The sequence below is a fragment of the Octopus sinensis genome, linkage group LG2 (assembly GCF_006345805.1).
Source record: "Octopus sinensis linkage group LG2, ASM634580v1, whole genome shotgun sequence".
Taxonomy (NCBI): Eukaryota; Metazoa; Mollusca; class Cephalopoda; order Octopoda; family Octopodidae; genus Octopus; species Octopus sinensis.
This window is the reverse complement of record NC_042998.1, coordinates 185,300,888-185,364,611: the sequence shown is the minus strand read 5'-3', so window position 1 is coordinate 185,364,611 and position 63,724 is coordinate 185,300,888. Positions and strand designations below refer to the sequence as shown.

Here is a 63,724-nt window from a genome sequence, read left to right as displayed (position 1 = left end):
ATATATATAATGTTGGACTTCATTGCAGTATAATATATATAATGATAGGCACTGACTACACTCCTCTAAGCATGGCTCCATGGTTAAGAACCTTGCTTCCCAACCAAGTGATTTCAGGTTTAGTTCCACAGCATGACACCTTGGATAAGTGCCTTCTATAGACCCAGGTGAATAAGTGATTGAGACCTTTGGTGATATGCTCTGCTTGAGAAGACTCGTCAAGCCAAGTGAAATCATAGTTGTGGTTGATACCAGTGCCATGTAACTGGCACCTTGAACCAGAGGCACATAAAAAGCACCCATTACACACTTGGAGTGGTTGGCACTAGGAAGGGCATCTAGCCATAGAAACTATGGCAAATCAGACTGGAACCTGTGCAGCTTACCAATTTCAGTCAAACCATCTAACTCATGCAAGTATGGAAAGCAGATGCTGAATGATGATGAACATTACTGGATAATAAAATGACAAGTTAGTAAAGATAAGGCATTAGGTAATTGCCAGTGCTTCAAGAAGTTTAACTACTAAGGTAAACTTTGCCTTTCATTCTTTCTGTGTTGACAAAAATACCAATCCAGGGCAGTGGATTGGCAGAACTGTTAGTACTGGGCAAGATAGCTTGTGTCTGTTCTGACTTTTACAAAATCCAACTAAAACATCTGGTTGATTGTCAGACATGCTTACTTTCCCATTATAACTACTTGCTGCCCACATACTTGTTTACTCTTTTACTTGTTTCAGTCATTTGACTGCAGCCATGCTGGAGCACCGCCTTTGGTCGAGCAAATCGACCCCGGGACTTATTCTTTGTAAGCCCAGTACTTATTCTATCGGTCTCTTTTGCCGAACCGCTAAGTGACGGGGACGTAAACACACCAGCATTGGTTGTCGAGCGATGTTGTGGGGGACAAACACAGGCACACAAACATATACACACACATACATATATATATACATATATACGACAGGCTTCTTTCAGTTTCCGTCTACCAAATCCACTCACAAGGCTTTGGTTGGTCCGAGGCTATAGCAGAAGACACTTGCCCAAGATGCCACGCAGTGGGACTGAACCCGAAACCATGTGGTTGGTTAGCAAGCTACTTACCACACAGCCACTCCTGCGCCTGTACACTTCTGCATATCTTCCTGCTTCTGTTTCTTCTATTGTTTTTGAACTATCCAGCTGCACATTACTTCTACCTTTGCTTATGTAATGCACCGGCTATTCCTCCATTTGTCATCCCTATTATCTTTCACTTCATGCTGAACAATTCACCCATTCATTCTTCCCTGGATCTGCAGTCATCTGAAATTCTTCCCTCCCTCCTATATTTTTTTCCTTCACTTATTAAATTTGCCTGAATTTCAAGCTGAACGTCTACAAAATTCATCTCAACGAATGGGAGCCCCTCCAACCCCAGGCTGATAGGCACTGACTACATTCCTCTAAGCATGGCTCCATGGTTAAGAAGCTTGCTTCCCAACCAGGTGTTTTCAGGTTTAGTTCCACAGCATGATACCTTGGATAAGTGTCTTCTAGAGACCCAGGCTAACCAAAGCCTTGTTGTGTGTGGATTTGGTACATAGACACTGAAAAAAAACCTATTGTGTGCGTGTGTGTGGCAGGATATTTGACCATAGAAAATCTACTTAAAAAAATTCTGACACCTGCAAACATAGAAAAATGAACATTACATGATGAATCCACTTACGATATTAATTTTTCCTTGTATGTCTATTGAGGATGTGTGGAAATATTTCCAAATCCAGAAGGGTATTCTGGAGTCCAAAGACCAAAGTGCTAATTAGTAACTGAGCACAGTATTTCAATATCACTTCGGAAATGAATTTGTTTGATATGTAGTCGACAGTTCTAATTCATATGTGCTCAGCGAACTTACTAATTGCAGTTAGGTCTTATGTCATGGAGGGAGTCATTTCATAGTTACTCAATCTGCTAAAAATAGCCATCAAATTTTCTTTACACTACATTTTATTGTTTTAAAGGTAGTAGATGTTGGATAATGTAGTCCAGAACGATGGCTGATCATGTTAGGAATGGCTTCAACCCTAGATATACTCGACCAAGCTGATGTTGGGATAAACAATTGTGTGCTAAGAAACTGCTAAATCTAGCTTTCTGTCTGGTTTTCTTAGGATGAATGACCTCTCTTGCTACCAAGTCATTTGAATCTCTTAGTCATTATCACCATCATCATCACCATCGTTTAATGTCCGTTTTCCATGCTAGCATGGGTTGGATGGTTCGACCGGGGTCTGGGAAGCCAGGAGGCTGCAGCAGGCTCCAGTCTGATCTGACAGTGTTTCTTCAGCTGGATGCCCTTCCTAACGCCAACCACTCTGTGAGTGTAGTGAGTGCTTTTTATGTGCCACCAGCACAGGTGCCAGGGGAGGCTGGCAATGGCCACGATCGGTTGGTGGTTTTTATGTGCCACCAACATGGAAGCCAGTCAAGGTGGTGCTTTTTATGTGCCTCTGGCACAGGTGCCAGGGTAGGCTGGCAATGGCCACGATTGGTTGGTGCTTTTTACGTGCCACCGGCACTTAGTGTAGATACTTATTTCTAAGTATATTTTATCTTTTAATTCTGATATAGGTATAAAAATATAAAGTTTATTTTTGTTTTAAATCTAAACTAGTTTTACATGTGGAAGCTCTGCCAGGAACATAACTGACTCATCTAAAAATTATTAGAGTTGGATGTATGCAGGAGACTGAAATTTTGATTCGATAAGTCTCTCAATTTCAGAATTCTTCATGAATTGTCATGACTAAATGCAAATCTCTTTGGTGACTGAGATAAATCTAATTAAATGAGTCCTAGCCAGAGTTAATGCCCTCTCAATTCTGGAGCCAGTGGGATTACTAGGGATGATAGTAAGAGACTCAGTGGACTGACTAGATGTCTAATCTCTATATCTGACTTTATGGAAATTATACTGATAGTCACTGAGAATAAGGAAACTCAAAGTGAAGATGGTTACTTACAATCATCGCTTTTGGGATAGTGATATTGATAGGAGGATAGTAAGGTCACAGATATTACTTGTCTTAAAGGATGGACTGAAATGATTTTGCAAATTAGATACAGAGACCTTTGGGATGTACAAGGGGGTGCTGAAAAATTCTTGGCTTTGGGTAAAAGAAAATACAGGAAGATCAGTTATGATTTTATTCAATCCTAACCTAAGATTCACACTTATTGCAGCGGTCCTTCAGTTTTAATAAGCTCTGTGAAAGAACTCAGAAGGTTGGGCCTCCAACCAGGCCTTCTGTGATACCCTTAAAGCCAGGAACTTTCCAGCACCCCCTTGTACAGTCTGACGGTAAGAGACACTTAGGGCTGGTTGCCCTGTGAGTTTGGGTTTATTGAAGACTTCAGGAATGAGAATTTGGGAGGAATTTTGTAGCTCATTATTATTATTAGGGATCAAAAGGCTCAACTACAATTTTGGAGATAGTAACCATAGAAAATGTTCTTTTAAGTGAACTGGTTTGGGGTTTTGTGGAAGGTCTTATCTAGGTGTATAATTTTGGTCACCTTGTCTCAGACGGGCCATTTTATTAATTCTGAAGGGCGCAAAAGCATTGTGCACTGCCTATGACAGTGTAGTTGCTAGCAAACATGGAGACTTTTGATGTATCCACTTTTGATCCAGTGAAACATTGAAGATGTGACAGCCTGAGAGATAGAGGAGGCTTGCACCAGTATTCAGCTGATACTCAGTTTCAGTTGAGTAAACTAGGGTAACCTGAAATAAAGTGCCTTGCAGAAGGATACAGTGTGGCATTGGACAAACAGTTGAGACCACAACCTTAGGATAGTGAGGCCAGCACCCTAGCCCAAGCCATACAGCTTTTGGAAGGTGATCATGTTAAAAGCAAAGAAAAGTAATACAATAGTAAAATTGTTCACTTAAACCATCACCTGCATGGTTACTAGCAATATTTTTGTAATACTGTTAATCTTCGAGTATAGTCCGCCCTTAAGTATAATACGCAGGGGATTTTTAGGGGGCTGTACCTCTGAAAAACCTAAACCTTGTGTATAATACGCACCCCTTCTCTAACTTGAGTCAAGGAGGTCTATATAACGTCCTTGGTTTGTAAAAATGTATACGGTAACGTCCTTTATTATTATTGCATATATAACATAATGCAAATGTGTAGCTTTTTTGTGCATTTTGTTTGCAGAAAATAAAGAAATAACAGTAATAACGTTTAATAAATGTTGTTTACTGCAAGTTATGGACGATTCTTTTATGGCTTCATTGCTTTCAGGCTTAGCTTAAGGTATTTTCGCACCCTACATCACAAAATGCGTCTGAATAAACATAGCCAGACAGCATATAGAGACTTAGACACTGCTTAGAAAATAGTTTTCATTTTTAACCTCGTATATAATATGCTCTAGGGAATTTGACCTTTAAATTTTGGGAAAAAAATGCAGATTATACTCGAGGATTTATGGTATTTATGCCATTTCACTTGTCTCTCTCTCTCTTTCTGGTTTAATCTAGTACGTGTTATCCTGAATGTAGGCCCTAGAACTTGATATTTCAGTATATGAAGATGTAGGTAAAGTAACACCCAGTGATATAAAAATAAAATTTGGTGATAAAATTCAAAGAATATAGATGTTGTCAGTATGTTTGGTTGCAGTGAGGAGTAGAAGAATTTGATGTTTTGGGCACAAACCCTTTAAGCCCTAAAAAAAAATGTTTTTCATTTCACACAGCAACCAATAAACTCAAGGATTTTATTACCATTAATATATAACTGGAATGAAGGAGTCTGTACATGGTTACTCGATCAGCTCAAATAGCAGTCAAATCTCCCTAAAACGACTTGTCTTGAAGAAAGAAAGATATATTAGCAAATGTTATCCTAGTGACACAAAAATCCAGAGTGGTCCCATTTGCAATACCTTTGATCATACAACTGTCCAGTTAGTTCTGAACTGATGATTGGTGACCAAAGGGCGAATATATCAGGCCGTCGTTCATACAGTACTTCTCTATGGCTGTGAAATGTGGCCTATGTGGGTGGTCGATCAACAAGGGCTGGAAGTCTTCGACAATGACTGCCTCCGGTGCATTCTTCGGTGCCGTCGGGGGGATCGAGTTCCCACCACCAATCTCCAACTTCGCCTGTTTCTGCGGCCACTTCTATCTGTCCTTCTGCAACAGTGCTTGAGGTGCATGTAGTGTCGGGTGGGTGAACTGAGCCGTGATGTCCTTCTCCCAACGCCACTTCGTAACTGGCGGAAACACGCGGGCGGGCAGCTGAAGACCTGGGCTACGACAATCAAGGAGGACCTCTCTGTGCTTACGGGTCTGCAGGTTGTTGGCCTGCACCGATGGAACCGTGGCTGGCTCACTATCTCCAGTGAACTAGTGCAGGACCGTTGTGCATTGGCATCCATGGTTCGAGATGCCTCGAGGGAGGTAGAAGCCGACTCAACTCACCCAGGGTAAATGTCGGCACAAGTACAAGTAAGTAGAACTGATGTTAATACCAAGAAATGGAGTAGTCTGCAGCTAACAAAGAAAGCCTCTACTTCATTGCCCAACCTGCTGGAAACAGAAGTTAAATCGCCTCTCAACCAAAACCTACAGTTCCAAAAAAAAAAAAAAGTTTATGTAGTCCTATATGCTTTGTTTTTAGAGGAAACAGAATGGGTTTTGATTGGAATTCTTCAATCAGACATCTACTCAGTCAAGGCTGACTTGGAACTAATAACAAAACTACTGGGATAAATTCAATCAAATATCATCTGCAAAAATTAATCTTGTGCTTTCTATGAAATGACATTTGTAATAATAATAATAAATGTTCCGAAATTTGGTACAAGGCCAGCAACTTTAGCAAGAAGAGTTTAGATCATACCATTGACTCCAGTATTTGACTGGTATGTAATTTTATTGCCCCTGAAAGGACGAAAGGCAAAGCTGACCTTGGCAGGATTTGAACTCAGAATGTAAAGAGTTGGAAGAAATGTTGCTAAGCATTTTGTATGATGCACTAATGATTCTGATAGCTTGTTGCTTTAATAATAATAATCCTTTCTGCTATAGACACAAGAACTGAAATTTTGGGGAGGGAGCTAGTCTACTATGCTCAACCAGAATCTGGCCTTTCTTCACATATACTATCTCATTACTAATCATAAGTAACACAGACCACAGTAAAACACCCAGCTTACTGTTACTTGAGGTCTCAGGGTGATGAAACTTGGCACAGTTTGAATAAAACAAAGTAACATCATCATCATCATCATCGTTTAACGTTCGTTTTCCATACTAGCATGGGTTGGACGGTTCGACTGGGGTCAGGGAAGCCAGGAGGCTGCAGCAGACTCCAGTCTAATCTGGCAGTGTTTCTACAGCTGGATGCCCTTCCTAACCCAGAGTGTAGTGGGTGCTTTTTATGAGCCAATAATATAGATAATAATAATGGTTTCAAGTTTTGGTATATGGCCAGCAATTTCGGAAAAGGAGTTAAGTCGATTACATTGACCCCAGTGCTCAAGTGATACTTGTTTTATCGACCCTGAAAAAAACCCCAAAAAAACGGAAGGTAAAGTTGACTTTGGCAGAATTTGAACTCAGAACAGATGAAATGCAGCTAAGCATTTTACTGGTATGCTAGCGATTCTGCCAGCTTGCCACCTTTTAGGAAATTATTGACATCTAATATGCACCATCCTAAGGCAGATGTTGACTGTCTGTATCTACCTAGAAGCTGTAAGGGGAGCATTTTGCCCAGCATGCTAACGAATAACAACAACAACAACTATAATGTTTTCAAATTTTGGCACAAGACTAACAAGTTCGGGGAGGAGATAAGTCGATTACATCCACCCCAGTGTTCAACTGGGAAGGACTTCCGCTCGTCCCCCACTCTCATTTTCTCACAAATTTGTTTATTTTTGTAATTTTTTTTGCCAAAAATCCCCGTTTTCAGATACGGAGATTCCTGAAAATTGCCAAAAATCGGCATTGTGAAATTTTTTCCCCCCTTTCCTCCCCAACTTCTTCAATTTAGAATTTCCCCCAACATTAACCCTAAAGCCCTAACCCTAACCCACTCCTAAAACCGTAACTGTAAGTACAGAAATGTTTGGAATTTTTGTCCGAATCATGATGTCTGTATTTTTTCACAAATTCAGAAAAAAAAAAAAAATTTCACAAAGATTTTTGGAAATTTTTTTCAGAATCATAATCTCCATATTTTTTCGCATATTTTGAAAAAAATATTGCGAAAAAAGTTAAAAATGAAGAAAATGAGGTGGGGGGTAATTTAGAAATGTTGATTTTTGCCAGTTTTTTTGCAGATTCGTATTCCCCGTAGCCGAAAATGTCGAAAAAATTGTTTTATAGGGTGGATTTTGGGGGGACGGGTGGAAGTCTTGCCTTCATCTGGTACTTAATTTATTGACCCCGAAAGGATGAAAAGCAAATTTGAACTCAACGTAAAGGCAGACGAAATACCTATTTCTTTACTACCCACAAGGGGCTAAACACAGAGAGGACAAAGAAAGACAGACAAAGGGATTAAGTCGATTATATCGACCCTGGTGCGTAACTGGTACTTATTTAACCACACGGTTCCGGGTTCATTCCTACTGCGTGACACCTTGGGCAAATGTCTTCTACTATAGCCTCGGGCCGACCAAAGCCTTGTGAGTGGGTTTGGTAGACGGAAACTGAAAGAAGCCCGTCGTATATATGTATGTGTGTGTATATAATAATAATAATAATAATAATAATTGTGTATAGTGCTCAGGTGCACTACAACTCATCTAAAGTGTATATATAATCAGGTGTAGTTTCGGCGGATTTCGGAAAGCATGAGGGCCTTAAAAGATGCAGTGTCATGGCAGTCAACAACTGACGCAGGCAGTTTATTCCATGCTTCAGCAACTCTGAGCGTGAAAAAATGTTTCCGAAAGTCATGAGAGCTGTATTGTTTTCTGACTTTGTAGGCATGTCCACGTGTGTTAGACACATGGAGATCAAAAAGGTGTTCAGTGTTGTTGTTGGTGAGGTGGTTGATAACTTTGTGGGTGTTTACCAAGTCTGTCGCCAGACGCCGGAGCTTCAGTGAATCCATGCCCAGGGAAACAAGGCGCTCAGAATATGGTAGGTGTCTGATGGAGGGTATGCGTTTGGTTGCACGTCTCTGGACAGATTCCAGGAGGTCAATGTTCTGTGCAAGATAGGGGTTCCAAACTGATGATGCAAATTCCAAGTGTGGTCGTACCATAGCTGTATACAGTTTTAAGTAGATGGCTGGAGAGCGGCTAACAAAAGACCTGCTGAGTGATGCCAAGACACCCTCGGCCTTCCTGACAATCTTAGAGATATGCTTTGTCCAACGCAAATCACTGCTGACAGTGATGCCTAGGTCACGCTTGCAAGAGGATTTCTTGATATCAGTGTTGTGGAGGGAGTATGTGAACGCAGGGTTTTTTCTCCCAAAATGCATGGTGGTACACTTGTCCACAGCCAGTTTCAGTTGCCAGTCTGTGATCCATTGCTGCATTGTGTCTAGGTCTGATTGCAGGAAAGAGTTGTAGACATCAGGATCTGTCCTCTTGATTTCAAGGTACAGCTTGATGTCGTCTGCATATTTCAATACTGTGGCATTCTTTAAATTGGCATCTATGTCGTTAATGTATGCCACAAACAAGAGGGGACCAAGGACAGATCCCTGTGGTACACCCGATGACATCTCATATGGTGTAGAGTGCTGTCCTAGAACTGTGACAACCTCCTTTCGGCTGAGGATGAAGGATTTCAACCAGTTAAAAAGGTCATCCCCCACACCCATTGCAGAGAGTTTCACCATAAGCCTTTTGTGTGGCACAGAGTTGAAAGCCTTAGCAAAGTCAAGGTAGACAACATCCACCCATGAGCCACTGTCAGTAATCTGAGTAATGTCCTCAAGGAACTCGACAAGCTGGTCACTGCAGCTGGAGTTAGGGACAAATCCATATTGTGAGGGTTGGATGAGACTGTGAGAGCTCCAGAAGTTCCAGAGTGTTTCTCTGACACACGATTCCATCAGTTTTGCAATACAGCTAGTGAGACTGACTGGGCGATAGTTGACAGGTGATGTGCGGTCGCCCTTTTTGAACAGAGGAATGACACTGGCAGTTTTCCACTGCTCCGGAGTAGCACCATTGTTGAGACAGTACTGGAAGAAAATAGAAAGCTGGTGTAAAAGGAAGTGCCTGCCACGTTTGAGAAGCAGGTATGTAACTCCATCGAGACCAGGGGAGGCATAGTTGCGCTTATTTTGAAGGTGACGTCGCAGCATTGCAGGTGTAAATTCCATAGTTGTTATGGAGTTTGCTGTTAGTGATGGTGAAGATGGTACATCTTGACTTTCAACAGTGAATATGTTTGCATAGCACTCGGCAATGAGTTCTGCGCATTCCTTGGGGTCGTCAGTGATCTGGTTTGTGTGAGGGTTGCGAAGAGGGCCCACTGGAGAGTGAGGTCTCTGCTTTGAGTGCACATATTTCCAGAAAACCTTACTGTCAGGATTGGCTGCTATGCACTGTTCAAATTCAAGCACTGCTTTTTTTGTTACTTGCTTGAGATGGTTGGAGGATTTATTCCGCTTCTTCCTGTTGGTGTCTGATTTATGCAACCTGTATTCCTGTTCAGCAGTCCGACGTTTCCTCCTGGCAAGTCGGACCGCTGAAGTTTCCCAAATTGCCCTTTTGGGGCGGTTCTTCTTTTTTTGTTTACGTGGCACTGATGCTGCACATGCTGCCCATATTGAGTCCAGGATACTCTGGAGTATAGTATTCACATCTCCAGAGTTGTAGAATTCACGCCAGTTTGGGTGCTGTAGTTCAGTGTGGTACAGGTTCCAATCTGCTCTCTTCCAATCGAAGGAAGCAGATTGGAGATGGTTCAGGTTTTTGTTGCCTGCAAGAGCCAGATTGGCGATGATCATAGCATGATCAGAGTCACCTAGAGGTTCCTCCGTAGTGCAATTGATATGTTTGTGTGTCTGTGTCCCCCCCCCCCAACATCACTTGACAACCGATGGTGGTGTGTTTACGTCCCCGTAACTAAGGGGTTCGGCAAAAATTGACCGATAGAATAAGTACTAGGCTTACAAAGAATAAGTCCTGGGGTCGATTCGCTCGACTAAAGGCAGTGCTCCAGCATGGCCGCAGTCAAATGAGTGAAACAAGTGAAAGAGTAAGGGGTAAAAACGTCACCTAAGGGCAATCGAGGAGTTCCACAGATCCTGAGCCACCCTACTCACCAGGAGTATCATGATAAGTGATACTCCTGGTGATACTCCATACCCTACACGTGCCAGCTTAAACTAGGACCACTCCCTCAGGCCATCCTTACCTTATTCACTCATCCTTTCGGGGTCGATAAATAAAGTACCAGTTTCGCACTGGGGTCGATGTAATCGACTTAATCCCTTTGTCTGTCCTTGTTTGTCCCCTCTGTGTTTAGCCCCTTGTGGGCAGTAAAGAAATATAAATATATTCACTCATCTTTCAAAAAATTTACTTGGAGTGGGGTGCAGCATCTTTCCTCTCAACCCTCATCTTTTTTTTTTCCCAATGGAATTTTAAAAAGTCGATGAGGCTTGACCGAAGAGGAAAGTTATCCGTTTTCTGTGCTTTCTCTCTCGCCCAAGTATCATTAAGCGGATATCATTTTCCAAAGTGACTCATGATCAAGGGACACAACTTAAGTTTGTGACAAAGTTCGAGCCACGTAGTTGCTTACCAGGCTGCAGAGAAGGCTTTTACTCTTAATTGCAACTTACTTAACTTCTATGTCCAAGATGTGAGTAGTATTTCATTTATTTTTTTAAATTCTAATTATATATTTTCATTTTAATTATTTGCCTTAGCCAAATGAAATATCAAACCGATTGTTTTAATTTAAAGATTTGTACTTTCATTATACATTCAATTAACTTTCGTTTTTCATTTACATCGTGTTTATTATTTTCTTCGAGTGATGTTTCCCATAAGTATAAATGGAATTTCGACCGACAGTGTTCTCAGTTTTTTTAAATGGATCCACAATTAGCTGTTTAAAAATAAATCAAAACAGATGTTATAAAGTAATTATATTTGCATGGATGACTGAATGTGTATAGAATACTTTTTCTTTTTAACACGATATCAGTATTGAAGGCAACATAGCAAATACGCTTGCAGGAAACTACGGTGCATACATGTTTTTAGGAATATAAATAGAAATCGACCCCAGGACGAAGCAATAAGTCGTCTTCGTGATAATTTATTCCCGAAAATTTCCACATTATCAGGAATTGTTTAGAAAGGCCCCACTATATAATTAATTAATGAAAGCAAAACCTGACGCAAGTAAACTGAAAACTGAATGTTTGGTTACCTCTGACTAGATTCTTATTCGTTTAACGCAGTTGTTTGGTTATTGTTTACTTTATTACCCGGTCTTTCAGAAAATTCAGAAGGTTGGATTTTTTCCCCCCCATCGAATGTTTTGCAGTATAAAAAATACACCAACGAGAGTTACCGGTGAACGACATCAAGAACCGGTATACAGTCTTCTGTGTCATCAGGGACATGGGTATAGTCTTGCAGTCTCCAAAAGAAACTTATGAAGTCGCTAGGTTGCCGGTGAGATGGCTTGTATGAAAACTAACCGAACGACATTGTTTCAAGTAGTTAGGTCGCACTCATGGTACTATCTAAGAAGAGTGGTCCCGGTGCGCGCACTCGCGCATCCGCGCTAGCTAGTCGTGACTAGTCGATCCTACAACGACCACCTAACACAGTAAATAAAACACAAAAAAAAAAAAAAATTAAAACAAAGTAAATAAAACACAAAATAAATAATTTGTTTACACAAAGTAAAAAAAATTTTTAAACAAAGTAAATATGACACAAAAACACGAAGTAAATAATTTTTTTAAACAAAGTAAAACAGAAAAATACAAAGTAAGGATCGAACTAGTCACGACTAGCTTGCGCGGGTGCGCGAATGCGCGCACCGGGACCACTCTTCTTAAATAGTACCGCACTCATTCCTGGTCGAACAATGTATTTTCAAGGCTTCCCCATGAATAATCAATATTTTGAGTGTGAATAGAAAGGCATGCCGTTTGAAAGGTGTTTATATAAAACTAGCAGGGATACCCGGCGTTGTCCGTGTTACATGCAGTTCAAGAATTAGACTTTTCTGTAATGAACTGGAATACCTATGATTTGAATTTCCTCAAAATTGCAGATGAGGGTTCTTTCCCTCTTTACACACCCTAAAAAAATTGTAATCATGACACATGTATCCCATACTACTGATTTTTATGCACAGATTCCAAAATTCCAGTCTTATAGAACCTGTTAAAAGGATTTTGCTCCTGAAAAATGGAGGTTATGGAGCTCTAAAATGTGGGAGTTAAGGCCCCTATTGGGGGTGAGTGTCTTAATGTCAACCAGAGAAGTTGAATTGTTGAGAATCTTTTTAACTTGGGTCTTATATCTATTGTTTGAATTTCTTTGAAATAGGAAATATATGTATGTTCACTGGGTTTGTAAAGGAGAGCAAAACTACAGGAAACCAGAAGACGAATGATTACAATAAGCAGTCAGTTACCTTACCCTAGTTGTTATCACTTCCAATGTACGATTCCTCACCATACAGGTGACAGGTACAGCAATTGGAAGGGCGTGACCCAACTCAAATAAACATTAACAACTGTGTGATGCGAGGGCTAAGGAGAAATGAAAGTGTCACCTCTGGAGTTTGCAAATGACCACTATACTGATGTATATATATACATATATACGATGGGCTTCTTTCAGTTTCTCTCTACCAAATCCACTCACAAGGCTTTGGTTGGACCAAGGCTATAGTAGAAGACACTTGCCCAAGGTGCCACGCAGTGGGAATGAACTCGGAACCATGTGGTTGGTAAGGAAGCTACTTACCACACAGCCACTCTTGTGCCTATATATATATATACATCTACACATATACATGTATACATATATATCTACATGTATATAAATACATCTATACATATACATGTATACATATACATCTATATATATACATCTATATATATACATCTATATATATGTATTATATATAGTTATATTTCGGAATGGTCATATTGCGAGTTTAGCCATTTGCACAACAAATATATATATATATACATGTATATATATACATGTATATATATATACATGTATACATATATGTATATATATACATGTATACATATATATATATATATATATATATATATATATATATACATGTATATATATACATCTATATATATATACATTTGTGTTGATGTATACTTATACATATATATATACATTTGTGCAGATATATATATATATATATATATATATACTTTATTTAAAGCAGCAGAAAATTCAACAAAAATTTTGTTGAATTTTCTTCTGCTTTAAATAAAGCATAGTACTCTACCACTGGTATTTGAGTACTCTTTTTTCCACCTTGTTTCACATTTATGTGTTTACTCCGGTATATATATATATATATAAAAACATACATATATGTATGTATGTATGCCTGTATATATGTGAGATAGTATTAAACTGAAACTATTAAAGTGGAAGTATCTGATATTACAATAGAGAGATGTTATTGTTTCACTTTTGATACGTAATACTGAAATAGTGGAGAAGGTATGATATTGCTCTGGGCTTGCACTTGGCAAGAAGTTAAAAATTTTTTTGGCCTATGACACTACATGGGTCCTAAGTAAGGCATGTGGAAAATTTGAATGAAATTGGTTGTGTAGTTCTCAAGTTTTAGGGATTCACACAGAGAGACAGGCACACATTCTCATCTTTATATATATAGATTTCATTAAAAGATATCCATTTTTCTCAAAGTTACCAAGGAAAAAATTGGATCTTGTGAATTTTCCGAAAGTCCTCTCCCCACCCATTCGGAAAAGATTTTTCCCATAAATTTCTTTTTAATCATAATGTATGCTGTTTGAAAGGTATTTATATTAAATTTCATTAAACGATATCCATTTCCTTCAAAGTTACGGGGGAAAAAATCCGACCTTGTGAATTTTTCGAAAGTTCTCTCTTCACCCCCTTGGAAAAAAATTTCCGTACAAATTTCTTTATAATCGTAATGTATGCCATTTGAAAGCTATTTATATGAAACTAGCAGTATTGCCCGGCGTTGCTCGGGTTTGTAAGGGAAATAACTATATAAGCATTTTTAGAGATGTAAAGTATAATAGCCATCTCAATATGGCTAACCACAAAGGGAGGTGTTACTGTAGCTTTTTACGTTCTGAGATTTAATAACACACTTTTAGAGAGTTACTTCCCTTATACAATAGCAAAAAACTGCATTAAAAATGGGGAAAATGATGGTGAATTTTTTTTTAAATCGTAGACTCATCGTAGACGCACACTAATACCCAGAAGGGCTCGATATGAATCACGACTATAAAATACCCGCTTTTGGTTACACTGCACCGCAAAATGTGGGAGTAGTTAGGAATCTAAATCGTAGGAGACAGACACACAACTTCACTTTTATATACTCTTTTACTCTTTTACTTGTTTCAGTCATTTGACTGCGGCCATGCTGGAGCACCGCCTTTAGTCGAGCAACTCGACCCCAGGACTTATTCTTTTTGTAAGCCCAGTACTTATTCTATCGGTCTCTTTTTGCTGAACCGCTAAGTGACGGGGACGTAAACACACCAGCATCGGTTGTCAAGCAATGCTAGGGGAACAAACACAGACACACATACATATATATATATATATATACACATATATACGACAGGCTTCTTTCAGTTTCCGTCTACCAAATCCACTCACAAGGCATTGGTCGGCCGGGGCTATAGCAGAAGACACTTGCCCAAGATGCCACGCAGTGGGACTGAACCCGGAACCATGCGGTTGGTAAACAAGCTACTTACCACACAGCCACTCCTGCACCTATATAAAGATTTTACTAAAAAAAAAAAATTCATAAAAGCTATGAAGGAAAAACTCAGATCTTGTGAATTTTACAAAAGTCCTCTCCTCACCTCCTGTTGGTTTGTGCACCTTTTTGTTTTCATATTCGTTTCATACACATTTTTTTTACACCAGTTGCACTAGTTTTTATTTTGTTTTTGTGATTGCGTAATAGAGTAAACATTAACCCAGTTGTGTTCTTTAACTGCACACACAGAGTCAGATTTCTTTAACCTAAAAGAAGAAAATGTGATATGTCAGGTCTTTTCAATTATATTAGCACAATAGCTGGAGAAAAATGTTGCAGTACCTCAAATGTTTGCACCAAGTAATGCAGAATTTGGGTCATGTTAAATGTGATCATTCATGTTTTCGTCCTGAACAGAACTGCAGCTGTAATAATTTTTCGACACTAGAAAATGTTTATGAATTTGTTTTCTACACACGGGAGTTCAAAATTCAAATTCTTAAATATTTTTACCCCCCCTCCCCTTCAATCCTAAACATTTATGGGCGGAATTTTGGTATAAGTACTCCATAGCTATTTCTTGGCTTTTTAGAATTTTCAGAAAACTTTTGCAAATTTGTGTTCTACACATGGGAATTCATATGATCATGTAAAATAAAATATAAATACAAGTTTTTTTGTGTGTGTTTTAAGGGCGATTTAGCTGTTGTTTTTAGCACATTTCACAACCACCTGATACTTTCCTCGTTTCTTTGGCATTCTGGCATGTATTGATGTTCTTCAATATTTTTCTCTCCATAAACACATTTAAAAGAATGATGATGTGTTCTTTGCTGGAATTTAAACGAAAAATTCAGATTTTAAAAACAAATTAAAAAAAGAGCAAAACTTTTAGGATTGGGCGGGGCAGGGTAAAAAATTATAAAAGTAAATTTTGAATTAGGAATTTCGATAAATTGGCAAAAATTTTCTGAAAATTCAAAAAAATAAAGTTATGAGTGGTTATATAGGGTGCTTAATCTAGAATTCCACTCATAAAAAACTTAATCTACTGTAAAAGCCATGGAGCCTGGACAAAAATGCCCTTGAATGAAAGCCCTTTGGACACTCTTCCATGCCCCAAATGCAAAGAAAAAAAAATGTCCTTTGGTAATATATATTTTTTTTGACAAAGCATTTATAAATGTATTACAAATGCTTGTTTTGAGTCTCCCATAGTCTAAAATGAAAATTTTTTGCAGTGGAAAATAACGTGTCCAATTAATTTGCGCAGATTGAAAACATTTGTCTTTCTTTAAAGATATTCTATGAAACACCTGTCTTTTAAAGGCATTTCAGCTGTGACCATCCTATTCTTGAAAAGCGTTTTAACTGTAACCATCCTGCATTCAAAACATGATCATTTTGTCTTTTTATTTTTAAACCAAGACCTTCAAACAACATTATTTGGGCTTTTCCAAGGGGGTGAAGAGAGAACTTTCGAAAAATTTGCAAGGTCGGTTTTTTCCCCCGTAACTTTGAGGAAAATGGATATCTTTTAATGAAATTTAATATAAATACCGTAATAAAGAGGAAAGGTCTGAGAACTGAGACCTGATATATCTTTACATGCATGCTAAATTCTCTGCTGAACTTATTGCTGATTATCACCTTGTTGATTGCTCTCTTGTAAATAGCTTGTACAAGTCATTCATCTATTCCTAGTTTCCTTAACACCTACCCAATTACAATGTGAGGGCCTCTGTCAAAGGCTTTTTTCAAATTGCTGGGTATAGGGGCTTACTCCCAGCCATGCACATACAATTATCTCACAAAGAATATGGCATCAGTACCTTTTCCTGGGGCCAAGCTAAACTGCTTCTCATTCAGGCTAGTTCTGTTCTTAAAACAACCCTAACATCATATACATACCTATTTCTTTACTACCCACAATGGGCTAAACACAGAGGGGACAAACAAGGATAGACAAACGGATTAAGTCAATTACATCGACCCAGTGCGTAACTGGTACTTAATTTATTGACTCCGAAAGGATGAAAGGCAAAGTTGATCTCAGTGGAATTTAAACTCAGAACGTAACAGCAGCCTAAAAATTGCTAAGCATTCCGGCCAGCGTGCTAACGTTTCTGCCGGCTCACCGCCTTAAACACCATATACATACCATCATCATCATCATCGTTTAACATCCGCTTTCCATGCTAGCATGGGTTTGATGTATGACTGAGGGCTGGCGAACCAGATGGCTGCACCAGGTTCCAATCTTGATCTGGCAGAGTTTCTACTGCTGGATGTCCTTCCTAACTTCAACCATTCCAAGAGTGTAGTGGGTGCTTTTACGTGTCGCCAGCACGAGGGCCAGTCAGGTGGTACTGGCAACGGCCACGCTCAAATGATGTTTTTTACGTGCCACTTGCACAGGAGCCAGTCCAGCAGCACTGGCAACAACCTCGCTCGAAAAGAAAAACACGTGAAAACATACCATATATATAATTTATGTACAGCATGCCACCATTTCCACAGATTTTGTTAAAATCCTGACACCTACAAGATTAGTCCAAAGGTACTTACTGAGCCTCTAACTTCAGACACAACATAAAATGAAGCACTTCTTTCTAATGTATAACACCTTACAGCTACACCATAACTGTGAAATGTAATATTCACCTTTCTTTTTATTTTTTCACAATGTATTGAACACACACACCTCTAAGGTATTAGTCACAATGGATTGGAAATTATTCTTCTCACAGCAGGGTACAAATGTCCAAATGTCTTCTTTAGTGGTTGCTAAGTTTACATTAGGTTTTACTAGGTTTTGATTCCATGCCTCGAACTTTTCTCTCAATCTTCCACAGTCTCTGCTGTAAGAATTTAGAATCAGTATATGGGAGTTCCCATGTGCAACCATTCTTCAACCCCATTGTTATGGTTAGGAGGGCTCCGAGAAGCAAGCCCTGATGGACACCCACCTACTTGCACTCTAAATTCCTCACTGAATTTATTGCCAAATTTTACTTTGCTGGTTGCATCATCAGTATTACTATCAACATCATTTAACATCCATTAACGCCAACCACTACACTCTCGGAGTGGTTGGCGTTAGGAAGGGCACCCAGCTGTAGAAACTCTGCCAGATCAAGATTGGTGCCTGGTACAGCCATCTGGTTCGCCAGTCCTCAGTCATTTGTCCAACCCATGCTAGCATGGAAAGCGGACGTTAAACGATGATGAAGATGATGATGATAATTTAGCATCTGTGTTCTATACTGGCATAGGTTGGATGGGTTGACAGGATTCAATGAGGCCAAGGACTGCATCATGCTCCACTGTCTGCTTTGGCATAGTTAGGGTCATGCTCATCCTAGGCTCATCCTAATGCCAACCAATTACAGAGTGTACTGGGTATATTTTTTCATGGCACCAGTACTACTGAGGTTGCCATGCAGCTTCCAAGAGTGTATACTTCGAAGAAATGGGTTGTCAGCTTTATTTTAGAGATTGAGAGGATACAGTTTGACAGAAAAGTTGGGGGAAGTGCAGGTTCTTGTAGTAGAGCTGCATGGTTACCTAAATTTAGTTGATCTCTTTACATAGATTGTGCTGCTTTCCCCCCGACCATTCAACTCATGGTTTCCTTAGTAACTATCAGACAATAGATTGTAACACTCCTCGAAATCAACAAATGCTGGGTAGAGAGGCTTACACTTGGCTAGCAACTTTTTGTAATTATCTCAGTATGAAGACATTATCTCCCAATTTCTCTCTCTCTTTCATACACCCACACACATATCAAACCTGTATTTTATTACATTATTTCATATCTTAATTATGTATTTTGATAATAGTATTGTTAGCCTTGGAATTACACATAATGGGTGTTTGCAACATTTACATAAGTGTTCTCAAGAGCAACAAATTAACATACGTAGGCACACTTATCAAAACATATATTTAATATATTTGGTTAGAAAAAATCTGTTGTATTTTTTATGAAATTTGATAAAAATTTTGTTTCATGTTTCCTCTTCTTTTTAGTCAGCTGCAAGCACTTGATACAAGCTAGAGACAGATAAAATAAAGGATAACCTCTACTTAAATATTTAAAGCTGTATATGTTTATAATTAAAACAGCCTCTCTCTCTAAGTCTATTTTCCATTGCTTAGTGGTTGAATTCTTAAACCTGAAACTTCAATTTCAACTGAGAAGGAAATACTGTAGAACCTTGCAGTATGAGCAATTTGCTGTATGAGCCGAGGCTCAAGCGAATTTTTGTCTTGAAGTATGAGCGGAAATTCACATTACAAGCGAGTTTCATACAAGCGACTGCTCATTGGCACTGAGCTTGCACATGCTCTCCCAACAAGAGCAGCCTCTGTTCGCTCAGTTCATGTGTTTATCTCATTGTGACAGCATCCCTATTGTGTTTCTTGCAGTGTTTTTTTTTTTTTTGGTTTTGTGCACTTTTACTATTAGCCTCGGGCCATTGCCAGCCTCCCTGGCTCCCATGCCAGTGGCACGTAAAAAGCACCATCCGATCGTGGCCGTTTGCCAGCCTCATTTGGCACCTGTGCCGGTGGCACGTACAAAGCACCCACTACACTCGCGGAGTGGTTGGCGTTAGGAAGGACATCCAACTGTAGAAACATTGCCAGATCAGACTGGGCCTGGTGCAGCCTTCTGGCTTCCCAGACCCCAGTTGAACCATCCAACCCATGCTAGCATGGAAAACGGACGCTAAACGAAGAAGTCATGAGTCCTAAGAAGGTTAATGCAAAGGACAGTACCAAGAAGACAAAGCTGATTGCGATAGAATTGAAGAAGGAAATCATTGATAAACATGAGAAGGGAGTGTGTAGTGGACAGTGCACTCAATACGGCCGAAGCATCAATAATCTGCATCATCCTGAAGAAAAAGGATGGGATCAAGGCTGTTAGAATAGTCAAAGGTTGTCTCCAGGCTCTCTAAGCAATGCACATCTGTCCAAAAAGAGATGGAAAAATAACATGCACAACCATTAAAATGAACAAAGAACCTTACAAAAACAATAGTTTTGACTTTAACCTATTTTAAGACCAAGCCCTAACTTTGGATTGGAGTGAAGTTGAGGTCAACAGCATATACTTATAAATTACAACACTTCCACTCCCACAGAACACTAACTGACATGAATTTACTTCAGTCAGTTCACTTTGAGGATGACCAAATGGAAAGGCTCTGATGAAGCTGCACCAACGATATTGCAAGGTAACATTTGCAACAGTGATTAGTTACTGCAGCAGAAACACATCTAGGTCATTGTAATATGCTGTATATAATTATAAAATAAATTTCGTGGATGTACTAGTCTCCATACTCTTTGTTATTATTAATATTTATTTATTTCTGTGTGTGTGTCTTCTTACAAAATCTTGTCCAGACCTGCATGTACATTGTAAATATTGACTGACAAAGGCACTATACACACACTATTTGTGTGTGTATGCACAAACCTGTGTGTGTGTGGGTCCTCTATTGGTTCAGTATTGAAGTACTATTCCTGGTTTCTATTCATCATCATCATCATCGTTTAACGTTTGCCTTCCATGCTAGCATGGGTTAGATGATTTGACAGAGGTCTGGCGAACCAGATGGCTGCACCAGACTCCAATCTGATCTGGCAGAGTGGAGTCTGGTGCAGCCATCTGGTTTGCCAGATGGCTGCACCATTGATTGGGGAATACATTTGTCAGGGTACCATGTTCTGTAATTTGATGGTCACTGAGGAAACTAGATGTAGACAAATGGCTTGTGAGGATTGTACAAGTTATGTACAAAGATGCAGTAAGTAAAGTAACAATCAATAATAATTTCAGTGAGGAATTATCATGAAGGTAAAAGTCCACCATATCTCAATCCTCAGTCTTCTATTCATTATAGTCCCATGGACCATCACAGAGGAACTCTTATATGTTGACTCTATAGTGGAATTACATTGAAAATTCTAAGTTTGGAAGCTAAACATAGAATTGAGAGATCCTAAAGTAAGCAATGATGAAAGTTTCTGTGAATAGGAAAGAAAACAGGACCTTGGTATCTTCAGGGAAGTGACCCGCATGATGGGCAAAGGTGTAGGTATAAACTCCTTATGCTGTAATCAACTTACTCCCGCCCCTAAAATTGCTTGCTTTTTACCAAAATTTGAAGTCATTATCATTATTATTATTATTATTATTATTGTTGTCGTCGCCGCCGCAGCAGCAAAGGCAGCAAGCTGGCAGAATTGTTAGTATACCTGGCAAAATGCTTAGCATTTTTCTGTCTTTACGTTCCGAGTTCAGTTTCTGCTGAGGTTGACTTTACCTTTCATCCTTTTGTGGGGTCAATAAATTAAGTACCAGTATAACACTGGGGTCGATGTAATCAATTACCCCCCCCCCACCCTCCCCAAAAAATTTCAGGCCTTGTGCATATAGTAGAAAGGATTATTATTGTTGTTGCTGTTTTGTAATTATTGTGCATATTATTAAGAGCACTATGTCGACATTTTGCCTGTTATCAATAATCACTTTATATTTTTCAGGGGTAAATGTGAAAAACTTGAAGACTTATATGAAAGGTTTTGGCAGTGGCGTCTTGATGACAGCCCTGATTTTGCTGCTTTTTGTGGGAAAATGGAGTATAATGATAGAGTAGATGACTTAAGTGTTGACGCTTACAAGAAGCAAAAGGTACTGGTTTTTCCATCATTAACCCTTTTGATACCAAACTGCCCATGGATCTATGATGAAAACTTCCTATTTTAAAATGAACTAAATTAAAACCTTCTGTAAAAATTTCATGTTAATTTATGTACTAAACTCCAGTTTAATTCTGATAAAGTTATTTTACTAAATTCTTCATTATTACCAAAATTATTTAAAACAAAGGCAGTATATTTTAGCAGGAATTCTGTAATGAAAGGATTAAGGATAAAATTTTATTCAAATTAGGCTGTTACACCTTGGTAATGTTTAAAAAGCTTTTCCAAAACAAAATATTATTGATTTTAAAGAAAAATATCACGTTATACTCTTAATTTTCATGAACATTTATCATCATTTTTATCTGTGCAAAGATTTATTGCCTTTGACAGTTTTATATCTCCAACATTGTGAAAACTATATTCAATTTTAGTTTTACCTTTACAGCAAATAACAGTTTAAGCTACTAAGTAATTGTATCTAGCAGATATTCAACATATCTAGCAGATATTCAACATTTGCGTTGGACAAAGCATATCTCTAAAATTGTCAAGAAGGCCGAGGGTGTCTTGGCATCACTCAGCAAGACTTTTGTTAGCCGCTCTCCAGCCATCTATTTAAAACTGTATACAGCTATGGTACGACCACACTTGGAATTCGCATCATCAGTTTGGAATCCCTATCTTGCTCAGAACATTGACCTCCTGGAATCTGTCCAGAGACGTGCAACCAAACACATACCCTCCATCAGACACCTACCATATTCTGAGCGCCTTGTTTCCCTGGGCATGGATTCACTGAAGCTCCGGCGTCTAGCGACGGACTTGGTAAACACCCACAAGGTTATCAACCACCTCACCAACAACAACACTGAACACCTTTTTGATCTCCATGTGTCTAACACACGTGGACATGCCTACAAAGTCAGAAAACAGCACAGCTCCCATGACTTTCGGAAACATTTTTTCACGCTCAGGGTTGCTGAAGCGTGGAATAAACTGCCTGCGTCAGTTGCTGACTGCCATGACACTGCATCCTTTAAGGCCCTCATGCTTCCCGAAATCCGTCGAAACTACACCTGATTATATATACACTTTAGATGAGTTGTAGTGCACCTGAGCACTGTACACAATTATTATTATTATTATTATATATTCAGGTCTCAAATATAGGGTTGTGACTATCTGATTACTGGTGTTCTTAAGCCTAACTTTGTACCATGTTTACATTGTGTCTCTTCTAACACCACTCTGTTAGACTGTGTTGGCTGCACACTGCCTTGACCCAAACCCTCTGTTTTCATCTATTTCTCTGTCTCTCATACTCTTTACTCTTTTACTCTTTTACTTGTTTCAGTCATTTGACTGCGGACATGCTGGAGCACCGCCTTTTAATCGAGTAAATCGACCCCAGGACTTATTCTTTTGTAAGCCCAGTACTTATTCTATCGGTCTCTTTTGCCGAACCGCTAAGTAATGGGGACATAAACACACCAGCATCGGTTGTCAAGCAATGCTAGGGGGAAAAACACAGACACACAAACACACGCACGCATATATATATATATATATACATATATACGACGGGCTTCTTTCAGTTTCCGTCTACCAAATCCACTCACAAGGCTTTGGTCGGCCCGAGGCTATAGTAGAAGACACTTGCCCAAGGTGCCATGCAGTGGGACTGAACCTGGAACCATGTGGTTGGTAAACAAGCTACTTAACACACAGCGACTCCTGCACTTGACTTTTCATTATAACCAACTCACTGAACCCAAGTATTCAAACTTTCTACTTTATACTTCAACTTTCCACTTACAGAAGCATGCTGCTTCTATAACCAATGAAGTTGGATTAATATCCCACCATCAAGCAGGTTAAATGTGTACAGCAACATAATATAGTCTTACATGGAGATACAACTGGAGTGTTGTTTTGAGAATCAGTTGTGGTAAAGCCAGATCTACTAGAGACCTATTCGTTCATATTACTCACCCGTGGGATTTGTTCTTGAGGCTTGTATTGTGTTCCATATCTCAAGGTCACAGATTAATCACTATTCTCAGTCCTTTCTCCCCAGAGCCTTAGTCTGTTGAAAAATTCTTCTCTGAATATGTTATCTGGCAGCTATTAACTTTTTAAATAGGAACAGTAACCATATAAATTTCACCAATCTTGGAGAGCTTGTGCAGACTATGGGTGTAACCTCTTCTTGCAGATCAAACTGATAAAATAAAACAAGCAGTAGTACTTACAAAAAAAAAAAAAAAGTTTCTTCTCTCTGCTACAACAACTGTTTTCACTATTCTGAACCAGCAAGTTGCATACACTTCCATCCAGACTCATCTGTCTTACTTGCTTCTCCTCACATTGTAGCTTCTGCATCTTACCCTAGATCCTGTTATAATTCCTTTGTCAATCAATTCTCAATTAAAGCTGCTGCCCTCTGGAATGCCCTTCTATCATCATCATCATTATCATCATCGTTTAACGTCTGTTTTCCATGCTAGCATGGGTTGGATGATTTGACTGAGGGCTGGCGAACCAGATGGCTGCACCAGACTCTAATCCGATCTGGCAGAGTTTCTACAGCTGGATGCCAACCACTCCAAGAGTGTAGTGGGTGTTTTTACGTGCCACCGGCACAAGGGCCAGTCAGGCAGTACTGGCAACGGCCACGCTCAAATGGTGCTTTTTATGTGCCACCTGCACAGGAGCCAGTCCAGTGGCACTGGCAATGACCTCGCTCGAATGTTTTTTCATGTGCCACCAGCACAAGTGCCAGCAAGGCAACGCAGGTAACGATCACACTCAAATGGTGCTTTTTGCATGCATCGGCACTGAGGTCAGCTTGTTGCTCTGGCAGCAATCTCACTCATATGGTACTCGTAGTGCTCCACTAGCATGGATGCCAGTCATCGAATTTGATTTCAATTTCACTTGCCTCAACAGGTCTTCACAAACAGAGTTTAGTGTCCAGTTTTCTTCAAATGTCAACCTACAGAAGTTCAAATTAAGCATCAATTTGCCCACAAGTCTGAAAGGATTTAGAGCTTGGCACAGTCTTCTGACATGTCAGTTCCTGTAAAACCCCTGCCAGCATGGAAGGAGGATGTTAAATGATGACGATAATGATGATGAAAACAAAAATATTATGATTGAGTGTTTTTACTTCAAATAACAAAACAAGGAAGATAATCTAGCATAGAAAATTCTTTGTTGAAAAACTTCTAGTGTTGCAAAATTCTTTGCTAACAGCACTTAGCTTAGAGATTGATGTTCTGGTTTGAATTTTACTGTAAATAATATCATATTGATTCTAAACTTTCTTCTTTAAACCTTTATAAATTGTTACTGTTCTTTTGTTTCTTTTCCTTTTTAATATGGTTACAGCCAATCATAGAAGGATTTTTGAAAGAAGCTTCTGCTATAGACATGTCAGATCTTGATCATGACTCCAAAATAAATCTTCGTTTGCTGAAAGAAGATCTTGAGAGCACTCTTAAAGGTTTAGACTTCATGGGGTAAGTTACTCTTTATTTCTTTATTAGCTTTTCAATCTCTGTCTGTCTATCCTTCTCTCTCTGATAAACACTGTTACTCTGAATCACCTGATGTACATATCTCTCTTCTCTGTCTCACAGTGAATTAATTTCAGCAACTTTAACTCAACTACTGCTGTGATAGCCATTTGATCAACAAAAAATGGTTAATTCCTTTGACAATGGTTGAGTTTCAATTCATGAGTGATAAACTTTGGAAATCATTTTTCCAGTTCCTTCTCTAATGATGAATAATTTCTCAGTACACCAAATTTGAAACTTGGGCTTACAATCCTTTAGTATTGCAACTTGTTTGTTAATTACTATTTTTCCTTATCTTCTAGCTACTACTTTCCTATCAGTTTCCTAGAAAATCCACACATAAATTTTATGTTCCGTATTGATTGGATGCAGTTTAAGGAAGAAGCTGACTACAAGAAATATGTTGCCTGTATGAAGAGTTTTGTAAAGCAGGTAAGTTAAACTAACCTCATAGGAGATGAATGCAGTGTGTATGAGCAATTATTGCAAGTTCATTCATGGCTTGCAATAATTATCTTGGTTTCTTAATCTAGATAACAGTAGGCCTAGAGAGATTGGAATGTAATATACAATAGATAACAGAAAATTGAAAAGTGTATATTTGATGATAAAAGATAGAATTGGATGAATAGCTGTTCTGCTGATTTGGCCGATATATAATAGAAGTAAAAAAACAAAAAAAAAACAAAAGCAAATCTGGAATATATCTAGCAATAAGTAAACTACTGTAAATTTTAAGTTTGTTATCTATTTTTTTTATTGATAAAGAAATGCTGATAATGATGACATAAGCACATCTTGAGCATGGATTCAATGACTTGTGAATAAAGGGAGAAATATCAAAGCAAACATTCAATAACAAGTCCATGTATAGAACTAATCATAGCTGTGTTACCATATGGCAAGTTCATCATCATCATCATCATCGTTTAGCATCCGCTTTCCATGCTGGCATGGGTTGGACGGTTCAACTGGGGTCTGGGAAGCCAGAAGGCTGCACCAGGCCTAGTCTAATCTGGAAATGTTTCTACAGCTAGATGCCTTTCCTAACGCCAACCACTCTGAGAGTGTAGTGGGTGCTTTTTACGTGCCAGACGAGGCTGGCAACAGCCACGATCGGATGGTGCTTTTTACGTGCCACCAGCACAAGGCCAGTCGGGGTGGCGCTGGCAATGGCCATGTTCGGATGGTTCTCTTACGTACCACTGGCAAGTTATCAGAGATCTACTTTATTAGCAAGATTGAATGCTAATGCCCAACAGATTGAGCACTTATACAAAGAAAGGGTCAAAATAATTTTGACAGAACACTAAAACCAGTCCCCCAATAATATTAATAACTTTCCATTAAGTAACCAGTTTCCAAAATATTTTATAAAATTGGTGTTAACATTCTGTTGTGTTGTGCTTAATATCTGGCTTTCTGTGAAAACTGAAAGAATCTGCTCTATATAAACAGTAGAGTTAGTAACTTTTGTGCGTTTATTAACATAATTTTCATTTTGAATTTCATATCTGCTGTTCAGATAAGTTACAGTCTTTTGTGCAGTTTCAGTAGTAGATTTGTAATGGTGTAGGGTTTTGCTGGATTTGTTGCTATTCTTATTGGCTCCAAGTCAGCTCTGATCAAACAGTAGTGATCTGTAACAGTCCAAACATGACTGTCTTGTTTGTTTTCCTCATGTGTAATGTATCTAGGATCATATTTCCAAAGTATCTCCCTTTTCTAGGGTGGTAGGGTATGATATAAGGGAGATAAGGCGGCGAGCTGGCAGAAACGTTAGCACGCCGGGCGAAATGCGTAGCTGTATTTCGTCTGTCGTTACGTTGTGAGTTCAAATTCCGCCGAGGTCGACTTTGCCTTTCCTCCTTTCGGGGTCGATAAATTAAGTACCAGTTACGCACTGGGGTCGATGTAATCGACTTAATACCTATGTCTGTCCCTGTTTGTCCTCTCTGTGTTTAGCCCCTTGTGGGTAATAAAGAAATAGATATGAGGGAGATATACAGTTGCTGATTTTAGCAAGTTGAATGATTAGGTTCAGGTCTTTTGTTCAATGTACTGAATTTATTAAAATCAAAGCTCATTAGGGATATTAAAATTACTCTGTGCAATATATGTTAATCCCTAAAGCCAGTGAAGCACCTTCTATGTGGTCCCTTGACCTGTTAGAAATAACAGCTAATCTCCTTCAAATTACAGCCTACTGCCTTATAAAGTAGGGGCATGTTGGATGATATTGTCTGAATGAAGGACAAGTTGGTCATGGATGGAATGCCTTAGCATACTCTGTTACAGCTGACTTTATTTCCTTGTCTTTACCAGTTTAGCTTTATGGCTGATTCAAACTGAGAACACTGCATTGATTTATGTAAATATCCATTTCTACACATCTATGGTAGCATTTTCTGTAGAAATTGCTGATCTTATTTTGAACAGCAGTGTCTATTAAAGAGTTAGATGGGCATATTCTTCTTGTTTTAATTAACCCAGTGGATGAAATGCAGATCTAAATCCTTGGAATAAAAAAAAAGTTGTTTGACAGGTAAAATTAGAATGGCTTTTTATTGCCAATTTGTTGAAATTTTGTAAAAATGGCTGACACATAATGTTACACATTTCTTTCATTTTTACCTAATGTTAGAGTTTCGTACCACTTCTATTGTAAACTTTTCTTTCAGTAGAATTACTATTTATTTTATAACCTCCATAGGGTCAAGTGTAAACTTTACTTGAGCAAGATTTGAATTCCAAATTTAGATTGTTTAAAGTATGTTGTCTAATGCTTATTACTTGAAACCAGTAATTAGATGCTAAATAATACAATAATGTTTTTAAAAGATTTTAAAGATTTGAAGCTGAATATCTGGGAAAAGTTCTAAAGCTGATTGCATCTAGTTGCTTCTATATTAAATTCTATAATAATTTTGTTTCAGTTGGGTGATATAGAAGCCATTTTGCTGGAGGGAATTGAGAAGAAGATGATTTGTCCTATTGAGTCAGTGGTATGTTACATCTAATCTATTTTCATTTATTACATCATCAGTGTCATCATTATTTTCTGCCTGCTTTCTGTGCAGAAAGAAACATTATGAGTTAGATATGTCATCACATTCCAAGTTATTCGCAGTTATCACTTACATACATGTCGTTTTTAGTTCAGTTTCTATGGCTGGTTTCCCTTCGTAATACCAACCATTTATTGTGGCATCAGCACTAGAGAGGTTGTCATGTTCTCAGTAACACTAAAAAGTCCTCACCACTCTACTTTGTCTGCACTCATTTACTAACTTCATTACAGAGTGTACTGGGTGCATTTTATCATGGCATCAGCGTTAGTGAGGCTATCTTCCATCTTGTGAAAACTAAAGAATCCTCACTTCAGAATAGCATGTCTGTGTACTCAAGGCAATGTTTACTCAGGGTTGTAGCAGGAATATTTAGCAATCAAACCCAGACCACTATATCTGATGCAAAAAAACAACTCAATCATAATTCACTAGAATATTACCAACATTATCAAAAACTCTGACCATTCAAGATTTCATGTGGAACCAGATCATCATCATCATCATCGTTTAACGTCCGCTTTCCATACTAGCATGGGTTGGACGATTTGACTGAGGACTGGCGAACCAGATGGCTGCGCCAGGCTCTAATCTGATCTGGCAGAGTTTCTACAGCTGGATGCCCTTCCTAATGCCAACCGCTCCGAGAGTGTAGTGGGTGCTTTTACATGCCACCGGCACGAGGGCCAATCTGGCGGAACTGGCAACGACCATGAATGGTGTTTTTATGTGCCAATGCACAGGAGTCAGTCCAGCAGCACTGGCAACAAATATTAGTATTAAAAATTTTTTTTATTTGTTTTCCTTTCTTTATATTTATAATTTACTTATTTTCTAGAAAGAAGTTCCTCAACAACTAGAAGACTTAATAAAGAAAATAGACAGTGGAACTTCAGTGTTTTTAAACCCATTTAAAAAGACACCAACTAATGAGAAACTGTTAGGAATGTAAGTATTATCCTGGAGTTTATAATTCTCCTCTTTGTTTTTGCTATGGTGTTTATTTTATATGTTTGTTATATCTGTGGACAATTAGAGTGTGCTTTTGCAGCTGGATACTACTTCATGAATTGTTAGTGGATATATATATTTTGCAACTGAGTATTTGTTCATAGTCAGATACTCTACTAGTTTCTAGGCACTTCACCATGATATGAGAATTATCCATAGTTTGATATATATCTTTTATCTTTTACTTGATTCAGTCATTGAACTGTGGCCATGCTGGGGTACCACCTCAAAAGACTTAATTGAACAAGTGCTTATATTTTAAGTCTGATTACTTATTCTAATGGTCTCTTTTGTCAAACTGGCGAGATATGAGAATGTAAATAAACCAACACCAGTTGCCAAGTGGTGGCGGCTGACAAATGCAAAAACCCACGCACATCTGCTTCCACACAGTTTCCATCTACCAAAGTCACTTTGAAGGCATTGACTGGCTTAAGGCCATAGTAGAAGAAGCTCAAGGTGCTGTGTGGTGGGGCTGAATCTGAAACCACATGATTGCCAAGCAAGCTTCTTAACCACATAGATGTTTTTGAATTTATGTTCATCATCATCATCATCGTTTAATGTCCAGGCTCCAGTCTGATCTGACAGTGTTTCTACAGCTTGATGCCCTTCCTAATGCCAACCACTCCGTGAGTGTAGTGGGTGCTTTTTACGTGCCAGGCGAGGCTGGCAACGGCCACACACACACACACACACACACACACACACATATATATATATATATTTATTTTTACTGTGCAGGTGGCACGTAAAAAGCACCCACTACACTCACGGAGTGGTTGGTGTTAGGAAGGGCATCCAGCTGTAGAAACACTGCCAGATCAGACTGGGCCTGGCACAGCCTACTGGCTTCCCAGACCCCAGTTGAACTGTCCAACCCATACTAGCATGGAAAATAGACGTTAAATGATGATGATGATGATTGTGAAAGCATGTAGCTTAGTTGTAAGTTCAATTCCCAACTGTGTGTTGTGTCCTTGAGTGAGACATTTTATTTCATGTTGCTCCAGTCCGCTCACCTGGCAAAAATGAGGAGTACCTCTATTTCAAAGATCCAGCCTTCTTTCATTCTGTGTCATTCTGAATGTTGTTTGCAAAAGTATTTATGCTAAAAGGGAAATAAAACTGTTCCAGCTAGATGACAAACTATTTTACCAAGAACTTACAGCAGTTCTATGATTCTCATAGCATGATTTTTTAATTGGCAGTGTGTTCCACAGTGTATTCAGTTATTGGAATACAAATGAAGACTGCTTCCTCACTTCATCTTCAAAGTGTATCTTAGGCAAGTCAGTTTGAACAGATCAGCTCACTTCAGTTGACTTATACACTTGAACCTAACACTATAAACTCATGAAGCATCATCTAAACAATGTTCCTTCAGAGTATAACAGCAAAAAGTTACCTATTCTTACCTACCATAGCAGTTGTTTACAGATAAATTGACTGTTTGTTGATACAGAACAGTGATGGGACACCAACTACTGATGCTTCAGCTGAGTATCCTATTGTCTTGGCCAGTTGTAACTTTGTGATGTACTTAGTATAGTTGAAATGCTTAAAAGCTTATTACTGATTTTAATATTTTGTGTCCATATTTCTTTCCCTACTTGCATGAGTTGACTTTTTCTGCAAACTTAGCTGTTTGAGTTGCTGTAATGTGTGAGGATTTTTAATAGCTGCTGCTCTATTAACTGAATAATTGTTTTGTTATTTAGTGTTTAAAATCCTTGCATGGAAAAACAATTTCATTTGACTATGGCTATTTGCCTTGTCTTGGACTCTCACCTCCTAGTGGAGTTGTAAGGATGTGTTGTAACATACAGTATTTCAGACATTTGGGCAATTTAAATGTGGCAGAGTTCATCCCTCTTTAGATCTGACTACAGGTGATTTCTTTCAGAAAGAGAGGGAGAGCTGGCAGAAACGTTAGCATGCCGGGCAAAATGCTTAGCGGTATTTCGTCTGCCGTTACGTTCTGAGTTCAAATTCTGCCGAGGTCGACTTTGCCTTTCATCCTTTCGGGGTCGATAAATTAAGTACCAGTTATGCACTGGGATCAATGTAATTGACTTAATCTGTTTGTCTGTCCTTGTTTGTCCCCTCTATGTTTAGCTCCTTGTGGGCAATAAAGAAAAAAAAAGAGAGGGAGAGAGAGAGAGAAAGAGAGATATGGTGGGTCAACTCTAGTACCTAATTGGCACTTTATTTATTGACCCTGAAGGAATGAAGGAAATTCTGTCACTTATTCTTACTCCTATCAGCCAGTGCACATTTTCTGATTAAAAGTCAGAGTGTAAGGCAAGCTGGCAGAATTGTTAGCAAACCAGGTAAAATGCTTGGTGGCATTTCATTTGTCTTTATGTTCTGTGTTCAAATTCTGCCGAGGTCAGCTTTGCCTTTCATCATAAAATAAGTACCTGTCAAGCACTGGGGTGAATATAATCAGTTTACTCCCTCCCCTGAAATTTCTGGCCTTGTGCCAAAACTTGAAACCAATGATATATATGTGTGCATATGTATACTTTGTGTTACTCTATTTTACTTTCTAGGGTGGAAGAAACCAAAACAGAGCTATCTGACATTCTCCAGAATCAATTGAAGCCTGCGTTGCAAAAGTTAAAAGAATTTCTTGAAAATGTGAATCATTTAAAAATTATATTTTTCTTGTGATAGTTTTGTTATATGGAAATGTGAATATTATTTTTATTATGATAAACTTTGAAATTTGTTGTATATGCATGTGTGCGTATAGATGCATGAGTATATTGTGTATGCACATATATACATGTGTGTGTATGTGTACACATGCATGTGAGAATGGATTTGAATATTCATCACACAGTTTAAATTTTTATTTTATGGTAGTCAAAATAGTAGATGCTAATCATCATCATCATCGTTTAACGTCCGCTTTCCATGCTAGCATGGGTTGGACAATTTGACTGAGGTCTGGCGAACCAGATGGCTGCACCAGGCTCCAGTCTGATCTGGCAGAGTTTCTACAGCTGGATGCCCTTCCTAATGCCAACCACTCCAAGAGTGTAGGGAGTGCTTTTACGTTCCACTGGCATGAGGGCCAGTCAGGCAGTACTGGCAATGACCATGCTCAAATGGTGCTTTTTATGTGCCACCTGCACAGGAGCCAGTCCAGCGGCACTGGCAACGACCTTGCTCGAATGTTTTTTTCATATGCACAAGAGCTAGTAAGGCGACGCTGGTAACGATCACGCTCGAATGGTGTTTTTAATGTGCCATCGACACGAAGGCCAGCTTGTTGCTTTGGCAATGATCTCACTAATATGCTAATATATTGGACAAAATGCTAAAAGCCATTACATAACCAGAGTATCTATAAAAGAGTCAAGTAGATATGTATCAAAATCTATCAACATAAGAGGGGATGGTGTAAAGTTCCTGCCTTTAAGAATATTGCAAAAGACCTGGTTGGGTACCCAACCTTCTGAGTCCTTTGACAGGGCTAAGAAAAATTGAAGAACCATTGCAGTAAGTGTGAATCTGAGAGGGAAATCATCATCATCATCATCATCGTTTAACGTCCGCTTTCCATGCTAGCATGGGTTGGACGATTTTGACTGAGGGCTTGCGAACCAGATGGCTGCACCAGGCTTCAATCTTGATCAGGCAGAGTTTCTACAGTTGGATGCCCTTCCTAATGCCAACCACTCCGAGAGTGTAGTTAGTGCTTTTACGTGCCACCGGCATGGGGCTAGTCAGGCGGTACTGGCAACAACCTCGCTCGAATCTTTTACACATGCCACCGGCACAGGTGCCAGTAAGGTGATGCTGGTAACGATCACGCTCGAATGGTGTCTTTTATGTGCCACCGGCACGGAGGCCAGATAGCCGCTCTGGCAACGATAATATGTTGAATAAAATCATAATTACTGTTTTATTTTACCTAAAACCAGAAATTTTTCAGCACCCCCTTGTACATGTTCACATTCTACCATTTTTACATTACAATGGTTTACTAGCTTTGGAAATATGTAGCAGACTTCTGTTAAGTAAATTTCTTAGTTACTTGTAATAGATTTATGGCTTTGTGGTACGAAGCATGCTTCCCAACCACATGGTTCTGGGTTCAGTCCCACTGCATGGCACCTTGGGCAAATGTTGTCTACTATAGCCTCGGGCTAACCAAAACCTTGTGAGTGGATTTGGTAGACAGAAACTGAAAGAAGCCTGTCATATATATATATTTATATTAGCGAAAAATCACTATTATGTAATTCAAACAATGATAGACATAAACCAAATCATAAAGAAAAAAATAAAATATATTAAAAAACATATAACTAGATCACAAAAAGTACAAAAAAAATGAATAAACAATATATAATATATAACAAGTACTTTTTGTGATCTAGTTAAATGTTTTATAATATATTTTATTTTTTCTTTATGATTTGGTTTATGTCTATCATTGTTTGAATTATATATTTTTTTTTTTTTTTTTTACTTGTTTCAGTCATTTGACTGTGGCCATGCTGGAGCACCGCCTTTAATCGAGCAACTCAACCCCGGGACTTATTCTTTTGTAAGCCCAGTACTTATTCTATCGGTCTCTTTTGCCGAACCGCTAAGTGACGGGGACGTAAACACACCAGCATCGGTTGTCAAGCAATGCTAGGGGGACAAACACAGACACACAAACATATACACACATATATATACATATATACGACGGGCTTCTTTCAGTTTCCGTCTACCAAATCCACTCACAAGGCTTTGGTCGGCCCGGGGCTATAGCAGAAGACACTTGCCCAAGATGCCACGCAGTGGGACTGAACCTGGAACCATGTGGTTGGTTAGCAAGCTACTTACCACACAGCCACTCCTGCGCCTATATAATAGTGGTTTTTCTCTAATTTAGATATATTATATATTTATATTGTGAAATTTGATTTAATAAAAAATTGAATTTTTCCCTGTAAGTTTGGAGTTATACTCCTTATTATTATTATTATTATTATTATTATTGTTATTATTATTATTATAATTATATATATGTGTGTTTGTGTGTGTATTTGTGTGTATATATTTATGTGTTTGTCCCCCCCCCTCAGCATCACTTGACAACCAATATTGGTGTGTTTATGTCCCCCCGTAACTTAGCAGTTCGGCTGAAAAGACCAATAGAATAAATACCAGGCTTACAAAGAATAAGTCCAGGGGTCAATTTCTTTGACTAAAAGGCAGTGCTCCAACATGGCCCCAATCAAATGACTGAAACAAGTAACTTTGCTTCTATTCTGTTTAGTAATCAGGATATGAATATCAGCTTTAGAAACCTGGCACTTCGTAAAAGGATATGTTTGATGCATAGCTAATTTTTTCATTCCTCCTTTTTAAATTGAAAATCTAACACTCCTTAAAACTGTTTTTATTTAATTGAAATAAGGTTGCTTTAAGAGTACCAAGAAGTGGGCGGGTGACATTTCTATCCACAAGCATTTTGTTTCTACTTATATTTGCTGGAAGCATAGCCATCTTCAAGTTGGTTCTAAGTAGATTATTTGGAGAGAGTGTGTTATCTGTGGAAAGCACTGAGTAGATGATAATGAGAGTGGGTGGTAGTTGTTACAAAATTAGTCTGACCAGCTGTAAATGCTTGCGTAAAAACTGTAAATGAAAGATTTAAAATATTTCCATTGTTGAGTATGTTGATGTAGCTTGGCTACAAGGAGTCCCTTCTGGTCATGATAGTTGCCACCTGATGCTGTAGGATTGCTTATATTTTCAGTTTCCGGATACTCCGTTACAGTCTGTGTCTAGTGTTGAATGAGAGTCATGCTATTATAAGTGATAATCATCATCAAGAGAAAAAAAAACATGTTTGGGTTATTAAATTTTCACATTTTTTTTTAAGCAAAAAATATCAAAACTGAACAACTTTAACATTTCAGTTGTGTGCATGTGTTTGTGTGTATATATATATATATATATATATATGGGATTTTTATTCCACCTGTTCTTATAAGAAGCAGAGCTATTTATTGTGTAGCATAAACATGACAGCACCATTTCATTCAAATTATGTTATTGTTGTATATTGTTGTATACAGGTGCTTTTGACCTGACCTTTTTGTCAACCAGCTACTAGTCTATTTATAATGGCTGGCTACTACCACTTTTTTGGGAGGGGTGTACAGTTTCAGTATACAACAATAACATAATTTGAATGAAATGGTACTGTCATATTTATGTTACACAATAAATAGCTCTGCTTCTTGTAAGAACAGGTGCTTGTAAAATTGCTTGTAATATTGCTTCTCTGCTTCTTGTCAATGTTGATCTGGACATGTGTTCCACAATTATTCTACATATACTTTTGCCAATGACACCCTAACTTACTCTGATGGATTGCTTTGTAGTCTAGAAAACCTCAGTTGTACTCCTGGTCCTCACAGAGAGTAGAATGGAAAACTTCTTAAGCTCAAGTTATTTGACACATAGCTTTCCTTCTAGCTATCTGCTACTGTTCCTTACTCTCTTCACTCTCCACCCTGCTCTTGACAAACCTAGATTTTATGGCTCTATTGTACATTTCACCATTGTAGTGTATCACTTACTATTTCTTTAGTTCCAGTGCATTTTCCATCTACAAAGCTGGTTTGTGGTTCTCATTGGTTAGCTCTCACAAACATTCAATTGTTGTCCTCTTCTCCAACTTCTTATAATTTAGGTATTATAGCTGGGCCTTATAACCCTATACCTTCCTGCTACAGTTTTATTGCCTGCCTACCTTGCTCTCTCTCTCTCACGGAGAGAGAAAGAGAGAGAGAGATAGAGAGAGTTTATGTTGGGTAATAAATGTGAAATATATAAAAATTTTATTGCATGTCTATGTAAGTGTGGTTGTATTGCAAGTGTATTTCCATTTCATTTTGTAATTAAAAAAAAAAATTGTGATGGTTCTTAATTGTTGGTTTATGTTTTACTCAAGGTATACCTGAAACATTCCCGCCAAGAACCCGGTGCCTGTTATTTGCCAAACGGGAAGGAGTTTTATGATGCTTGTGTCCGTTTCCATACATCATCCAACCTGAGTCCTGAAGAGATCCACAAGCTTGGGCTGTCGGAAGTTGAACGTATCAAATCCGAAATTATGAAAATCTACAAGGCTGAGAATCTTCCATTGGACATGAAAGAATGTAGTCAAATACTTAAGACAAGGAAAGAATTCTTTTGTCAAACAAAGGTAGGCATGGCATTGTTGTTGATTACATATAAATACATAGTAACCCCTTTCATATCCTCTTCATATGTTGGGGCCATGGCAGAAAGCCACCATTCCCACAAACATCATCTAGAGTGATTGATGAATGAGACAATCCCTCCAGTGTTGGTACTAGTGCACCCAGTACACACTGGTTAGCAAATGAGTGAACCTGACCTCCAACTGTGACTAAAGTGATCTCTGGTGAGAGCTAAAATCATGGTTTAATACAATCTCACAATAAACTTTTAAAATGTTCTTTTGTATTTATGCATCATCATCATCATCGTTTAACATCCATTTTCCATGCTAGCATGGGTTGGACAGTCCGACCGGGGGCTGAGAAGCCAGGAGGCTGCACCAGGCTCCAATCTAATCTGGCAGTGTTTCTACAGCTGGATGCCCTTCCTAACACCAACCACTCCATGAGTGTAGTGGGTGCTTTTTACGTGCCACCGGCACAGGTGCCAGGCGAGGCTGGCAACAGCCACGATTGGATTGGTGCTTTTTACGTGCCACCGGCACGAAAGTCAGTCAAGGTGGCACTGGCATCAGCCACGTTCGGATGGTGCTTTTTACGTGCCACTGGCACAGGGATCACAACTACAATTTCCATTGATTTTTGATGTTGATGTACTTGACTCAATAGGTCTCCTCAAGCACAGGAGTCAAATGGTTTTCTTGTTGTCTGCTGCCAAATGTGATTGGCTGTAATGTATATCAGCTGGTATGCTGGATGATTGCATGAGTGTTTTATTGTAATTTGTGATAAAAATTACCAAACATGGTAATAATTCAGATAGAAATGTTGCAAGATCAAATTTGAGAAGAAACCTGTTACAATTTAATCATCTAAATTCAAACCAGTGGCCCATTTCAGTTACTTCCCGTAGATATTTTTTTTTTTTAAATTCAGCAAATTATGGTGGCTGAAAATTATGGTTCTTTCTCTTTTTAAATAATCTATGACAACTGGTTGATGGCAATGTTGATGAGGTCAGTTTTTTGGGGATGCAAAAGACATTGTGTTTATTGACTATCTTCAAAAGGCCACACCCTCAATGGAGAGTATTAAAGCCAACTCACTGAGACATTTATGAAAAACTGTTAAGACCAAACACCCAGGAAATCTAATGAAAAGTGTCTTCTTCATCAAGATAATGCTGCAGTACACAAGCTGTGTGCTGCAACATTGGTTGCTGTGCATGACTTGGCTTTGAATGGGTTGACCACTTCCCCCACTATCCTGATTTGGCCCCATCTGATTATCATCCGTTCCCCAACATGAGAAAACTTTTGGCTGTGAATGCATATTACAATAGTGAGGATGTCATATCTGCTGTTGTTACCTTTTTTGACCAACAGGATGAAAGCTTCTTCACTAATGGGATTACAACAATGCAATGGCAATGGAAGAAGTGTGTGGACTGCAAATGGAGCTATGTTGAAAAATAAACCTCATTTGGTCAGCCTATGAACTTTTCAGCTAACCCTCATTGTATAATCTCATTGCTACTCATGCTACTCATTGATGAGCTGATGGAGCCTTTAACTAGTCCTTCACCTTGCTAAAAACAGCAGCCAGATTTCCTTTAAATGATCCATACCGTCCTACAAAAAAAACAAAAACAAAAAAACTAATAGATATAGTAGATATTATTGTCCAGGCTACTATTCTTGAGAAATGTCAGGATGGTCATACCATTGAATTTGGGCTACTCTATCAGGACTGACTTTGGACTAAGGAGTAGCAACATCAACTTCATTATAATTGATGTTTTTGTTACCTGTTAATATTTATATTTTTAATGTAACATGTATGTATATAGCCAGCCCAGGGCTCTTCTCAGCTGCTTTTGTTCCTAATATAGTAATAGCAGTCAGGCTTATTGGTAAGTGAAGTTTGTGAGGAAGCACGCTGTGTTAGGTTGTATTTGTATGTTATCTGATGGTACTCATATCACCTATAGATATGCAGTTGGTTAGGATGTGATATCCACCATCTTTCTTCTCCTTGTTATTCTATTATCATTTTCAGTGTTATCATCATCATCATCATCATTAGTATTTGATAAGTGATTTAACATTTGTTCTTTGATGTGTTAGCTCTGATGCTAAGGCTAGGCTCTTTCTCATTTCAGGAAGAATTATTAGAATATGTCAAGAAAATTTGTGAGGATGAAATCATGCCCCTAATTCCAAAGTATTTTAAAGATCTTCCAGACATAGAAATGATGTAAGTAGAACTAAATTTTGTCTTTTAATTATTCCTGCTTTCCAATTTTTTAAAGATTATTTAAACTTCTTAAAAAAAAAAAGAGTGTTCTATATATAAAAGCAGGCATTGCATCTTTGAGCAAGGCATTTTGTTTTATGTTGCTCCAGCCCACTGAGTTAAAAAAAGGAGTACCAGTCTAGTACTGGTGCAACACTTTCTCTCCTTAGCTGTCATATCCAAGATATTAAACTGGGTCAAGGGTGAGCAAGTTGCTGGGTGATTGTATTTGCTCATGGTCACGTGAGCTCTTGAGAAAATAAGTGAAAGTATGGATACAACAAGGAAGCAGTGATGAAGTTTTGTGGCAGAGGGAGTATAGAACAAATGAAGGGTGGATGCATGTTGTGCTAGGGAAAGAGAGAGGATGGGAAATAAGTCAGTCAGTGAGCAATTGTGATTGCTATTTTCAACACTAGCTAGTATATGCATCCACTATTTTCCATTTTAAAAGAATGTCATTTGAAATTTGAATATCAAATTCTGTTTGTGGCTATGAGCCAAAATATTATAAAGGTTATTTTTCAATATGCCAGAAAGAAACATTTCTGTTTAATTGTAATAGAAAACATAGGAAATATACCAAGTGTAATCTAGTTGTATCAAATGGATGAGGTGTAGATTATCTACCAGATTTATAGAGCAGAAAACTATAATTCTGAAAAATATATACCATAAATCCTCGAGTATAATCCACATTTTTTTCCCCAAAATTTAAAGGTCAAAATCCCTAGTGCGTACTATATATGAGGTTAAAAATGAAAATTATTTTCTAGGCAATGTCCGAGTCTCTATTTGCTGTCTGGCAATGTTTATTCAAATGCATTTTGTGATGTAGGGCGCAAAAATCCCTTAAGCTAAGCCTAAAAGCAATGAAGTCATAAAGGGATCATCCATAACTTGCAGTAAGCAACATTTATTAAAATAAAAGTATTCAGAACACAGAATATCATGTAACAAACACAATTTGCAAACATTTACATTCCCATATAACAGTTAAGAACATCACCATTATTGTATTACGCATGCGTGGAAGTGTTTGTTCGACTAGGTGCTGCTGGCTTAATTACACACGACTCAAGTTAGAGAAGGGGTGCGTGTTATACACAATGTTTAGATTTTTCAGAGGTACACCCCTCTAAAAATACCCTGCGTATTATACTCAAGGGCAGATTATACTCGAGGATTTACAGTATTATATTATGGTTAGACTCAAAGGTTTCTTTGAGCCGTCGTTGTCAATACTGTCCATTCATATCTGTTTTTCACGCTGGGATGGGTTGGACAACAAAGTTTTGTAAACATAGCTTACTTCTTAAATTTAAAGAAATGGATAAATATTTTGAAATTTCTTGGTAATGGTGTATCTTACATATTTTTGAAATTTGGTAACTTTTGATTGTTGATAGCTTTTTACTGTCCCTACAAAGTGTTCAGTCAGCATATATTATTTACTTTGCAAGGTACTAGGCATGACAATTAAAATTCTATGACATATGAGCAACTCTCACTTATGCCATTGATATCATTGAAAAAAAAAAAGCATGTTCATTAAAGATCCGGTGCCAGAGCAGCTAACAGGCTTCTGTGCTGGTGGCACATAAAAGGCACCATTCGAGCGTGATCGTTACCAACATTGCCTTACTGCCGGTAGCATGTCTAAAAAGATTTGAGCAAGGTTATTGCCAGTACCGCCTGACTGGCTCCCGTGCAGGTGGCACGTAAAAACACCCACTACACTCTCGGAGTGGTTGGCGTTAGGAAGGGCATTCAGGTGTTGAAACTCTACCAGATCAAAATTGAAGCCAGGTGCAGCCATCTGGTTTGCCAGCCCTCAGTCAAAATCGTCCAACCCATGCTAGCATGGAAAGCGGACATTAAATGATAATGATGATGATGATGATTTTCTCTCCTCTGAGTCATAAGCTTTTGAGTTCAATAAAGATCTACTCCATCATTAACATTGCTTAATTAGTATTCTCATTTAACAATATTTGTAAAACTAGAAACATGTTACTTTTCCAATATAGATAGGTGCAGGCGTGGCTGTGTGGTAAGAAGCTTGCTTCCCAACCACGTGGTCCTGGGTTCAGTCCCACAGCATGGCACCTTAGGCAAGTGTCTTCTACTAAAGCCTTGGGTCAACCAAAGCCTTGTGAGTGGATTTGGTAGATGAAAACTGAAAGAAGGCTGTCATATATATATATATATATATATATATATATATATGTATGTGTGTCTTTGTATCTATGTTTGTCCCCTCACCATTGCTCAAGAACCGATGCTGGTATGTTTATGTCCTCAAAACTTAACGGTTTGGCAAAAGATACCGATAGAATAAGTACTAGGTTTACAAAGAATAAGTCCTGGAGTCGATTTCTTCTGCTAAAGGCGGTGCTCCAGCATGGCCACAATCAAATGACTGAAATGTGTAAAAGAGTAATCACATATAAAAATATGAGAAAAAAAAAACAGCAACCCAACACATATAAATTTATTTTCTTGTCCTCTATTCTTCTCTTCACCTTGAAAGAATCAAGCCTACTCCTGAAGGTATGGATAGTTCTCCAGCTGCTTTCTACTTGGCTGGAACACCAGATGGCTCCCGAATGGGCACTTATATGATCAACACCAGTAAATTTGATGTCAGGTAAGAATTTATGTTTCTTAATTTCTTTTTGATACCCAGCTATTTATTCCTCAATTTTTAAAGTTACATATGAAAGTTTACTGGATATTTTTCTAATATAAGTGTGTTATTGCTACTACTATTATCTTTGAGAATAAATTATGTGAAATAGTAAATTAGTATGGAGTAACTACTGTATAGCAAGCACTAGTGTATAAGTGGTAAAAGAACCCCGTTTTGGTCATGAATGACCATGGGATAGCACATAGAAAGTTCCCCTCTGAGGCACAAGTCTGGGTAATGTTGTTTATAGAAGACCAGTAGGCGTCCATGCATACCAGCCTCCCGTCTCTATGCCACTGACGTTATTCAAGGGAGAGACAAAGGCCGATACAGCTTGGCACCATTGACGTCGCAACTCATTTCTACAGATGAATGAACTGGAGCAATGTGAAATAAAGTGTCTTGCTCAAGAACACAACACGCAGCCTGGTCCAGGAATCAAATTCACTCTCTCATGATTGGGAGCCTGACGCTCTAACCACTGAGACATGCACCAGCAAATCTGAGTCTGTTGCCATGTTTAACCCTTGTTTGTTGCTACTTCACTTGTTCCACTAAAAAATTTGAGAAAAGTGTAAGTCTCTGAATTATCATTCACAGGAGTCAGTATGACTAATCACTAATTAACAGATAACCTAGTTTAGAACTGATCAAGTAACTGACTCTATTTATCATACTCATGCTTGAGTATGATAAATTTATCATATCATACTTGAGCGTGATCGTTGCCAGAGCAGCCAACTGGCTTCCGTGCCGGTGGCACGTAAAAGGGCACCATTCAAGCTTGATCGTTGCCAACATCACCTTACTGGCACCTGTGCCGGTGGCATGTGTAAAAAGATTTGAGCGAGGTCATTACCAGTACCGCCTGACTGGCCCCTATGCCAGTGGCACGTAAAAAGCACCCTCTACACTCACGGAGTGGTTGGCATAAGGAAGGGCATCCAGCTGTAGAAACTCTGCCAAATCAAGATTGGAGCCTGGTGCAGCCATCTGGTTCGCCAGCCCTCAGTCAAAATCGTCCAACCCATGCTAGCATGGAAAGCAGACGTTAAATGATGGTGATGATGATGCATTGGGTGAATAAACAATTACTTTTTAATTGATTGTAGAAGGATGATTGTTTTTTAAAAAGAAAGATATATTTATTGGTTAAATCTATTGATGAATGTTTGCCTATAAACTATTCGAAAATTTTATTCTGTTGTATATTCACTTCCATTTCCCTGGTCAAACAAAAGAAAAGTGTAATTCTTCTTAAAATGTCTGATTATTTTCTTCTAAATATATTTCAAATTTTTTTCTTTGTAGCCCTAAATATGAAATACCTGCCTTATGTTTACATGAAGGAATTCCTGGTCATCATACCCAGGTTAGTTTTATCTAAAATTTTCAGATTGGAGAGAAGTTCTAGTAAATCCAACATTCTTTGATAATTTGAGAGAATTAGTATCTTAAAGTTAAATATTAACTTAGATATTTTTTGAAAAATAATTTTATAAGCAACTAGCAGTATCGCCCGGCGTTGCTCAGGTTTGTAAGGGAAATAACTATATAAGCATTTTTAGAGAGTTATAGCAAAAAAATAGCAAAAAATGCATTAAAAATGGAAAAAAAATGATGGTAAATTTTTTAAAAAATCGTTGACTAATCGTAGACATTTTTAGAGAGTTACTTCCCTTAGCGAAAAAAATGCATTAAAATAGAAAAAAATGATGGTGAATTTTTTTTTAAATCGTAGACTCATCGTAGACGCGCGCTAATACCCAGAAGGGCTCGATATGAATCACAACTATAAGATACCCGGTTTTGGTTAAACTGCACCGCAAAATGTGGGAGTAGTTAGGAATCTAAATCATAGGAGACAGACACACAACCTTACTTTTATATATAAAGATTATAACTGAGTCAGATCCCAGTAATGGTATTTACACAGCACAAGCATCATACCAGTTCCTGTAATAACCATACACTTTTTGAACTTAAATCTTGATATTCATCCTAGAACCATGAGAATTAGTTGTGAAGGTCTTAATGTATGTGGTGGTGGTATTATTGTTGGGTATCTTCAGTTAACTGTGTTATTGTTGGTGGTGGTGGCTTTGTAGTGCAGCTCCTGTTAACCTTGACTGAGCAGGTATATGATGTGTAGATATCAAATTAAATGATTAAATGCAATTCAGTACTTTAGTTTTTCCACCTGGTTGATGGAGACATGGGACATAAATCCAAGGGGTAAGAACTGATGGAGTGTATATGTGGGCAACTTAAGTTGGGTGTTCATGTGTCACATATAGTCAAAAGCTTTGATGATGTCAGGGACAACATCATTGGTGGTGCCCAAATCCTCAAAGGTAAGATAGAGAAAGCAGGTCTGCAGTAGAAACCATGCTGATGAGCATTAAGAAAGGAAAGAGATTCAAATTATAAAGGCAATAGTTGTGTATGACTTTTCATCACCTTTGAGATGTTGGAAATTAAAGGCAATGAATTGTAGATAGATTCTTTTTATCAAGTTGAGATACACTGTCACATATTTTCATATATTGGAGCAGTTGTGCACTGTGGCATGTAAAAAACACCATCCGAACATGGCCGATGCTAGCACCGCCTTGACTGGCTTCAGTGCTGGTGGCACGTAAAAAGCACCAACCAATCGTGGCCGCTGCCAGCCTCCCCTGGCACCTGTGTTGGTGGCATGTAAAAAGCACCCAATACACTCATGGAGTGGTTGGCATTAGGAAGGGCATCCAGCTGTAGAAACACTGCCAGATCAGACTGGAGCCTGGTGCAGCCTCCAGGCTTCCCAGACCCCGGTTGAACCGTCCAACCTGTGCTAGCATGGAAAACGGACGTTAAACTATGATGATGATGATGAGCACATGTGTGCTCATGTTGATAAAATAGATGAGGCCAGGAAGGAGAGTTTGAGAAGAGTTTTTGTATAGAGTTGGAGAGAAAATGGGTGACTTTTTGTGCAAGAGTGTTAAATACAGAGTCATCTTAGATATGAAGATTCTGAAAAGTTCATAGAGATCCTCTTAACTAAGAGTCAGCTGGTCAAACTGAAACTTGGAAGGTAATAGAATACATAGAAATTTATGATGTGAGTGTAAAAATGTGATCCTCGCTTTTACAAGTTAGGAATGTTCTGAAGATGTGTCCCAGCCTACTAAAGAGCAACATTTCTGACTTAATGCAGTTAAGGTTAGGATTAGAAATTTTAATTAGTGTTGAAAATTATCGTTATCTGAATGACTAATTGTGGTCAGAAAAAGTAGGGGAGACAATTTCAAATTTCAATTTTTCCATACATCATCTTGTGATGCACCTAGACACATCATCAGTGATGTTTTCTTGGGTCATTATGTGTTTTGGATCATTTGACATCAGACGCCTTCTCCTGGGTGACCCGACTGAGGTTGATCAAGCCTTCAGAGCTTGTGTCCAATTAGCACTATCTCTGGTAACACTACGCCTTCCAGTGCTTGCACCGCCTGATCCACAGTTACCTCTGCTGCCTCCACAGCCATCTTGATGGTTTTCCAGCCTACTGGTTCCTGTGATGCTAAGCATGTTGTAAGTGCAATTAATATATAAATAACTACTATGTTGATTGAGTATCTTCTCATTACCCTAGGTATGATTTTTGTAAGGTCAGTAATATGGAGATCTGCATTTCTATCTCGCAAGTGAGCTTTCTTACCTCCGAGGCTGTTAAAACATATTTAGCTACTATATTGTTCAGAGTGGATAACCTGTGTTGAAGTTCCCATCATGGTAACTAGAGTTGTGGCCCAGTGGTTAGGGCAGCGGACTTGCGGTCATAGGATCGCGGTTTTGATTCCCAGACCGGGCGTTGTGAGTGTTTATTGAGCGAAAACACCTAAAAGTTCCACGAGGCTCCGGCAGGGGATGGTGGTGATCTCTGCTGTACTCTTTCACCACAACTTTCTCTCACTCTTACTTCCTGTTTCTGTTGTACCTGTATTTCAAGGGGCCGGCCTTGTCACTCTCTGTGTCACACTGAATATCCCCGAGAACTACGTTAAGGGTGCACGTGTCTGTGGAGTGCTCAGCCACTTACACGTTAATTTCACGAACAGGCTGTTCCGTTGATTTGGATCAACCGGAACTCTCATCGTCGTAACCGACGGAGTGCTTCCACAACTAGAGTTGTTGTTTAGCCTCAACTCACTTCTGATCAAACAGCCATATAATCAAAGATATTCTGGTCAAGACCATTCTATCTTTTGTTCCAGGTTTGGTATTCTCTGGATGACAGTAGACAATATATCCTTCCATTTCTAAGAGGGCAGTATTGAAATTGAAGGAGACTTGGCTATTAATTTCTAGCAACTGCACGGATCTCTTATTTGTAACATGCGTTTTATTAATGCTATTCTGATTTTCTCCAATTTTATTTTTTTCCCTTCAGGCATCAGCGGCCTTGAAAATAGAAAACTGTCCAGCATTTCGATGCTTCATGCAGGATATGAAATATTATCTTGCACCTTCTCGCTTTCTGCTTCATACTGCTTATATGGAAGTAAGTAATTTTTTTGTTAGTTTTTATTTTTGATATATTTGGAGATATTTACTTTCATTCCTCGAATCATCATTATTTGGAAAATATTAAGCTGGGATCACCAAGCGTAGATTGGCATATTTCGGTCATATTATGTGGAGAAAATCCCTGGAGAAGGACATCATGCTCACAATGATCAGTGGCAAGAGAGGAAGAGGCCGACCAAGAACCCGCTGGCTTGAAACCATCAGGAGTGATACCGGAATGGACATAGCCAATCTGAAAGAAGCGGCCCAGGATAGAACTGACTGGAGGACACTGATCCAATGAGTGACCGAGAGTCGACTTCAACTGAGCGGATAGAGAGAGAGAATGTTGTTACACCTGTGTGTTAGATTAGCAGTGTGACTGCACCTTTGTGTGCATCTGATGTGAGTAATGTATTGATTTGGTAGGTCTAATTGACTGCTCTGCATGTGTGTGTGTGTGTGTTGTGCATGCATGTATGTGTATGTGAGAGTATGAATGGCATTTAGAACTCACTTATGTATGTGTGGTTTGACTACATATCCGATGAAGAGATATCTGGTGAAGGGATATTATTAATTAATATCCTAGAAACAGCTGTAAGACCTTCTATCTATAAATGCTCTAATATCTATACAGCCTTGGTTTTTTTATCTTATTATGTAAAAAATTCTTATATATATATATATATATATATATATATATATATACACACACACACACATATATATTTATGTATATATATATGTATTGTGAGTTAGAGGTTGGGAAACCAACTAAGGGATAGTACCTATTCAATATACTGCTGATAGTGTACCCAATTATTCATATATTCTTATAAATATATATATATATATATATATATATATGTATATATATATATACAACTTATAAACAAGGGCAAAAGAAAAAAATTTCAATGCCAAATATGCCAAAATAGACTTAATCGTCAATAACCATATAATTTATCACTAATGTAGGATAAAATTGTTTTCTTTTGCCCTTGTTTATAAGTTGTTTATAAATTTAACCTTTAAAGGTATTTTTTTAATATGCTGGCCATTGATAAAATTTTTTCAAAAATGTTGTCCTATATTAGATGTAAATATATATATATAATATATATATATATAGCGCAGGAGTGGCTGTGTGGTAAGTAGCTTGTTTACCAACCGCATGGTTCCGGGTTCAGTCCCACTGCGTGGCACCTTGGGCAAGTGTCTTCTACTATAGCCTCGGGCTGACCAAAGCCTTGTGAGTGGATTTGGTAGACGGAAACTGAAAGAAGCCTGTCGTATATATATATATATATATATGTTTGTGTGTCTGTGTTTGTCCCCCTAGCATTGCTTGACAACCGATGCTGGTGTGTTTACGTCCCCGTTACTTAGCGGTTCGGCAAAAGAGACCGATAGAATAAGTACTGGGCTTACAAAGAATATGTCCCGGGGTCGATTTGCTCGACTAAAGGCGGTGCTCCAGCATGGCCGCAGTCAAATGACTGAAACGAGTAAAAAGAGTATATTAGATGTAAATATATATATATATATATATATATATATTTATAATACAAAATGAGAAAATGGAGAAACATACCTAAATCAATCATCAACCATCAGATAATACCCACTCAATACTTTATTAAATATATATATATATTTATTTATTTATTTTGCTTTTGACAGGGTTGGGGCCTTTACTGTGAAGCACTTGGAAAAGAGATGGGATTGTATACAGATAACTATAAACTGTAAGTAAATGTGAACACAATACAGTTTGATGTTCTTTTTAATGCTGTTTCAATATTAAAAAAAAACATATTATAAAGGAAAACACTTGAGAAATTTAAACTATTAATTCATCATTTACTTTTGGAAATAGTATTTTTATGTCTGTATTGTATCTTAATGGTTGTTTCCTTGTATGAATTTAAAACTTTTAGGTTGGGCCGTTACAATTTTGAAATGCACCGAGCATGTCGCCTTGTGGTTGATACAGGAATTCATGCCATGAGGTAAGTCTGTCATCAAGATATTCTTTATTTTCTGATGTAGTTAAAAATTTAAAAAATAAGGTGTGTTTAAAAACATCAAATATTTTATTGACTTTTAAGGATATGAAGACAGCGAAAGCCTATGATGTGGGCAGCCTGGTGTGCTTTTGATCAGGTGTCAGATGATGTGGCATCCATCAAGTAGAAACGTTCATCATGCCAAGTTCGGAATGCAGAATATTCTCAAGCCTCTCAAGGGATATGCTAACAGCATTGGCTATTTGATTCATGGTCAATCACTTGTCATCCATCACCATGGGGTGAACACAATCAACGTTTTCCTCAGTGGTGATAGTTTAGGTCATCTTAGGTCGTCTTAGGTCATCTTCAAGACTCCCTTCCCTCCTAAATTCAGCTGTCTACTTTTGCACTGTTGATAAAGCTGGTGCATCATCCCCTAATATAGCAACCTTGTCAGCATAAATGTTCTTGGGGGCTAAACCCTTTTTCTGCAAGTACTTGATAAAACCACGATGCCGAATTTTGTCCATTTTCAAGAGAAGTAGCTATTAGTTACTTTTGAAGTCTTATTTGAACAGTCAGATGTCTGTTTAACTGGAAAGAAACAAAGCTGTTATTAATAAGAAGTGTTGAAATTAATGTATACAACTTTTCATAGCTCTAGCATTACTTGTTCATAGTCAACCTATGAACTTTACAGCCCACCTTCGTACATGTTTGGATTGGAGAAGCCCTAGATTCAATTATGCACAGATGAAAGTATTAGCAAAAGAGAAAACTATTATTACCAACTAAGATGTGGTTATGCTGGATATGCAGAAAAGGAGGAAGGAGAAATTCTATACTATGTACTCAATGCAGATAATGTGCAGAAAAGCAGTACTGTACAATTCTTTGCATCAAGTGGTGCTGATCTCTAATTGTAGAGGGAACACGTGGAAGGAGTAGACCCAGGAAGATGTGGGGATGAAGTGCTGAGAAAGGATCTACAGATGTTGAGACTCACAGAGGAGATGACAAGGGACCAAGACTTCTGGGATTTTGCTGTGTTTGAAAAGACATGCCAAGCTACGTTTAAAATATGCCCTTCCTAATGCCAACCACTCCGAGAGTGTAGTGGGTGCTTTTACGTGCCACTGGCACGGGGGCCAGTCAGGCAGTACTGGCAATGACCTCGCTCGAATGTCTTTTCACGTGCCAGTAAGGCGATGCTGGTAACGATCACGCTCGAATGGTGCCTTTTACGTGCCACCGGCATGGAAGCCGCTTAGCTGCTTTGGCAACAATCATGCTCAGATGGTGCTCTTAGCACCCTACTAGCATGGGGCTCAAGTGCCAGTAAGGTGACGCTGGTAGCGATCACACTCAAATGGTGCCCTTTTATGTGCCACTGGCACGGAAGCCGGTTAGCCGCTCTGTCAACGATCACGCTCGTATGGTGCTCTTTGCATCCCGCTAGCATGGGTGCCAGTCACCAAATTTGATTTCGATTTCACTTGCCTCAACAGGTCTTCACAAGCAGTGTGTGTGTGTGTAGTATGCATATGTGTGTGTGTGCGTGTGTATATGTGTGCATCTTGACATCGCATGTCAAATAGTTTCATGAATTGTTGGTGCATCTGTTTTTATTCTATTATAACGATATTCTAATGTCAACCACTTAATTATAAACTGACATTCTGATATAAAAACATCTCTCTCTCTCTACTGTCTATCTGTCTGTCTGTCTGTCTCTCTCTCTCTCTCTATATATATATATGCATATAAGAGAAAGAACATGTGTACACTTGCATTTATAGATTTTTGTATGTTTAAATATACAAAAATGTCTTTTAAGTAATAGTTTTTGTGAATGATTTACAAATAATTATCTATCTTCAGGTGGTCACGTCAGAAGGCTATTGATTATATGAACGAAAACTGCCCTATTGATTCCTTATCCATTTCAAACGAAGTTGATCGTTATATTACATGGCCAGGACAGGTAAAGCTGGAATTTTCAGACAATGTTTCTATTATTCATGAAATTCTATTGAAATATATCTTTTCATGTATTATTTTTGTTGCTTTTTTGTTTTTAAATATAAAAAAACTAATTTGAATAATATTGTGACAAATTTTAACAAATTATTGAAATTTATTACAAAAAATAGTTGTAATCATCACCATCATTATCATCATCATTTAGCGTCCGCTTTCCATGCTAGCATGGGTTGGACGGTTCAACTGGGGTCTGTGAAGCTGGAAGGCTTCGTCAGGCCCAGTCAGATCTGGCAGTGTTTCTACGGCTGGATGCCCTTCCTAACGCCAAATGTTGATTGCATAATATTATGAGGGATATAATAAATTTTTTCGCCATTTGGCCAAGTGATTAAGAAATGTTGTTTTGCAACTATGTGGTTTCAAGTTCAGTCCTACTGCATAACACCTTGGGCAAGTGTCTTCTATTATAGCCCTGGGATATTGTAAATTCAGAGTAAATATTGTAGATGGACACTTTGAGCAAGCCTGTCAAATATGTGTGTGTGTGTATGTTGTCGGTCTTTGGGTTTGTGTTTGTCCTCCCCCACTACTACTGCATGACAGCCAGCCATTCAAGAATTTGGACCTGGAGATCTCCATTTCCAGTGACTTCAAGGGCCACCTCCCAGTGGTGTCAATGAAGAGCCCTCAACTACAAGACGACCAAAGTTTTTTTTTACTAAGGTCTGGGATCTCCCGCCCCTAAGCCCTAGACCATCACCTAATCACTCTTACCCATCTTGCTGCTTAACAACAACAACAGCATGACAGCCGGTGTTGGTTTGTTTATATCCTCATAACTTAGTAGTTCAATAAAAAATACTAGGCTTACATAAATAAGTACTGGGGTCGATTTGTTTGACTAAACACTGGCTGCAGTCTTATGACTGAAACAAGTAAAAGATAAAAATAGATTTTAAAATTAAAATTCGATTAATAAAATATTTAAAAAAGTAGAAATATCAAGTCTTTACATATAGTAGTTTCCCCACTCTCTTCTTCTCTCCCTCTCTATCTCACCCTCCCCACCTCCACATCTTTTGTCATTGATTCAATAACCTCAGTTCCTCTGAACTAGTTAACTACTTAATTGGTCTGCTCATCTTTCCTCCTCCTCCTGCCACTATTACAGTGTCCAGATTTTGAATTTATCACTTTGAAGATTTCAGTTCTTAAGATACCAGATTAATCAAAACTCCCCTCCTTGCTCATTGTTTTTCTAAGCACATTATTCATTTGCCTCTGGGGCTGAATAATGAACATTGGTTCATTTCCCTAACTATTTTCTAAGTAGTTTCAATTGCTTAAAGATTACCTAAAATATAAGGATTAAGAGATCTTTCTGTCTATCTTGTTAGGCGACTTGCCTCGATCAAATCGAAAGGATGAAAGGCAAAGTCGATCTCGTTGGAATTTGAACTCAGAACGTAGCGGCAGACGAAATACCTATTTTTTTACTACCCACAAGGGGCCAAACACAGAGAGGACAAACAAGGACAGACAAATGGATTAAGTTGATTACATCGACCCCAGTGCGTAACTGGTACTTAATTTATCGACCCCGAAAGGATGAAAGGCAAAGTCGACCTCGGTGGAATTTGAACTCAGAATGTAATGGCAGACAAAATACAGCTATGCATTTCGCCCACCGTGCTAACGTTTCTGCCAACTCACCACCTTCTCTCAGCAATGTGAAATGAAGTGTTTTGCTCAAGAACACAACGCATCGCCCAGTCCAGGAATCGAAACCACAATCTTACAATCATGATGCTGACACCCTAACCACTAAGCCACGCATCTCCATGCTAGATGCCCTGATCTTCCATAGCAGTTTTCATATCCTCAACTTGAGATCCAGAGTCTTCTAGAAGTTGATCAATATATATTCTTTTTGGTTTCTGTTTGATGGATGCCACGTCTCCTGACATTTGACCAAAAGTGCATCAGGCTGATCACATTATGGGAAAATCTGACATTGAGACAGATCCAGCTGATTAGCCAGGATGAGTGTTGGGTTCAGTACTTTGAGGCAGAGACAAAGAGACAATCCATTCAGTAGAAACACCCCCTCCTCACCTGCTCCAAAGAAGGCGAAGGTAGTTTAGTCTGCAGGGAAGCTGGTGGCATCATGTTTTTGGGATGCAAAAGGCATATTTATTGACTGCCTTGGAAAGAGCCATGCTATTAATGGAGAAAAGGCACAGGAGTGGCTGTGTGGTAAGTAGTTTGCTTACCAACCACATGGTTCCGGGTTCAGTCCCACTGCATGGCACCTTGGGCAAGTGTCTTCTACTATAGCCTCGGGTTGACCAAAGCCTTGTGAGTGGATTTGGTAGATGGAAACTGAAAGAAGCCCGTTGTATATATGTATATGTATATATATGTATGTATATATGTTTGTGTGTCTGTGTTTGTTCCCCCAACATCGCTTGACAACCGATGTTGGTGTGTTTACGTCCCCGTAACTTAGCGGTTCGGCAAAGAGACCGATAGAATAAGTACTGGGCTTCCAAAGAATAAGTCCTGGGGTCGATTTGCTCGACTAAAGGCGGTGCTCCAGCATGGCCACAGTTAAATGACAGAAACAAGCAAAAGAGTACTATGTCAAGTTGCTGAGACAGATACGAAAGGCTATCAAGACGAAACGCCCAGAAAAAGTGATGAAAGGGGTTTTTGTTTCACCAGGACAATGCTCCAGCACACAAGTCGTTGGTTTCAATGACCTTCGTGCGTGACTGAGGCGATTTGATGATTTTAAAGCTTTTATGTAGTTGCTTTACGTGCTTGAAATAGTATCTGAATCTCCCTCAAATCATTGCATTGCCTACCAAGGTTAGTTATGGCTGTAACACTTTAACTATAGTTTTGTTCAGTTGAGGATGCCTTGCAGCTGTTGCTAAGTTATTCTTCTGTTTTTTCCCCTTAATTCTATTGATTCTATACAAAACCCGATCTCTACTATTTTTTTATACAGAGCGCTAATCACAATGGCTATCGGCATGAAAAAAAAAATATTCAAAGGGAGGCAATTTCAGTTGAAGTAAATACTAAGTTGTCTCCCTTACATGTCATTGTTCTACTTTTATTTCCCTGTCAATAATTTGAATTGACGGTTGAATGTGCGAAGATGAAACCTTAGTGTTTAGTAAATGTAACTCATTGTTTGACGCCTGCTTTATTTCAAAATTGTCCTAAATTTAAAAAAAGAAAAAAATCACTTAATTTTGAATTTGTGATTAGATTTATTAATTCGTAATGTATTCGGCACTTCTCGAGCTGGCAGAACCGTTAGCACGCCGGGCGAAACGCGTAGCCGTATTTCGTCTGCCGTTACGTTCTGAGTTCAAATTCCGCCGAGGTCGACTTTGCCTTTCATCCTTTCGGGGTCGATAAATTAAGTACCAGTTACGCACTGGGGTCGATGTAATCGACTTAATCCGTTTGCCTGTCCTTGTTTGTCCTCTCCGTGTTTAGCCCCTTGTGGGTAAGTGCATGTGCGTACGTGTTGTAGATGGTGTGTGACCTAGTTAAGAGTGTTAGGCTTAAGAGTGTTAAAGTTGAGGGTTCAAAACTTGGACTGGGCAATGTATTGTGTTCATGATCATAATTTCACGTTGCTCATCTGAAAACGAGTATGAACGGACTGCTAGTGCAGCCGTCTCTCTCTCCAGCTGCTGCATTCTCGATATTTCATTGTGTCAATGGTGGAACAGCCAAGTAGATGTCTTTGTCTACTCAAGACTACACAAGCATTCCTCACTGAATTTCTGGGAAGATCATTAAACACCTTGATTTTGGCCACCAGCCCGGTCTTGGTGTTGCAGGCACAGCAGCTAATGTCTTTCTCAACTGTGCCCCACACATAGTACTCCATAGGATTACAATCGGGGTAATTAGGAGGCCAGAAATTAGGATTGGAGAAGTTGTTGAAATTCTCTGAGAACCACTTCTGATTCTTTCTGGAGGTATGGTAAAGAACTGAATGCTGTCAGACATATAGCTTTCCTGTACCAATCCTCTCCAGCCAGAGTTTGACCAAGGTCTCCAGCAACTTCATTTAACAGTCTGAATTGAGCTTAAGTCTCCATTCAAAAATGGGGTGAATTCTGGCACTTTCGCAGAAGATAGTTTTGTGCTTAAGAAAGGCATCAATAGTTTTAGTACAAAGCAATCATCATCATCATCATCATCATTATTCAACGTCCGTTTTCCATGCTAGCATGGGTTTGACGGTTTGACTGGGGTCTGAAAAGTCAGGAGGCTGCACCAGGCTCCAGTCTGATTTGGCAGTGTTTCTACAGCTGGATGCCCTTCCTAACGCCAACCACTCTGTGAGTGTAGTGGGTGCTTTTTACATGCACAGATGCCAGGGGAGGCTGGCAACGTCCATGATCGGTTGGTGGTTTTTACGTGCCACCGGCACGGACGCCAGTCAAGGCGGTGCTGGCATCGACCACGTTCGGATGGAGATAATTCTAATACATGATTTCTATGAATTCATTTGAAATTCCAGATATAAATTTTATTCCTAATAAATGTTTTAGTTTGCTTTAATTGAATTTTCAGGTTTATCAAATTTTTGTTATTACTTTCCTTTCTAATAAAACTGAATATTAATCTATCTGAATCTTTTATTTTGCAGGCTCTTGGTTACAAAATTGGAGAGCTGAAAATCTGGGAGTTTCGAAGGAAAGCTGAAAAGGCTCTAGGTAAATGTTTCTTATCCATTTGCTGTCTTTTAGTTTTCATAGAATTTATTCATTTTGTCTTGTTTGCAGTGATTCCATTGAATTGTCCACTTTTACTTTCTCATTGTAATCATATATTTTTATTGTCTGTCTGTTATTTTTTTTTTGAGTCTTTTGGATTTTCAATTTTAAAGTTTGATGAGATCTTTTTCAGTAAATTAGGCAAAATAGAATAGGAACTATAGGTATGGGACAATGGTGTTGGTGTCAGCGTCTGTGTATTTTCCATGTTTACATGGGTTGGAAATAGCATTGAATAAAGCAACATTTATGATGAAAATTTATGAAGCAATATTATTGAACTGATAATATTGAAGATAAATCTTCTACATTGAATAAAAATTGATTGAATTACCGTAAATCCTCGAGTATAGTCCGCCCTTGAGTATAATTCACAGGGGATTTATAGGGGGCTGTACCTCTGAAAAACCTAAACCTTGTATATAATACGCACCCCTTCTCTAACTTGAGTCAAGGAGGTCTATATAACGTCCTTGGTTTGTAAAAATTATATGGTAACGTCCTTTATTATTATGGTATATATAACATTATGCAAACGTGTAGCTTTTTTGTGCATTTTGTTTGCAGAAAATAAAGAAATATTTGCCAGACAGCAAATAGAGACTCGGACATTGCTTAGTAAATAATTTTCATTTTTAACCTCGTATATTTTGACCTTTAAATTTTGGGGAAAAAATGTAGATTATATTTGAGGATGTACGGTAATTGTAATTTTTTTGTAATATTAAGTGGGGTGAGTTAACAGAATCGTTAGCATGCCTGGCAAAATGCTTAGTGACATTTTGTCTGTCCTTAAGTTCTGAGTTCAAATTCCACTGAGGTTCACTTTGCCTTTCATCCTTTCGGAGTTCAGAAAATAAGTACCAGTTGAGCATTGGGGTCAATGTTATCGACTTTCCTTCTCTCCCGAACTTGCTGATCTTGTGCCAAAATTTGCAAACAATATTTTGTAATATTTATTTTTTCCCCCTGCTTTACAATGAAAGGTAATATCAACCTTATGGAATTTTGTCTCAGAATGTAGAGGTCAAAATTTCTCATATTAGGATAAATATTATAGGTATAGCTATGGCTAAAGTTTGTTTCTTAGCCATGTAGTCTTGAATTTAATGCTACTATGAAGCATCTTGGGAAAGTGCTCTGGGCTGACCAAAACCTTGTGAGGGGATTTGGTAGACAGAAATTCTGTATGACGGGGTGCTGAAAAGTACCCGGCTTTAAGGGTATTGTGAAAGGCCTGGTTGGAGGCCCAACCGTCCAAGTTCTTTTACAGGGCTTAGAAACACTGAAGGAATGCTGCAATAAGTGTGTGAATCTGAGAGGGGAATATGTTGAATAAAATCATAATTAACTGATTGTCCTGTATTTCCTTTTACCCAAAGCCGGGAACTTTTCAGCACCCTCTCGTGTACACACATATGTATGTGTACACATGTGTCTGTGTACATTCATGCTTCTCTGAAATTCATACAGCTACAGGTGGTGACATTGCTGTCATTTTCTGGTTAACTGGTCGTTCACTGGCTTTGCATCTTTGAAGATGGAATGAAATACTTGAAAAGCAGGTAAAGCTTAGTGACAGATGAGTCATCTAGCTGCAAAATAATCCCTTAGTAACATATTTGTTCAACCCATGCTACATGGAAAAATGAACGTGAAAGTAAAGAAGCCGCGATCGCAGGTCGCAGCGTTTGGCAGCCGCCAGCGCCTGCTTGGCTGGTCCAGGGCAGTGCACCTGTGCTCGACCCCCCTTCCGGTCGCGATGATACGGTTGGCCTTCTGCATTGGTCGCGGCGCAAATATTAGGCTGAGACCGACACATATGGGCTGTCGCAGCAGCCGCCGAGCTCCACGCACGGGTCTGGGCGTGCGGCAGCTTCATGTTTCCTAATGGCAGTGCCCCAGCATGGCCACACCTCATGAGCTGAAACTAAAATAAAAAAATAAAATTTTGATTACTAATTCTAGTTCTTTGTTACAATAAAATTACCATTGCATTGAATTCCTTGTCATAATGACTGAGATTTGATACTATAATTATTCATTTGTGTCATATTTAACTGAACAGTATTTTTTCAGAAAAGATATGTTCTTTATTACAGGTAGCAAATTTGATATTCGGGACTTCCATGATGTTGTGTTGAAAGCAGGCTGTGTTTCCTTGTGTATACTTGAAGAACTGGTTGACGACTACATTAAAGAAACACTACAGTAAAACCTAATTGGTAAACAGGAACATATCTAATAATGAAACCTGTCAAATAATACCGAAATACTATATTCACCTGTATAATCCTTCTGATTAAGACCCTCATCGCCAGTAAAGAAAGAATAATTTCTAATCATTTAGCAATCAAATAAATTTCATAATTTGACATATTTTATTCTCTAAAACAAAAAAATTAACTTCTATTCTGGAAATTTCTTGGCACTTGTCTCTTACTTAAACAAGGATTATTTTTGTATTTGATTTTTAAATGTTTTTAAACATTGCTATATTTTTATTGTCATTCTGTGTAAGTAAGCTCCTGGTGAAGAATTAAGTTCATGACTTTGGTTCAACTCCCAGTTGTAGCTATTTCGCTACATACTCTGGGGATTGGAAAATCTGACATCAAGGAAAGAGTTCTTCAAGAGAAAGTTGGGCCGTTCAAGAATTTGGACCTGGAGATCTCCATTTCCAGCGACTTCGAGGGCCACCTCCCAGTGGTGTCGGGCGTCAACAAAGAGCCCTCGACTACAACAAGATGACTAAAGTTTTTTTTTTTCCAAGGTCTGGGGTCTCCTGCCCCTAAGCCCTTGGCCATCACCCTTACTCGTCTTGTTGCTTAACAACAACAACAAGAGAAAGTTGACAGATTTTGCCTGTCAACTTTTCCCTTAAGAAAGACTCTGTCCAAAACTTTGGATTTTCCCACTCCCCATGGCAAAGTCATTGTACTTTTTTTTTTTTAATTAATCTTTACAAAATAATTCAAGTCTTATAGATGCAGACTAACACCTACTTAAGTCACTAATATCATTGTGAATGGCTTGAATGTTATATAACCTTACTTTCCTTTCTGAGGATTTTGAAGGAACAATATAATTTTTGCTGAAATTTAAGCTAAAATACTGCATTTCTGTTGCCAGTATTAATACAAATGCTACGTACACTTTTGAAATTTTGATCAAAGAAATAAAAGCAATTCTATTATTTTATAAACAGTTTGTGTTTGTTTTGTGAATATGTTGATGGTTGCTTTGTAGTTTAATTTATTAATTACTAATTTGCTTAATTTACTTAATACTAATTTACGTAATTCATAGAGATGGTACATCAATCTGAAAAAGAAATCTTCTTCCTAGGTAAGATGCTAAGTGATGTAAGCTAATTAATTGTCTAGAAATACATGTTATACCTAATTTTCAATTAGGGAACCTGAATCCTGTAGAACTAAATTAACTGCATAAAAACACAAATTTTTCTAGTCAGATATGAACCCATGGTCTAGTAGTTCTGAACTTAATCCACATTGTTATTTAACCTTTAATTTGTTTCTGTCACCTATAGTTATTAATCTTTTGATGACAAGATAAGCTGTCTGATTACAATAAATGAGTTAGACTAGCTAGATACAGTGCAAGTGCATTATTTACATTGGGCTTCAGAGTTACGAAATTAGTATGTTTCATGTCTCAGTTATAAGAATTGCACTAAGTAATCTATGTAACTGTAAAATATTTATTTCCCTGAATTTACCAGCATCGCCTTACTGGCACTTGTGCCTGTGCTAGAAGGGTGCTAAGAGCACCATCCGAGCATGATCGTTGCCAGAGCAGCCAACTGGCTTCCATACCCGTGGCACATAAAAGGGCACCATTCGAGCGTGATCGTTACCAACTTCGCTTCACTGGCACCTGTGCCGGTGGCACGTGTAAAAAGATTCAAGCGAGGTCATTGCCAGTACTGCCTGACTGGCCCCTGTGCCAGTGGCACGTAAAAAGCACACACTACACTCTCGGTGTGGTTGGCGTTAGGAAGGGCATCCAGCTGTAGAAACTCTGCCAGATCAAGATTGGAGCCTGGTGCAGCCATCTGGTTCGCCAGCCCACAGTCAAAATCGTTCAACCCATGCTAGCCTGGAAAGCGGAAGTTAAACGACGATGATGATGATGATGATTTCGGTTTGGATTTGTTTTGCAAGATTCTTTATGTGAGTTTATGTGTGTTGAAGCATATTTTGTTGTGTCTGGAGAGAGTCATTCTCTTTTAGTGCCTTATAAGATGCATAAAAGGTGCTTGTATGAACATGACATACATAGGAGAGACGTCTAGGAGCATTGCAGAATGACTAAATGAACATTTAAGACAATATGATGACAAAAAAAAAACCAGTCCTCTATACTCTACCAACATCTGCATTTTATCCAAGCACCCCAAAGACCCAACACTCAGAGAAATACATGAGTACGTCCCCATAAATGAAACATCACCAGTACTTAATAGGAAATATACGTAGTAGATATTATGCCCCCAGACCCACAGGTAGAGTAGAATAGTTAGTGGGCTGTTATGTAGATAGATGTATGTATGTGTGAGTGTGTGTACATGTATATGCACATGTATGTAAGCGTATGGATATGAATGTAAACAGATAGACATGCAGACGGATAGGTACATAGGTTATTTGAACAGACAAGCACACGCTCACACACATACAAATGAAGGCTGAAACACATGACCATATATACACACACACTTCACACAAAGACACATAAGGAGACACATGTCCACACATGGAAATACACATCCATACATACAGACACAGTTCATAGTTGCAAAAAAACCCATACACACACACAAGGCGAGAGAGGTACACACAAACACATGCAAAAACACACACACACACTCTGGTAAATCTATTAGAATGTAAAATGGACAGATTTTCGCAAATACAGATATGAACTGCAAAAGCAGAAATTTGATCTACTGCATTAAAGGCCCTAATTACGATAAATCATACATTGGCGAGACAGGGAATGCATTATCGGAACGCTCACGAGTCCACAGACAACAAATCCGGGACACTAATTTTCGCCAAATTCCATTGAGCGAACATATTGAAACATGTGGTCAGAAAAGGTTTCTAATTTTTCCTTTCCACAAAAGACGGGGATGTGCAGTATTGACGACAAAACATTTGTCGAGTAAATGAAGGGCTAATTCAACTGATATGTCACGCATCTGTTTGGAAGAGTCCAGGCCCTAACCTTGTCACGGAGAAGCATGTGGGAGCATGTGATTTTTGAATTGCACCGAAAAGCTCTCAGCAGATATACTCTCTTTTGCGGCTGTCGCTGCCGCTACCACGCTGAACAATCAGCAGACATAGGAACTACATCTAAGTGATAAATTAAGCCTGTGGGTGCGCTCAACAATACCACATAAGAGAAATCTACATGAAAGAAATTGCACTATATAGTGTTATAATTTAACATTATTATACAATTGATTAATAATGGGAAAACAACGTAGCCTCAGTCCAGTCACGAGAGCAAAAATCATATTACTCCACCAGCAAAAAGTTACCTTTTCGAACATCAGCAAGCAACTAAAGTGCAGTAAAATGGCTTGCGTGCAAGCGTGGAAGTTATACTCGGAGACTGGTCAAAATAATGATCGGCCAAGGACTGGCGACCCAAGAAAAACGACGGAGCAGTTGGACAGTCGAATCCACCGACTTTCGGAAGGCAACCGAATGCTGACAACCGTTGACATTTGTAAACAAATGTCCAACGAGAATGGTGTTATTTTGACACCACAAACCGTCCACAACCGTTTGAGAGAATTTGGACTACATCCGAAAGAAATCAACTCAATCGACTGCCGAAGATTGGTGCAGGGCCCTTTGGAGTGACGAGTCACGCTTCCGTATATTTGGATCAGATGGTAAAACATACGTCAGACGTCAACCAACCGAAGAATTCTATCCAAAATGCGTGAAAAAGACGGCGCAAGCGGGGATGGGGGTGTGATGGTGTGTGCGGCATTTAGTACCTTTGGTGTTGGTCCTCTAGTTAAAGTTGATGGAAAGCTAGGTAGTGTAAGTTATATGAATCTACTAAAGGATAATGTTGTGCCACATTTGACTCACCAGATGCCTCCGGGGGCTATTTATCAGCAGGACAATAATCCTGTGCACAAAGTCAAAAAGGATATGGAACTTTTTGATCACCATAATATTGACGTAATCGGGTCTCCCCAGAGCCCGAACCTGAATCCGATCGAGAACTTATGGAATTATGTTTCCAAAAAAAGTCTATACTAAAAAACCATCTAATCTAAAACAATTATTCGATTATATCAATGAAATATGGCAAAACATTCCCATAGAATTTTGTAATCACTTAACGAATTCAATGCTGAGGCGTTGTTCAGCCGTTATTAAGAATAAAGGCTACGGTACAAAGTACTAATATGTATTTCGTTCTTGTTGCTCATTTTTGCTACAATCTTAAGCTTTAAATAATATTATAATGATACGGTCTTAAACTAATTTTGCCGGTAAATTTGAAACGTTTATATTAATTTAGCATTAGAATTCTTCAAGTTGTATAAAAACAGTTATTGTCTGCATCATTCGAAAGAGAAATAAATTCTGCATAATGTGTAAAAGATAAAAATAATTTGTATGGTGTTAGTAAGAAAATATTTTGTAGGAAATAGAACTTTTATCATCGGTCTTAAATTATTTTCACCAGTGTATTAAATATATTAATTTGGGTATGAAATACAAAATATGTATATATGTATACATACAAAACGAGAGAAAGCAAAAGGTGGATACATTCGGATGATGAATATTTTAATATAAATATATACTAAAATAATTATATATGTAAATCATATAATTATACAAGGGGACAGGAAAAAACCCTGCTCCTGTATGTCTGAATAAGCCCCCAAACGTTATAAAACCACCTTTAGCTCTTGCAAAAATACAGGTTGTAGACGAGCAAATGAAAAATACAAAATAAAACTCCACAGTCAATTGTGCATTGGTCCAATTTCGAGATTAAAGCATTAAAATAGCTTATGTCTCATCCTCAGCACAATATTCAAAGAAATATTGTCACAAATATTTATACATACCCCCACGAAACAAATTCGTACGATCGTATGCAAATATCCGCGCTTATGCTTCAAAATAAAGTCAAATTTTTACTTTAAGTCTAAATATATAGATATTTATATTAATAGGTTCAACTTATACAGAGTACAAACGACAGAAAAAATTAAAGGGGTGGAAGAAAGGTGTTATAAGTCCACAGCTGTTTGTACATTAGATATGTGTATATAATTAGATTCTGTTCTACATACATACACAAAACAATAAAGTCAAAAATAAATTACATAATTTTAACCTGTCATTCATTATTTTTATTTCTGAATTCACTTAAAATATTCCTAAAAAATCCAACTCAAAATCAGTCAAACCGGTTTCGATCACTATCTACGAAACTCTCAAATAGAGAGGATGTAAAAATATATACATATACTTATCCAAATACTTAGCATAAACATATATTTATATATATATATGCAAATAAACACATATGCACCGTACCCCATGCATATATACTTGTATGTATGTGAATAGCAAATCAAAAATGTCTTTTTTAAATAAAATTTTAACCTATTGTAAAGACAACAGATAAGTATTTTATCTTTGGTTGTTTTATTAAACCGACATTCTAATAAGTTACTGTTTTCGCAAATATAAATATATCAAATCCAAGCTATTTAATCATTAATCAGCGATTTTTCTCCAGAGCCCTTTCCCTATTCAATTATTCATTTTCTGTAATTTGTAAAATATATCCTAGTTATACAAAGGTTGAGCTGAACTTTCTTTTCACAGTGACCACTTTTTATTTGCAAATATATTTCTGTTCCTTGGGTACCATCCCCTTAGATTTTGTGTTGGCCTACAGCCTTTTCTTCGTAGCTGGATACTCTTCAGCGAAATTGTTACATATTTGGAGTTCTGTTTTGATTGGGTCCACCTGCTAATGATTTCTCTCGAGCATTGCTATAATGGAAACAAGAAGAAATAAGCCCCATCTTTTTCAGGTTTCTAAAAGAGATCTTAGAAATATTGAATAATTTACGATAGATTTCTTGACTATAGCTATCTACCATCTCAGAAGTACTGTTAAGTGATTCTATAACTCCATAATCCTCATTATAAGTCAACCACATCATATTCATGGCCGTGACTGTTTCACAAAATCCTCACAAAAGTATGGTACAAATTGTTATGGAAGTGTTTCTCCTCTCCTCATCAAATTTTCTTTTCAGCTCAGCCATTAGCTTAAATGCCTAAATTGTACTGAATGACTAGTCTTTTAGTATTTCAAAAGTGTCTGAGAATAACATAAGTGACTGAGGAAGAAGAAATAGATCTCTGACGATTTACAAGTATATTCTTCATTCTCCAAATACTTCCACAGCGCATCGGGGGAACTCCTTCGTCTCTTACCTTTGAAAATAATCCTTTAGGACTTCACAGCATTTAAGTATCTCAACAAGTAAAATTGTATTATATAGGTACTACTTTGCGTTTTTATCGCGCATGCGCGAATCTATTCATTTGCATAGGCGCAAGTCGTAGGATCGACTACTTACGACTAGCTAGCGCCGATGCGCGACAGCGCGTGTGCGCGCACCGGGACCACTGGTCGCTAGTAGTATATATATGTGTATATTTGTGTGTTTGTGTCCCACA

At 38.3% G+C, this 63,724-nt stretch overlaps 1 protein-coding gene and 1 long non-coding RNA gene across 2 annotated transcripts; one reads left to right on the top strand and one right to left on the bottom strand.

Annotated features, from left to right (window-relative positions):
* Positions 1–10,616: 10,616 nt before the first annotated feature.
* LOC115232424 lies at positions 10,617–58,160 on the top strand. The gene is made up of 17 exons (XM_029802288.2): positions 10,617–10,854; positions 21,559–21,706; positions 25,111–25,241; positions 25,604–25,733; positions 28,238–28,306; positions 29,208–29,317; positions 31,936–32,023; positions 36,354–36,608; positions 38,768–38,862; positions 41,435–41,551; positions 42,905–42,965; positions 46,032–46,142; positions 47,834–47,898; positions 48,091–48,162; positions 50,044–50,146; positions 54,827–54,893; positions 57,056–58,160. Exons 1-17 carry the CDS (start codon positions 10,844–10,846, stop codon positions 57,166–57,168), a joined length of 1,746 nt encoding a protein of 581 aa, XP_029658148.1. The 5' UTR covers positions 10,617–10,843; the 3' UTR covers positions 57,169–58,160.
* On the bottom strand, positions 28,350–36,146 carry LOC118762148. Its single transcript, XR_004997927.1, has 3 exons — positions 36,079–36,146; positions 33,499–33,508; positions 28,350–28,362 (listed from the first exon to the last, which is right to left on the bottom strand). It is a non-coding gene; the product is annotated as an uncharacterized LOC118762148 (long non-coding RNA).
* Positions 58,161–63,724: the final 5,564 nt, after the last annotated feature.

Coding starts and splice junctions, on each gene's coding strand:
- LOC115232424 (XM_029802288.2), top strand. Junction 25,734..28,237: donor TGAAGAGTTTTGTAAAGCAG/GTAAGTTAAACT, acceptor ATTTTGTTTCAG/TTGGGTGATATAGAAGCCAT. Junction 48,163..50,043: donor ACAGGAATTCATGCCATGAG/GTAAGTCTGTCA, acceptor ATCTATCTTCAG/GTGGTCACGTCAGAAGGCTA.